This window comes from Carcharodon carcharias, chromosome 24 (genome assembly GCF_017639515.1).
Source record: "Carcharodon carcharias isolate sCarCar2 chromosome 24, sCarCar2.pri, whole genome shotgun sequence".
Lineage (NCBI taxonomy): Eukaryota > Metazoa > Chordata > Chondrichthyes > Lamniformes > Lamnidae > Carcharodon > Carcharodon carcharias.
Window position 1 is genome coordinate 814,265 of NC_054490.1, and position 72,089 is coordinate 886,353.

Genomic DNA, 72,089 nt, shown 5'->3' on the forward strand with positions numbered 1-72,089 from the left:
TAGGGAGGGTTGTAGGGGCTGGAGGAGGTTAGAGATAGGGAGGGGTTGTAGGGCTGGAGGAGGTTACAGAGATAGGGAGGGGTGTAGGGGCTGGAGGAGGTTACAGAGATAGGGAGGGTTGTAGGGCTGGAGGAGGTTACAGAGATAGGGAGGGGTGTTGGGGCTGGAGGAGGTTACAGAGATAGGGAGGGTTTAGGGGCTGGAGGAGGTTACAGAGATAGGGAGGGTTGTAGGGGTGGAGGAGGTTACAGAGATAGGGAGGGGTGTAGGGCTGGAGGGGTTACAGAGATAGGGAGGGTTGTAGGGGCTGGAGGAGGTTACAGAGATAGGGAGGGTTGTAGGGCTGGAGGAGGTTACAGAGATAGGGAGGGTTGTAGGGGCTGGAGGAGGTTACAGAGATAGGGAGGGTTGTAGGGGCTGGAGGAGGTTACAGAGATAGGGAGGGTTGTAGGGGCTGGAGGAGGTTACAGAGATAGGGAGGGTTGTAGGGGCTGGAGGAGGTTACAGAGATAGGGAGGGTGTAGGGGCTGGAGGAGGTTACAGAGATAGGGAGGGTTGTAGGGGCTGGAGGAGGTTACAGAGATAGGGAGGGTTGTAGGGGCTGGAGGAGGTTACAGAGATAGGGAGGGGTGTAGGGGTGGAGGAGTGACAGAGATAGGGAGGGTGTAGGGGCTGGAGGAGGTTACAGAGATAGGGAGGGTTGTAGGGGCTGGAGGAGGTTACAGAGATAGGGAGGGGTGTAGGGGCTGGAGGAGGTTACAGAGATAGGGATGGTTGTAGGGGCTGGAGGAGGTTACAGAGATAGGGAGGGTTGTAGGGGCTGGAGGATGTTACAGAGATAGGGAGGGGTGTAGGGCTGGAGGAGGTTACAGAGATAGGAAGGTGTAGGGCTGGAGGAGGTTACAGAGATAGAGGGTTGTAGGGGCTGGAGGAGGTTACAGAGATAGGGAGGGTTGTAGGGGCTGGAGGAGGTTACAGAGATAGGGAGGGTTGTAGGGCTGGAGGAGGTTACAGAGATACGAAGGGGTGAGTTAGGGGCTGGAGGAGGTTACAGAGATAGGGAGGGTGTAGGGGCTGGTGGAGTTTACAGATATAGGGAGGGGTGTAGGGGCTGGAGGAGGTTACAGAGATAGGGAGGGTTGAATTTGGCTGAAGGAGGTTACAGAGACAGTGAGGGTTGTTTGGGCTGGAGGAGGTTACAGAGATAGGGGGGGTTGTAGGGGCTGGAGGAGGTTACAGAGATAGGGAGGGTTGTAGGGGCTGGAGGAGGTTACAGAGATAGGGAGGGGTGTAGGGGCTGGAGGAGGTTACAGAGATAGGGAGGGTTGTAGGGGCTGGAGGAGGTTACGGAGATAGGAGGGATGTAGGGGCTGGAGGAGGTTACAGAGATAGTGTGGGTTGTTGGGACTGGAGGAGGTTACACAGATAGGGCGTGTGTAGGGGCTGGAGGAGGTTACAGAGATAGGGAGGGGTGTAGGGGCTGGAGGAGGTTACAGAGATAGGGAGGGGTTTAGGGGCTGGAGGAGGTTACAGAGATAGGGAGGGTTGTAGGGGCTGGAGGAGGTTACAGAGATAGGGAGGGTTGTAGGGGCTGGAGGAGGTTACAGAGATAGGGAGGGTTGTAGGGCTGGAGGAGGTTACAGAGATAGGGAGGGTTGTAGGGGCTGGAGGAGGTTACAGAGATAGGGAGTGTTGTAGGGGCTGGAGGAGGTTACAGAGATAGGGAGCGGTGTAGGGCTGGAGGAGGTTACAGAGATAGGGAGGGTTGTAGGGGCTGGAGGAGGTTACAGAGATAGGGAGGGTTGTAGGGGCTGGAGGAGGTTACAGAGATAGGGAGGGTTGTAGGGGCTGGAGGAGGTTACAGAGATAGGGAGGGTTGTAGGGGCTGGAGGAGGTTACAGAGATAGGGAGGGTTGTAGGGGCTGGAGGAGGTTACAGAGATAGGGAGGGTTGTAGGAGCTGGAGGAGGTTACAGAGATAGGGAGGTGTGTAGGGGCTGGAGGAGGTTACAGAGATAGGGAGGGGTGTAGGGGCTGGAGGAGGTTACAGAGATAGGGAGGGTTGTAGGGGCTGGAGGAGGTTACAGAGATAGGGAGGGGTGTGTAGGGCTGGAGGAGGTTACAGAGATAGGGAGGTTGTAGGGCTGGAGGAGGTTACAGAGATAGGGAGGGGTGTAGGGGCTGGAGGAGTTTACAGAGATAGGGAGGTGTGTAGGTGCAGGAGGAGGTTACAGAGATAGGGAGGGTTGTGAGGGGCTGGAGGAGGTTACAGAGATAGGGAGGGTTGTAGGGGCTGGAGGAGGTTACAGAGATAGGGAGGGGGTGTAGGGGCTGGAGGAGGTTACAGAGATAGGGAGGGTTGTAGGGGCTGGAGGAGGTTACAGAGATAGGGAGGGGACTGAGGAGGTTACAGAGATAGGGAGGGTTGTAGGGGCTGGAGGAGGTTACAGAGATAGGGAGGGTTGTAGGGGCTGGAGGAGTTTACAGAGATAGGGAGGGTTGTAGGGGCTGGAGGAGGTTACAGAGATAGGGAGGGGTGTAGGGGCTGGAGGAGGTTACAGAGATAGGAGGGGGGTAGGGGCTGGAGGAGGTTACAGAGATAGGGAGGGGTTGTATGGGCTGGAGGAGGTTACAGAGATAGGGAGGGTGTAGGGGCTGGAGGAGGTTACAGAGATAGGGAGGGGTTGTAGGGGCTGGAGGAGGTTACAGAGATAGGGAGGGTTGTAGGGGCTGGAGGAGGTTACAGATAGGGAGGGGTTGTAGGGGCTGGAGGAGGTTACAGAGATAGGGAGGGGTGTAGGGGCTGGAGGAGGTTACAGAGATAGGGAGGCGTGTAGGGGCTGGAGGTGGTTACAGACATAGGGAGGGGTATAGGGCTGGAGGAGGTTACAGAGATAGGGAGGGTTTAGGGGCTGGAGGAGGTTACAGAGATAGGGAGAGTTGTAGGGGCTGGAGGAGGTTACAGAGATAGGGAGGGGTGTAGGGGCTGGAGGAGGTTACAGAGATAGGGAGGGTTGTAGGGGCTGGAGGAGGTTACAGAGATAGGGAGGGTTGTAGGGGCTGGAGGAGGTTACAGAGATAGGGAGGGTTGTAGGGGCTGGAGGAGGTTACAGAGATAGGGAGGGTTGTAGGGGCTGGAGGAGGTTACAGAGATAGGGAGGGTTGTAGGGGCTGGAGGAGGTTACAGAGATAGGGAGGGTTGTAGGGGCTGGAGGAGGTTACAGAGATAGGGGGGGTTGTAGGGGCTGGAGGAGGTTACAGAGATAGGGAGGGTTGTAGATGGGTGGAGGAGGTTACAGAGATAGGGAGGGGTGTAGGGGCTGGAGGAGGTTACAGAGATAGGGGGGTGTTGTAGGGGCTGGAGGAGGTTACAGAGAAGGGAGGGTGTAGGGGCTGGAGGAGGTTACAGAGATAGGGAGGGTTGTAGGGGCTGGAGGAGGTTACAGAGATAGGGAGGGGTGTAGGGCTGGAGGAGGTTACAGAGATAGGGAGGGTTGTAGGGGCTGGAGGAGGTTACAGAGATAGGGAGGGGTGTAGGGGCTGGAGGAGGTTACAGAGATAGGGAGGGGTGTAGGGCTGGAGGAGGTTACAGAGATAGGGAGGGTTGTAGGGGCTGGAGGAGGTTACAGAGATAGGGAGGGTTGTAGGGGCTGGAGGAGGTTACAGAGATAGGGAGGGTTGTAGGGGCTGGAGGAGGTTACAGAGATAGGGAGGGTTGTAGGGCTGGAGGAGGTTACAGAGATAGGGAGGGGTGTTTTGGGGCAGGAGAGGTTACAGAGATAGGGAGGGGTGTAGGGGCTGGAGGAGGTTACAGAGATAGGGAGGGTGTAGGGGCTGGAGGAGGTTACAGAGATAGGGAGGGTGTAGGGCTGGAGGAGGTTACAGAGATAGGGAGGGGTGTAGGGGCTGGAGGAGGTTACAGAGATAGGGAGGGGTGTAGGGGCTGGAGGAGGTTACAGAAATAGGGAGGAGTGTAGGGCCTGGATGAGGTTACAGAGATAGGGAGCATTGTAGGGCTGGAGGAGTTACAGAGATATGGAGGGGTGTAGGGGCTGGAGGAGGTTACAGAGATAGGGAGGGTTGTAGGGCTGGAGGAGGTTACAGAGATAGGGAGGGTGTAGGGGCTGGAGAGGAGGTTAGAGAGACAGGGAGGGTTGTAGGGGCTGGAGGAGGTTACAGAGATAGGGAGGGATGTAGGGGCTGGAGGAGGTTACAGAGATAGGGAGGGTTGTAGAGGCTGCAGGTGGTGACAGAGAAAGGGAGGGTTGTGGGGGTGGAGGAGGTTACAGAGATAGGGAGGGTGTTAGGAGCTGGAGGAGGTTACAGAGATAGGGAGGATTGTAAGGGCTGGAGGATGATACAGAGATAGGGAGGGTTGTAGGGGCTGGAGGAGGTTACAGAGATAGGGAGGGTTGTAGGGGCTGGAGGAGGTTACAGAGATAGGGAGGGTTGAAGGGACTGGAGGAGGTTACAGAGATAGGGAGGGTTGTAGGGGCTGGAGGAGGTTACAGAGATAGGGAAGGTTGTAGGGGCTGGAGGAGGTTACAGAGATAGGGAGGGTTGTAGGGGCTGGAGGAGGTTACAGAGATAGGGAGGGGTTTAGGGGCTGGAGGAGGTTACAGAGATAGGGAGGGTTTAGGGGCTGGAGGAGGTTACAGAGATAGGGAGGGTTGTAGGGGCTGGAGGAGGTTACAGAGATAGGGAGGGTTGTAGGGGACTTGAGGAGGTTACAGAGACACGGAGGGTTGTAGCAGCTGGCGGAGGTTACAGAGATAGAGGGTTGTAGGAGCTGGAGGAGGATAGAGTGATAGGGAGGGTTGTAGGGACTGGAGGAGGTTACAGAGATAGGGAGGGTGTAGGGGCTGGAGGAGGTTACAGAGATAGGGAGGGGTGTAGGGGCTGGAGGAGGTTACAGAGATAGGGAGGTGTGTAGGGGCTGGAGGAGGTTACAGAGATAGGGAGGTTTGTAGGGACTGGAGGAGGTTACAGAGATAGGGAGGGTTGTAGGGGCCTGATGAGGTTACAGAGATAGGGAGGGTGTTATGGCTGGAAGAGGTTACACAGTTAGGCAGGGGTGTAGGGGCTGGAGGAGGTTACAAAGATAGGGAGGGGTGTAGGATCTGGAGGAGGTTACAGAGATAGGGAGGTTTGTAGGGGCTGGAGGAGGTTACAGAGATAGGGAGGGTGTAGGGGCTGCAGGAGGTTAGAGAGATAGGGGGTTTGTAGGGATTGGAGGAGGTTCCAGAGATAGGGAGGGTCGGACGGGCTGGAGGAGGTTACAGAGATAGGGTCGTAGGGGCTGGAGGAGGTTACAGAGATAGGGAGGGGTGTAGGGGCTGGAGGAGGTTACAGAGATAGGGAGGGTTGTAGGGGCTGGAGGAGGTTACAGAGATAGGGAGGGTTGTAGGGGCTGGAGGAGGTTACAGAGATAGGGAGGGTTGTAGGGGCTGGAGGAGGTTACAGAGATAGGGAGGGGTGTAGGGGCTGGAGGAGGTTACAGAGATAGGGAGGGTTGTAGGGGCTGGAGGAGGTTACAGAGATAGGGAGGGGTGTAGGGGCTGGAGGAGGTTACAGAGATAGGGAGGGTTGTAGGGGCTGGAGGAGGTTACAGAGATAGGGAGGGGTGTAGGGGCTGGAGGAGGTTACAGAGATAGGGAGGGTGTTGGGGCTGGAGGGGGTAACAGAGATAGGGGGGTTTGGGACTGGAGGAGGTTACAGAGATAGGGAGGGAGGATTGTAGGGACTGGAGGAGGTTACAGAGATAGGAGGAGGTTGTAGGGGCTGGAGGAGGTTACAGAGATAGGGAGGGTTGTAGGGCTGGAGGAGGTTACAGAGATAGGGAGGGTTGTAGGGGCTGGAGGAGGTTACAGAGATAGGGAGGGTGTTGGGGCTGGAGGAGGTTACAGAGATAGGGAGGGTTGTAGGGGTGGAGGAGGTTACAGAGATAGGAGGGTGTAGGGGCTGGAGGAGGTTACAGAGATAGGGAGGGTGTAGGGCTGGAGGAGGTTACAGAGATAGGGAGGGGTGTAGGGGCTGGAGGAGGTTACAGAGATAGGGAGGGTTGTAGGGGCTGGAGGAGGTTACAGAGATAGGGAGGGTTGTAGGGACTGGAGGAGGTTACAGAGATAGGGAGGGTTGTAGGGGCTGGAGGAGGTTACAGAGATAGGGAGGGTTGTAGGGGCTGGAGGAGGTTACAGAGATAGGGAGGGTGTAGGGGCTGGAGGAGGTTACAGAGATAGGGAGGGTTGTAGGGGCTGGAGGAGGTTACAGAGATAGGAGGGTTGTAGGGGCTGGAGGAGGTTACAGAGATAGGGAGGGTTGTAGGGGCTGGAGGAGGTTACAGAGATAGGGAGGGGTGTAGTGGCTGGAGGAGGTTACAGAGATAGGGAGGGTGTAGGGGCTGGAGGAGGTTACAGAGATAGGGAGGGTGTAGGGGCTGGAGGAGGTTACAGAGATAGGGAGGGTTGTAGGGGCTGGAGGAGGTTACAGAGATAGGGAGGGTTGTAGGGGCTGGAGGAGGTTACAGAGATAGGGAGGGGTGTTGGGGCTGGAGGAGGTTACAGAGATAGGGAGGGTTTAGGGACTGGAGGAGGTTACAGAGATAGGGAGGGTTGTAGGGGCTGGAGGAGGTTACAGAGATAGGAGGGTTGTAGGGGCTGGAGGAGGTTACAGAGATAGGGAGGGTTGTAGGGGCTGGAGGAGGTTACAGAGATAGGGAGGGTTGTAGGGGCTGGAGGAGGTTACAGAGATAGGGAGGGGTGTTGGGGCTGGAGGAGGTTACAGAGATAGGGAGGGTTGTAGGGGCTGGAGGAGGTTACAGAGATAGGGAGGGTTGTAGGGGCTGGAGGAGGTTACAGAGATAGGGAGGGATGAATGGGGCTGGAGGAGGTTACAGAGATAGGGAGTGTAGAAGGGGCTGGAGGAGGTTACAGAGATAGGGAGGGTTGTAGGGACTGGAGGAGTTTACAGAGATAGGGAGGGTTGTGGTGCTGGAGGAATTTACAGAGATAGGGAGTGTTGTAGGGGCTGGAGGAGGTTACAGAGATAGGGAGGGTTGTAGGGGCTGGAGGAGGTTACAGAGATAGGGAGGGTTGTAGGGGCTGGAGGAGGTTACAGAGATAGGGAGGGGTGTAGTGGCTGGAGGAGGTTACAGAGATAGGGAGGGGTGTAGGGGCTGGAGGAGGTTACAGAGATAGGGAGGGTTGTAGGGGCTGGAGGAGGTTACAGAGATAGGAGGGTTGTAGGGGCTGGAGGAGGTTACAGAGATAGGGAGGGTTGTAGGGGCTGGAGGAGTTACAGAGATAGGGAGGGTTGTAGGGTGGAGGAGGTTACAGAGATAGGGAGGGGTTGTAGGGGCTGGAGGAGGTTACAGAGATAGGGAGGGGTGTAGGGGCTGGAGGACGGTACAGAGATAGGGAGGGTTGTAGGGGCTGGAGGAGGTTACAGAGATAGGGTGGGTTGTAGGGGCTGGAGGAGGTTACAGAGATAGGGAGGGATGTAGGGCTGGAGGAGGTTACAGAGATAGGGAGGGGTGTAGGGGCTGGAGGAGGTTACAGAGATAGGGAGGGTGTAGAGGCTGGAGGAGGTTACAGAGATAGGGAGGGGGTAGTGGCTGGAGGAGGTTACAGAGATAGGGAGGGGTGTAGGGGCTGGAGGAGGTTACAGAGATAGGGAGGGTGTAGGGGCTGGAGGAGGTTACAGAGATAGGGAGGGTGTTGGGCTGGAGGAGGTTACAGAGATAGGAGGGTTTAGGGGCTGGAGGAGGTTACAGAGATAGGGAGGGTTGTAGGGACTGGAGGAGGTTACAGAGATTGGGAGGGTTGTAGGGGTGGAGGAGGTTACAGAGATAGGGAGGGTTGTAGGGACTGGAGGAGGTTACAGAGATAGGGAGGGTTGTAGGGGCTGGAGGAGTTTACATTGATAGGGAGGGGTTGTTGCCTGGAGGAGGTTACAGAGATAGGGAGCGTTGTAGGAGCTGGAGGAGGTTTCGAAGATAGGGAGGGTTGTAGGGTCTGGAGGAGGTTACAGAAATAGGGAGGGTGTGTAGGGGCTGGAGGAGGTTACAGAGATAGGGAGGGTTGTAGGGGCTGGAGGAGGTTACAGAGATAGGGGGTGGAAGGGGCTGGAGGAGGTTACAGAGATAGGGAGGATTGTAGGGGCGGAAGGAGGTTACAGAGACAGGGAGGGTTGAAGGAGACTGAAGGAGGTTACAGAGATAGGGAGGTGTGTAGGGTCTGGAGGATGTTACAGAGATAGGAGGGTTGTAGGGACTGGAGGAGGTTACAGAGATAGGGACGGTTGTAGGGGCTGGAGGAGGTTACAGAGATAGGGAGGTTTGTAGGGGCTGGAGGAGGTTACAGAGATAGGGGGTGTGTTAGGTCTGGAGGAGGTTACAGAGATAGGGAGGGGTGTAGGGTTTGGAGGATTTGGAAAACGAGGTTTGTGAATTTAAAATCGAGGTGATGTTAACCGGGGGGGGGGGGGGGGGGTCAGTGTGGGTCAGCGAGCACAGCGGGTGAGGGGTGAAGGGGATTCACTGTGAGCTCGGTCAGGGGGGTGGAGGGTGGGTGAGGGGCAGCTGAGTTATGGACGAGGTGTAGTTGGCGGAGGGGTGGAATGTGGGAGAGCAGCCGGGAGAGACTCGGAACGGCCGAGTCCGGAGGGCGGGGTGGGGGAGGACAGGGCCTGGGTGAGGACTCCCACAGCCGATGAGCCGCGGCCGTGGTGAACGTGGGAGCCGTGACGGAGGTGGAAACAGCCTGTGGCAGTGTCGCTGCCTGTGCCTGATCGGAAAACGGGCTCAGGGTTAACCCTGGGTCGCGAGTGTGGACAGATTGTCCGAGCCTCGGATCGTTGCTGGGGAAGTGGAGGGGAGGGAGGGAGGGAGGGAGGGGGGGGGGGTTGGGTGGGGGGTGGGTGGAGTTCGGAGTCCACAGTCAGGGTACAATGAAACGATTATGGCCCGATTTAATCTCAATCGTGAATGGGAACAGCAACAATGCCGGAAGGTGAGAACCAGCTCAGCTGGTTGGAAATCAGACTCCCATCTTGGCAGTCGCCGCTGGAGTGGAAACAATGGGCTGCCTTCAGAGCGGAGACGACCTTGGGGAGAGCTGAGTTACGCTCCCACGGGAGGCAAAAGAATGCGGAACGAGCTGCCCGGACAATGGCAGAGAGGTGGAGCGAAACCAGTCAGACAAGAAGGGCAGGCTGGCGCCATTGCCAGGCTGGTCGCTCAACCGAGAGCCCGGCTTGAGTGGGGGGCGGGTGGGGGGGGTGGGTGGTGGTGGGGGGGGTGGGTGGCATCCAGGACGTTTGGAAAAACCCGCTCGGTGCCAACAAGAGGCAGAGGGAGGGCGTGGGTCGAGACCGGCAGCTGATGCAACGTGGAGTCCAAGAGCCCTGTGCGGGCACCCGAATAGGCAACAGGCGGTTAAAAGGAGGGGCGAGACTGATTCGGGACCCAAGAAGCAGGATTTGCCCCTGGAGGCAGCGGTGTGGGGTGTTGGGGGGTTGGTGGGGGTGGGTAAGTGAGGGTGGTAATTGCGGAGGGCGCTGGTCGGAAGGAGGGCTGGAGAGCTGCAGACGTTGCGGCCCTGGTTGAAGATAATCGATCGGTCTGCTTCCCCAAATGCGCACACCCCCGCGATCTCCTTCGGCGTTTGTGTGTCCCGGGGGCTCTCGCATGGATGAGGGAAGGGGGACAGGGCCACTTGGTCCGGGCTCAGCGTTTCGATGTTCGGTGGAAGGATGTAACCGGCCCGAGTTCATCAGGGATGCGGAGTACAGAGGGCGTGGGGAGTACAGAGGGCGTGGGGAGTACAGAGGGTGTGGGGAGTACAGAGGGCGTGGGGAGTACAGAGGGTGTGGGGGTGTGGGGAGCACAGAGGGTGTGGGGGTGTGGGGAGCACAGAGGGCGTGGGGAGTACATAGGGCGTGGGGAGTACAGAGGGCGTGGGGAGTACATAGGGCGTGGGGAGTACAGAGGGCGTGGGGAGTACAGAGGGCATGGGGAGTACATAGGGCGTGGGGAGTACAGAGGGCGTGGGGAGTACAGAGGGTGTGGGGAGTACAGAGGGCGTGGGGAGCACAGAGGGTATGGGGAGCACAGAGGGTGTGGGGGTGTGGGGAGCACAGAGGGCGTGGGGAGTACATAGGGCGTGGGGAGTACAGAGGGCGTGGGGAGTACATAGGGCGTGGGGAGTACGAGGGTGTGGGAGTACAGAGGGGTGGGGAGCACAGAGGGTATGGGGAGCACAGAGGGTGTGGGGGTGTGGGGAGCACAGAGGGCGTGGGGAGTACATAGGGCGTGGGAGTACAGAGGGCGTGGGGAGTACAGGGGTGTGGGGAGTACAGAGGGCGTGGGGGCACAGAGGGTATGGGGAGCACAGAGGGTGTGGGGGGTGTAGGGAGCACAGAGGGTGTGGGGGTGTGGGGAGCACAGAGGGCGTGGGGGTGTGGGGAGCACAGAGGGTGTGGGGGTGTGGGGAGCACAGAGGGCGTGGGGCGTGTGGGGAGCAAGAGGGTGTGGGGGTGTGGGGAGCACAGAGGGCGTGGGGGTGTGGTGGAGCACAGAGGGTGTGGGGGTGTGGGGAGCACAGAGGGTGTGGGGAGCACAGAGGGTGTGGGGACGTGGGGAGAAAAATCCTCACTGAAGAGATCATCAGCGGGATTTTTGTAAGTAGGTTGGGTGAAGGATGCAGGAATGTCACACACACACACACTGACCACCACACACACACACACGCTGTCACACTGACACACACACACACTGTCACACACACACACAGACACACACACAGACACCACAAACACACACACATGACACACACACACACACACACACCACTGACACACACACACACACAGACTGTCACACTGACACACACACACACACACTGACACACACACGACACACACACACACTGACCACACACACACACAGACTGTCACACTGACACACACACACCACACTGACACACACACAGACACACACACACACTGACACACACACAGACCACACACACACTGACACACACACACACACAGACTGTCACACTGACACACACACACACACACACACACACACACTGACACACACACACACTGTCACACTGACACACACACACAGACACACACACACACACACACTGCACACTGTCACACTGACACACACACATACACACACACACACCACTGTCACACTGACACACACACACAGACTCACACACCACACACTGACACACACACACAGTCACACTGACACACACACACACACACACACAGTCACACTGACACACACACTCACACCACACACACACACACACACACAGTCACACTGACACACACAGACACACACACCACCACACACTGACACACACACACACACACACAGTCACACTGACACACACACACACACACACACACTGTCACACTGACACACACACACACACTGACACACACACATGGACACACACACATGCACACTGACACACACACATGCACACTGACACACACACACATACTGATACACACACTGACACACACACACACACTGGCACACACACACTGACACACACACATGCACACTGACACACACACACACTGACACACACACACTGACACACTGACACACGCACACACACTGACAACACACACTGACACACACACCACACACTGACACACACACGCACACACACACACATGCACCATGACACAACACACACTGACAACACACACACACACACTGACACACTGACACACACACACACACACTGTCACACTGACACACACACACACTGACACACTGACACACAGACACACACAAACACTGACACACAGACACACACACACACACACACTGTCACGCTGACACACACACACACACTGACACACACACACAGTCACACTGACACCACACACACTGACACACACACGCACACACACACTGACACACCACACACACAAACCACACACACTGACACACACACACACAGTGACACACACTGATACATGAACACACACACACACACACACTGACACACACTGATACACTGACACACACACACACACACACACTGACACACACTAATACACTGACATACAAACACACACACACACACACACACAGACACACACACTGACACACACTGATACACTGACACACACACACTCACACACACACACACACACTGACACACACACTGACACACACACATACACTGACACACACACACACACTGACACACACACTGACACACACTGATACACTGACACACACACTGACACACACACACACACACACACTGACCACCACACACACACACACACACCACACTGACACACACACACACTCATACTCACGCACATACACTGACACACACACAGACACACACACACACTGACACACACACACACACTCACACACACACACTGACACACACACAGACACACACACACAGACACAAACACACACTGACACACACACACACTCTCCACACCACACACTGACACACACAGACACCCACACACACACAGAGACACACCACACACACACACACACACTGACACACACACACTCACACTCACACACACACTGACACACACACAGACCCACACACACCCTGACACACACACTCACACCCCACACTGACACACACACAGACACACACACACACACTGACACACACACACTGACACACACACACAGACACACACTCAAACACACACACTGACACACACACAGACACACACACACACACACACTGACACACACACAGACACAAACACACTGACACACACACACACACACTCACACACACACAATGACACAAACACACAAACCACACACACACTGAAACCACACACACACACGCACACACACACACACTGACACACACACCAGACACACACACACACACACAACACTGACACACACACACGGATACACACACACACAGACACACACACACTGACACACACACACACACACTCACACACACTCACACCACACACTGACACACACCACACTGACACACACACACACACACACTAACACACACCACTCACACACACACACACACTGACACACACACACACACACACACACAGACACACACACACTCACAGACACACACACACACACACTGACACACACACACTGACACTCACACACACACACTGACACACACACACACACACACACTGACACACACACACACACACACTCACACACACACACTGACACACACACAGACACACACACACACACACACTCTGACACACACACACACACACACTCACACACACACACTGACACACACACACACACAGACACCACACACACCACACACACACACTCACACTCACACACACACACTGACACACACAGAGACACACACACACACTGACACACACACACACACACACACACTCACACTCACACACACACACTGACACACACAGAGACCCACACACACACTGACACAACACACACACACTCAAACACACACACTGACACACACAGACACACAGACACCACACCACTGACACACACACACACACTGACACACACACACACTCACACTCACACACACACTGTCACACACATAGACACAAACACACTGACACACATACACACACACTCTCACACACACACTGACACACACACACACGCACACACACACTGACACACACACACACACACACACTCACACACACACACACACACTCCACTCAAACACACTCACACACAGAGACCACCACACTGACACACACAAACACAACACACACACTGACACACACACAACACACAACACACTGACACACACACACAGACACACACACACACTGACACACACACACACACACACACTGACACACACACACACACACTCACACTCACACACACACACTGACACACACAGAGACACACACACACACTGACACACACACACACACACACAAACACACACACTGACACACACACTGACACACACACACACTGACACACACACACACACACTCACACTCACACACACACACTGACACACCACACACAGACAACACACACACACTGACACACACACAGACACACACACACACAAACACACTCTCAGACCCACACACACACACTCAGACACACACACACACACACTCTGAACCACACACACACACACACTCAGACCCAAACACACACAGCCACACACACTCAGACCCACACACACACAGCCACACACACACTCTCAGACACACACACACACACACTCACACACACACTGACACACACACACACTGACACACACACTGACAACACACACAGACACACACAACACACTGACACACACACTCACACTCACACACACACACTGACACCACACACTGACACACACACCAGACACACACACTGACACACACACACACACACTCTCACACACACACTGACACACACACACAGACACACACATGACACACACACCACACACACACACTCACAACACACTGACACACACACAGACGCACACACACACTGACACACACACAACACACACACACACACCCACACACAGAGACACGACACACACATGACACAACAACACACACACCACACTGACACACACACAGACACACACACACTGACACACACACAGACGCACACACACACTGACACACACACACAGACACACACACTGACACACACACACACACACACTCTCACACACACACTGACACACACAGAGACACGCACACACACACTGACACACACACACAGACACACACACTGACACACACACACACACACACTCTCACACACACACTGACACTGACAGACACACACACACACTGACACCCACACACACACACACACTGACACACAGAGACACACATACACACCGACGCACACGCACAGACAGACACACACACACTGACACAACCACAGACACACACACACACTGAAACACACACAGACACACACAGACAGACACACAGACGCACACACATACACACACACACACACTGACACACACACAGACACGCATACACACACACACACACAGACACACACACATACACACACACACACATGCACACACACACTGGACACACACAGACACACACACACTGACACACACACAGACACACACACACTGACACACACACACGACACACACACACTGACACACACACACACACACACTGACACACACAGACACACACACACTGACACACACACAGACACACACACACTGACACACACACAGACGCACACACACACTGACACACACACAGACACACACACACTGACACACACACAGACACACACACACTGACACACACACAGACGCACACACACACTGACACACACACAGACACACACACAGACGCACACACACACAGACACACACACACTGACACACACACAGACACACACACACTGACACACACACAGACACACACACACTGACACACACACAGACGCACACACACACTGACACACACACACACTGACACACACACAGACGCACACACACACTGACACACACACACACTGACACACACACAGACACACACACAGACACACACACCCACCCCCAGTGATTCTAATCGCCATGATGGGTTGTACACGTGACTAGCTCCCTGGTTAAGACTCAGTCACCTGGTCTGGAGATGGAATCACATGGAGCCCTAACTTGATTAAGGCCTGGGACAGGGAAAGGAGGGGGGGTGGGGTGCGCTGCCCAAACTGGGGTTTCAAATTGGGCCAACCGAGCACTAGGCCGGGATCGAAGCCTGGGCGTTTCCTGAGGTGTGGCTGCGTTGCTCCAGCCCCGGTCACTCCCGCGTGGCCACTCACGCAGGACTTCTTTAAGGCTCCGTCCGTCCACTGCTCCATCGTGATGACCTCCTCGGTCCAGTCCTGAGCCTGGTCGGCGAGAAGCATCCTCATCGCCGAGCAGCGGCCTGTGTGGGAGGCGGAGGGGAGGGGTGGGGGTGGGGGTGGGGGTGGGGGTGGGGGAGGGGGGAGGGGGAGGGGGTGGGGGTGGGGGGTGGGGGTGGGGGGGGTGGGGGGAGGGGGAGGGGGTGGGGGGTGGGGGTGGGGTGGGGGGAGGGGGAGGAGGGGGAGGGGGTGGGGGTGGGGGTGGGGGTGGGGGTGGGGGTGGGGGGAGGGGGTGGGGGTGGGGGGAGGGGGTGAGGGAGTGGGTGGGGGTGGGGGGGGAGGGGGTGGGGGTGGGGGGAGGGGGGTGGGGGAGGGGGTGGGGGTGGGGGTGGGGGGTGGGGGTGGGGGGAGGGGGTGGGGGTGGGGGGTGGGGGTGGGGGAGGGGGTGGGGGGAGGAGGGGAGGGGGAGGGGGGTGGGGGTGGGGGTGGGGGTGGGGGTGGGGGGAGGGGGTGGGGGTGGGGGTGGGGGTGGGGGTGGGGGTGGGGGGAGGGGGAGGAGGGGGTGGGGGTGGGTGTGGGGGTGGGGGGAGGGGGTGGGGGTGGGGGGAGGGGGTGGGGGTGGGGGTGGGGGGAGGGGGAGGAGGGGGTGGGGGTGGGTGTGGGGGTGGGGGGAGGGGGTGGGGGTGGGGGGAGGGGGTGGGGGTGGGGGTGGGGGGAGGGGGAGGAGGGGGGTGGGGGTGGGGTGTGGGGGTGGGGGGAGGGGGTGGGGGTGGGGGGAGGGGGTGGGGGTGGGGGTGGGGGGAGGGGGAGGAGGGGGTGGGGGTGGGTGTGGGGGTGGGGGGAGGGGGTGGGGGTGGGTGTGGGGGTGGGGGGAGGGTGGTGGGGGTGGGGGTGGGGGGAGGGGGTGGGGGTGGGGGTGGGGGAGGAGGGGAGGGTGGTGGGGGTGGGGGAGGAGGGGGAGGGTGGTGGGGGGTGGGGGGAGGGGGTGGGGGTGGGTGTGGGGGGAGGGGGTGGGTGTGGGGGGTGGGTGTGGGGGGAGGGGGAGGGTGGTGGGGGTGGGGGTGGGGGGAGGGGGTGGGGGAGGGGGTGGGTGGTGGGTGTGGGGGGAGGGGGAGGGTGGTGGGGGTGGGGGTGGGGGAGGGGGTGGGGGTGGGTGGTGGGGGGTGGGGGTGGGTGGTGGGGGGTGGGGGTGGGGGTGGGGGTTTGGCGGGGTGAAGGGGGGAGGCACAAACACCAGGGGGTCAGACGAGCAGAAACCCCTAGAGGACACCACGCTACCGCTAACCCCCCTCCCCCTACAACCCCGCCCCCTCCACCACCCCACCACCCACCCCCACCCCTAACCACCTCCTACCCACCTCCCCCCCCAACGAACCATCTCCCCGTCCCTTCACTACACCCACCCCGAGACCCAGGGGCTGCCAGAGGGCCTTACCTCGGATCGGAAAGTAGATGATGGTGTAACTTGTCACTGGAAGACAAAAAAGGAAATGGTAGGGTTACATCAGGGCCCAGCGTTTCCTGTCCCATCCCTCCTCCCAATAAAAGGCAGAGGGAAGGAAAGAGGGGGGAGAGAGAGAGAGAGAGAGAGGGAGTGTGTGTGTCGGAGGGGGTGTTGGGGTGGGGGGGCACTGGGTTGGTTGGGAGAGAGAGAGAGAGAGAGAGAGAAAGTGAGGTTGTATGAGAGGGGGAGAGAGGGAGAGAGGGAGGGGAGAGTGGGAGAGAGAGGGAAGGTTACGCTGTGTGAGAGAGAGAGAAAGAGAATAGGGGGGAAGAGAGAGTGAGGGAGGGGAGAGAGAGAGGTTACGCTGTGTGAGAGAGAGAGTGAATGAGGGAGAGAGAGAGAGAGTGAGGGAGGGGAGAGAGAGAGAGAGAGAGAAGGTTACGCTGTGTGAGAGAGAGAGAAAGAGAATAGGGGGGAAGAGAGAGTGAGGGAGGGGAGAGAGAGAGAGAGAAGGTTACGCAGTGTGAGAGAGAGAGTGAATGAGGGAGAGAGAGAGAGAGTGAGGGAGGGGAGAGAGAGAGAGAGAGAGAGAAGGTTACGCTGTGTGAGAGAGAGAGAATGAGTGAGGGGAGAGAGAGTGAGGGAGGGGAGTGTGGGAGAGAGAGAGAGAATGAGGGAGGGAGGGGAGAGTGGGAGAGAGAGGGAAGGTTACGCTGTGTGAGAGAGAGAGAGAGAGAATAGGGGGGAAGAGAGAGTGAGGGAGGGGAGAGAGAGAGAGAGAGAAGGTTACGCTGTGTGAGAGAGAGAGAGAATAGGGGGGAAGAGAGAGTGAGGGAGGGGAGAGAGAGAGAGAGAGAAGGTTACGCAGTGTGAGAGAGAGAGAATGAGTGAGGGGAGAGAGAGTGAGGGAGGGGAGTGTGGGAGAGAGAGAGAGAGAATGAGGGAGGGAGGGGAGAGTGGGAGAGAGAGGGAAGGTTACGCTGTGTGAGAGAGAGAGAGAGAGAATGAGGGGGAGAGAGAGAGTGAGGGGGGAAGAGAGGGAATGAGGGAGGGAGGGGAGAGAGAGAAGGATACGCTGTGTGAGAGAGAGAGAGAGAATGAAGGGGGGGGGGGGGGGAGAGAGAGAATGAGGGGGGTGTGGAGAGAGAGGGAAGTGGGATGAAATTTTGTTTATAAACTCTGCCGGGATAAAAAGAGGTACTTGGAGAAAGTGTGTGTAAACAGTTTCCCCCTGACACACAGACACACACAGACACACACACACACACACACACACACAGACACACACACACATAGACACACACACACACACACACACACACATACACACACACACACAGACACACACACAGACACACGCAGACACACACACACACACACAGATATACACACACACAGACACATACCCACAAACACACAGACAAATACACACACACACAGACACACACACACACACACAGATATACACACACACAGACACATACCCACAAACACACAGACAAATACACACACACACAGACACACACACACACACGCACACAGACACACACACACATAGACACACACACACATACACACACACAGACACACGCAGACACACACACACACACAGATATACACACACACAGACACATACCCACAAACACACAGACAAATACACACACACACAGACACACACACACACACACAGATATACACACACACAGACACATACCCACAAACACACAGACAAATACACACACACACAGACACACACACACACACACAGATATACACACACACAGACACATACCCACAAACACACAGACAAATACACACACACACAGACACACACACACACACACGCACACAGACACACACACACATAGACACACACACACATACACACACACAGACACACGCAGACACACACACACACACACAGATATACACACACACAGACACATACCCACAAACACACAGACAAATACACACACACACAGACACACACACACACACACAGATATACACACACACAGACACATACCCACAAACACACAGACAAATACACACACACACAGACGCACACACACACAGACACACACAGACACACACACAGACACACACACACACAGACACACACATACACACAGACACACACACACACACAGACAGACAGACACACACACATACACACACACAGACACACACACACACAGACACACACACACAGACACACACACACACACACACACACACAGACACACACAGACACACACACTCACACACACACAGACACACAGACACACACACACGTACACCCACACACACACACAGACACACACACTCACACACACACACACACACACACACACAGACAGAGCAGGCAAAGGTCCACCCGGCACAAACTTACTGACTGCCAGGAGCGGGCAGAGAGTTCCAGAAACTTCTCACAGGCAAACTGCTCTCCTCCGACTGTGGGAATGCGACCTAGCGAGTGTGAGAGAGAGAGAGAGAGTGAGGGAGGGAGGGAGTGTGGGGGAGAGATAGAGAGAATCTTCCCTCTGACCCATAGAGAGGTGTGGCTTTATGCGCAGTGACAATGGCACCAGGCCAGAGGCCCTGGGCTGGAGGAGGGCCAGAAGCTGGTCAGCTTCCCTGATTCAGCACAAACTGTGCCAAACTGCTGTAAATCACATAACCAGCTCGACTGTGGATCGGGGCTGTCCCCATTCAGCCTGTAATCCCTCAGCACTGCTCAAGGCCATTCCAGGCCTCCTCGCCTGTACCTCACAGGGCAGCCAGAGGCTGTTCCTCCTCCCACCTGTACCTCACAGGGCAGCCAGAGGCTAATCCTTCTCCCGCCTGTACCTCACAGAGCAGCCAGAGGTGGCTCCTTCTCTGCCTGTACCTCACAGGGCAGCCAGAGGCTGTTCCTCCTCCCGCCTGTACCTCACAGGGCAGCCAGAGGCTGTTCCTCCTCCCACCTGTACCTCACAGGGCAGCCAGAGGCTGTTCCTCCTCCCGCCTGTACCTCACAGGGCAGCCAGAGGCTGTTCCTTCTCCGCCTGTACCTCACAGGGCAGCCAGAGGCTGTTCCTCATCCTGCCTGTACCTCACAGGGCAGCCAGAGGCGGCTCCTTCTCCGCCTGTACCTCACAGGGCAGCCAGAGGCTGCTCCTTCTCCGCCTGTACCTCACAGGGCAGCCATAGGCTGTTCCTCCTCCCGCCTGTACCTCACAGGGCAGCCAGAGGCTGTTCCTCCTCCCGCCTGTACCTCACAGGGCAGCCAGAGGCTGTTCCTTCTCCGCCTGTACCTCACAGGGCAGCCAGAGGCTGTTCCTCCTCCCACCTGTACCTCACAGGGCAGCCAGAGGCTGTTCCTCATCCTGCCTGTACCTCACAGGGCAGCCAGAGGCTGCTCCTTCTCCGCCTGTACCTCACAGGGCAGCCAGAGGCTGTTCCTCCTCCCGCCTGTACCTCACAGGGCAGCCAGAGGCTGTTCCTCCTCCCGCCTGTACCTCACAGGGCAGCCAGAGGCTGTTCCTTCTCCGCCTGTACCTCACAGGGCAGCCAGAGGCTGTTCCTCATCCTGCCTGTACCTCACAGGGCAGCCAGAGGCGGCTCCTTCTCCGCCTGTACCTCACAGGGCAGCCAGAGGCTGCTCCTTCTCCGCCTGTACCTCACAGGGCAGCCAGAGGCTGTTCCTCCTCCCGCCTGTACCTCACAGGGCAGCCAGAGGCTGTTCCTCCTCCCGCCTGTACCTCACAGGGCAGCCAGAGACTGTTCCTTCTCCGCCTGTACCTCACAGGGCAGCCAGAGGCTGTTCCTCCTCCCACCTGTACCTCACAGGGCAGCCAGAGGCTGTTCCTCATCCTGCCTGTACCTCACAGGGCAGCCAGAGGCTGCTCCTTCTCCGCCTGTACCTCACAGGGCAGCCAGAGGCTGTTCCTCCTCCCGCCTGTACCTCACAGGGCAGCCAGAGGCTGTTCCTCCTCCCACCTGTACCTCACAGGGCAGCCAGAGGCTGTTCCTTCTCCGCCTGTACCTCACAGGGCAGCCAGAGGCTGTTCCTCATCCTGCCTGTACCTCACAGGGCAGCCAGAGGCGGCTCCTTCTCCGCCTGTACCTCACAGGGCAGCCAGAGGCTGCTCCTTCTCCGCCTGTACCTCACAGGGCAGCCAGAGGCTGTTCCTCCTCCCGCCTGTACCTCACAGGGCAGCCAGAGGCTGTTCCTCCTCCCGCCTATACCTCACAGGGCAGCCAGAGGCTGTTCCTTCTCCGCCTGTACCTCACAGGGCAGCCAGAGGCTGTTCCTCCTCCCACCTGTACCTCACAGGGCAGCCAGAGGCTGTTCCTCATCCTGCCTGTACCTCACAGGGCAGCCAGAGGCGGCTCCTTCTCCGCCTGTACCTCACAGGGCAGCCAGAGGCTGTTCCTCCTCCCACCTGTACCTCACAGGGCAGCCAGAGGCTGTTCCTCATCCCGCCTGTACCTCACAGGGCAGCCAGAGGCTGTTCCTTCTCCGCCTGTACCTCAAAGGGCAGCCAGAGGCGGCTCCTTCTCCGCCTGTACCTCACAGGGTAGCCAGAGGCTGCTCCTTCTCCGCCTGTACCTCACAGGGTAGCCAGAGGCTGCTCCTTCTCTGCCTGTACCTCACAGGGTAGCCAGAGGCTGCTCCTTCTCCGCCTGTACCTCACAGGGTAGCCAGAGGCTGCTCCTTCTCCGCCTGTACCTTGGCGCAGTCTCCCTCCCGCTCCAGGTCCCGATTCCTCCTCCTGTTCCTGTGTGACAGGCTCGAGGGGCTGAGGGGCTGGGCAATGATAAATAATAATTCAATTCTATCGGCAATTCCACTAGGAAACCTTTTGCAAATCAGTCACTGACAACTATTAAATGGGTAAATTCTAAAAATTAACAAGTGGCAGGGGATTACAACTCTACATTATACCCAGTGTCAGCATCGAGTGCTCCCAGGGCAGGTACAGCATGTGTTAGATACAGTGTAGATCTCCCTCTACATTACCCTGACAGTGTGTCGCCCACACTTTATCCCCAGTGTCAGCATCGAGCGATCCCAGGGCAGGTACAGCACGGGTTAGGTACAGTGTAGATCTCCCTCTACATTACCCTGACAGTGTGTCCCTCCCCCCATTTTATACCCAGTGTCAGCATCGAGCGCTCCCAGGGCAGGTACAGCACGGGTTAGATACAGTGTAGAGCTCCCCGTATTGTGTAGCTCTCCTGCCGGTGTCCGGACTGTAATATCGCTGATTTCCCTTTGTGGAATGTGGTTTGCCTGTCACCCGGTCCTCCCTCCCTGCCGTCTGTGTAACCTTCCCTCTGCCCTTACCCCCTTCTCCAACTGCTCATCCTTCAGGGCGCTTTCACCAAACTCAATAGACTTGCACAGTTTGGGAGGTCGGACAGAGCTTTGGCCCACCACCTGTCGCCTGTGTACCCAGATTACCACCAAGGCCTGAGTCCATTCTTTCAACATCCGCCTGCGACTCTTCACTGCCTTACCTTTTTGCACATCTTCTCTCCAAATCACCCTCCCCTCGCTGACACACCCCTCACCCCTCTCTTGTCCGCTTCGGATTGAAGACCCCAACCCGTGGGCCCCGCTCAATCCCCCACCCCCGCTCCCCCCTCCAACTCCTCATAACCTTCCCGATGTTATGATCAGTAATCCCTATTCCCGGCCTTCCTGAGGGGCCCTTTCTCGTGAGGCGCCACACGATGCCAGAAGCCAGTTCCCAACTGGGTTCCTTGCCACCCTAAGAATCTAGCTACACTCCACAATCGCGTTCTGCACAGTTACTGCCCCCTTTGATGGAAGGGACCACATGAAGGCTTTAGCCCACCCTCATGAATGATTCACCCCTCGCACGCACACCTGACCTTCCCCCGATGCACACTCTGCCCGGGGAGGGGTCGATAAACCAAGCCTGCCAGGGCTTATTTGCCCCTTGATTCACTCGGTGTCTGATGTTCCCAGCTAAGACTGTCCCATTGTGAATGTGCCCCTCCTCCATATTGTGGAGAGCGTCAGAACTGCTCCTCTTTATACAGACACGTTAACATCGTAAAACATCACCAATTGTTCAGCAGGAGATTCTCTCAGAGGGAACTTTGACCTCCCCCCAACCACCGAGCCGCAGAGAGTGGCAGGTTTCGAGGAGAATCTTAAAGGAGGTGATAGAGAGAGAGAGAGAGAGAATCGGAGAGGTTTAGGGAGGGAACTCCAGAGCTCAGGACCACCCCCCAGGCAGCTGAAGGCACGGCCGCCAATGGTGGAGCGATTAAAATCGGGGGGGATGGTCAAGAGGCTGGAATTGGAGGAGCGCAGAGATCTCGGAGGGTCGTAGGAGGGTTACACAGATAGGGAGGGTCGTAGGGGGCTAGAGGTGTTTACAGAGATAGGGAGGGGTGTAGGGTCTGCAGGAGGTTACAGAGATAGGGAGGGGTGTACGGGCTGGAGGTGGTTACAGAGATAGGGAGGGGTGTAGGGGCTGGAGGAGGTTACAGAGATAGGAAGGGTTGTAGGGGCTGGAGGAAGTTACAGAGATAGGAAGGGTTGTAGGGGCTGGAGGAGGTTACAGAGATAGGGACGGTTGTAGGGGCTGGAGGAAGTTACAGAGATAGGGAGGGTTGTAGGGGCTGGAGGAGCTAACAGAGATAGGGAGGGTTGTAGGGGTTTGGAGGAGGTTACAGAGATAGGGAGGGTTGTAGGGGTTTGGAGGAGGTTACAGAGATAGGGAGGGTTGTAGGGGCTTGGAGGAGGTTACAGAGATAGGGAGGAGTGTAGGGGCTGGAGGAGGTTACAGAGATAGGGAGGGTTGTAGGGGTTTGGAGGAGGTTACAGAGATAGGGAGGGTTGTAGGGGTTTGGAGGAGGTTACAGAGATAGGGAGGGTTGTAGGGGTTTGGAGGAGGTTACAGAGATAGGGAGGGTTGTAGGGGTTTGGAGGAGGTTACAGAGATAGGGAGGGTTGTAGGGGTTTGGAGGAGGTTACAGAGATAGGGAGGGTTGTAGGGGCTTGGAGGAGGTTACAGAGATAGGGAGGAGTGTAGGGGCTGGAGGAGGTTACAGAGATAGGGAGGGGTGTAGGGGCTGGAGGAGGTTACAGAGATAGGGAGGGTTGTAGGGGCTGGAGGAGGTTACAGAGATAGGGAGGGGTGTAGGGGCTGGAGGAGGTTACAGAGATAGGGAGGGGTGTGGGGGACTGGAGGAGGTTACAGAGATAGGGAGGGTTGTAGGGGCTGGAGGAGGTTACAGAGATAGGGAGGGGTGTAGGGACCTGGAGAAGGTTACAGAGATGAGGATTGACATAGGGACAGGAAGAATATTATGGAGGAGTCACCTCACACACACACACACACACACACACAAGAACATTGCGCGACTTGCTGTGGAGGGATTGACCCATTGAGCAAGGTTCTGTCACCATGTGGAGCCCAGTTTGATGGGATTGAGTCTCGGCCTGTGTGAGGCAGAGAGAGAGAGAGACCGTGCGAGGGGGAGAATGAGAGTCCGAAAGGAATGTGACAAACAATCAAAAAACACCAGATAAGAGTGGAAATGTTTCCAGAAGTTTTATTTTGGCCCAGAAATAACCGTGGTAACTACGGAGACATCAAGCTGACGAGATGAGCAGCGTAAGGGGTCGAAGGTCGGTGAGGCCTAGCTGGGCCTGGTTCTGGGGGCCTGGGCCTCTCCCTCGCGCTCACTGCTTCCCATTCCCGTTGATGGGGAGTTTTTTGTGAGCGTCGGATTCCAGGTAAGCCTTGAGTTTAGGCCTGGAGAGGACACGGTCCACGTAGGCCTTGAGCAGGGGGGTGACATTCAGGCAACCCGGAGACAGCACCTCGAGGTTAGAGAGCAGATCAACCAGGTTATAATCAGCGTAAGAGATCTACAGAGAGAGAGAGAGAGAGAGGGAGAGTTAGTGAGTGTCAGCATCGAGCGCTCCCAGGGCAGGTACAGCACGGGTTAGATACAGTGTAGATCTCCCTCTACGTTACCCTGACAGTGTGTCCCCCCACTTTATACCCAGTGTCAGCATCGCGCACTCCCAGGGCAGGTACAGCATGGGTTAGATACAGTGTAGATCTCCCTCTACATTCCCCTGACCAGTGTCCCACCTCTCCCCAATTTATACCCAGTGTCAGCATCGAGCGCTCCCAGGGCAGGTACAGCACTGGTTAGATACAGTGTAGACCTCCCTCTACATTACCCTGACCAGTGTCCCACCTCTCCCCAATTTATACCCAGTGTCAGCATCGAGCGCTCCCAGGGCAGGTACAGCACGGGTTAGATACAGTGTAGATCTCCCTCTACATTCCCCTGACCAGTGTCCCACCTCTCCCCAATTTATACCCAGTGTCAGCATCGAGCTCTCCCAGGGCAGGTACAGCACGGGTTAGATACAGTGTAGATCTCCCTGGGTCTTGTACCTTGTTCCCCACAAGGAAATCCTTCCCTCCATTATTTTTGGCCAGTATGTTTTCGAAAGGCTTCAGTTCCGCTGGGATGTTCTTGATGAAAGCATCTTTCCCAGTCTCCTGTGGGTAAAATGTAAAGATAAATTGTTAGAATGTTTGTACGTGGATCAATACTGAGGGAGTGCTGCACTGTCGGAGGGTCAGTACTGAGGGAGTGCCGCACTGTCGGAGGGTCAGCACTGAGGGAGTTCTGCACTGTCGGAGGGTCAGTACTGAGGGAGCGCCGCACTGTCGGAGGGTCAGTACTGAGGGAGTTCTGCACTGTCGGAGGGTCAGTACTGAGGGTGTGCTGCACTGTCGGAGGGTCAGTACTGAGGGAGCGCTGCACTGTCAGAGGGTCAGTACTGAGGGAGTTCTGCACTGTCGGATGTTCAGTACTGAGGGAGTTCTGCACTGTCGGAGGGTCAGTACTGAGGGAGTGCCGCACTGTCGGAGGGTCAGTACTGAGGGAGTTCTGCACTGTCGGAGGGTCAGTACTGAGGGAGTGCCGCACTGTCGGAGGGTCAGTACTGAGGGAGTTCTGCACTGTCGGAGGGTCAGTACTGAGGGAGTGCCGCACTGTCGGAGGGTCAGTACTGAGGGAATGATGCACTGTCGGAGGGTCAGTACTGAGGGAGCGCCGCACTGTCGGAGGGTCAGTACTGAATGAGTGCCGCACTGTCGGAGGGTCAGTACTGAGGGAGTGCCGCACTGTCGGAGGGTCAGTACTGAGGGAGTGCCGCACTGTCGGAGGGTCAGTACTGAGGGAGTGCCGCACTGTCGGAGGGTCAGTACTGAGGGAGTTCTGCACTGTCGGAGGGTCAGTACTGAGGGAGTGCCGCACTGTCGGAGGGTCAGTACTGAGGGAGTTCTGCACTGTCGGAGGGTCAGTACTGAGGGAGTGCCGCACTGTCGGAGGGTCAGTACTGAGGGAGCGCCGCACTGTCGGAGGGTCAGTATTGAGGGAGTACCGCACTGTCGGAGGGTCAGTACTGAGGGAGTTCTGCACTGTCGGAGGGTCAGTAATGAGGGAGTGCCGCACTGTCGGAGGGTCAGTACTGAGGGAGCGCCGCACTGTTGGAGGGTCAGTACTGAGGGAGCGCCGCACTGTTGGAGGGTCAGTACTGAGGGAGCGCTGTACTGTTGGAGGGTCAGTACTGAGGGAGTGCTGCTCTGTCGGAGGGTCAGTACTGAGGGAGTGCTGCTCTGTCGGAGGGTCAGTACTGAGGGAGTGCTGCTCTGTCGGAGGGTCAGTACTGAGGGAGTGCTGCTCTGTTGGAGGGTCAGTACTGAGGGAGTGCTGCTCTGTCGGAGGGTCAGTGTTGTGTCTATCCTCCACATATTGGAAGGTTTCTGCCCTCTGACGCTCTGGTTAATCTCCTCATGTCTCTGCCCCATTGTTTCCAGATTTTGCCCTCCGAACGAGTGAATACATTTACACCAGAGACAGGAACCTGAGCACAGCTTCAATACCTTGTGTAGTAACTGCAGCCCCCCTCCCTATCCTGGTCCCCACATGTCCCCTCACCCCCTCCCTAATCCACACCCACACCCTCCTTCCCTAATGCGGCCCCCAGTCCCCAACATTCTCGCCCATTGAAGTTGCATTCACGTTGAAAGGGTCCTGTCTAACGAGTGACTCACATATTCTTTGAAGATGAGTATCGCATACTTGACACGCAGGTCTTCAGCCCCATCATTCACCATGTCGATCAGTGTGGCCTCCTTCATGTCTTTTCCATACAGATCTTGAGCAATGGAAATACCAAGATGTTTGTCTTAACCACATGAGTCGATTGAGCAGCATAGAACACAGCCGGCCCCAGCCCTCAGCCAGTTTGGGATATTAGGCCTCAGGCTTCAGCCAGTTAGGAACCATAGGCCTCAGTCTTCGGCCAGTGGGGAACAGTAGGCCTCAGACTTCAGCCAATTAGGAACAGTAGGCCTCAGTCTTTGGCCAGTGGGGAACAGTAGGCCTCAGACTTCAGCCAATTAGGAACAGTAGGCCTCAGGCTTCAGCCAGTGGGGAACAGTAGGCCTCAGACTTCAGCCAATTAGGAACAGTAGGCCTCAGGCTTCAGCCAGTGGGGAACAGTAGGCCTCAGACTTCAACCAATTAGGAACAGTAGGCCTCAGGCTTCAGCCAGTGGGGAACAGTAGGCCTCAGATTTCAGCCAATTAGGAACAGTAGGCCTCAGGCTTCAGCCAGTGGGGAACAGTAGGCCTCAGACTTCAGCCAATTAGGAACAGTAGGCCTCAGTCTTCGGCCAGTGGGGAACAGTAGGCCTCAGACTTCAGCCAATTAGGAACAGTAGGCCTCAGGCTTCAGCCAGTGGGGAACAGTAGGCCTCAGACTTCAGCCAATTAGGAACAGTAGGCCTCAGGCTTCAGCCAGTGGGGAACAGTAGGCCTCAGACTTCAACCAATTAGGAACAGTAGGCCTCAGGCTTCAGCCAGTGGGGAACAGTAGGCCTCAGATTTCAGCCAATTAGGAACAGTAGGCCTCAGGCTTCAGCCAGTGAAGAACTGTAGGTCTCAGGCTTCAGCCAGTGAGGAATAGTGGGCCTCAGGCTTCAGCCAGTTAGGAATTGTAGGCCTCAGGCTTCAGCCAGTTAGGAACCATAGGCCTCAGGCTTCAGCCAGTTAGGAACAGTGGGCCTCAATCTTCAGCCAGTTAGGAACCATAGACCTCAGGCTTCAGCCAGTTAGGAACCATAGGCCTCAGGCTTCAGCCTGTGGGGAACAGTTGGACTCAGGCTTCAGCCATTCATAGTGGGTCTCAGAGTTTAGCTGATCGGGAACAGTAGGCCAGGTGTTTTGGCGAGTCAGGTAACCCCCCAACTTTCACCCAGTTGGGATCTGTAGACTGCAGACATTAGTCAACTGGGGAGACATCAGGCTTATTACAAATGTCAAGGCCTCAGGCTTCAGCTAGTCAGGTATATATTAACGTGTATATTGATGATATGTTACTTTAGGCCTGTATTTTAGGCTGAAGGAGTGCGCAGATTTTGCCATGTACTTACTGTGCTGGCGGGCAAGGTAGCGAAGGATGGTGTTGGACTGGACCAGTACAAAGTCGCCGTCTTGGAACTTCGGCAATTGGCCAAAAGCCTGAAGGGAATGCGAGGGGGGGTGGTGGTGGTGGGGGAGGTGAGAAAAGCATTGTTAGTCAAAGAATTGAGACGTTTTACACCCGCTGTTCATATGCACACAACCTTTAACCCCGGACCCTCTTTCTAGTCAATTTGTTGTGGGACTGGAGATACAAGAAGACCTGGCTTGGCAGGTGTGGGGGGTGGGGAATGGGGAGGGGGTGTGGAAATCAGAACTCTGGTTGAATGTATCCCAGGCTGGCTTCATTGATTGCTACCTGCTCTGCCCCTTCAACTCTAAGGGCAACACAATTGGCTGCCGGCACTCATGAGGCCTATTGTCTTTGCACTCAGTGCCGCACACCCGGGTGTGAGATCAAGCTAACTCAGATCAAGGCCGAGGATGGGCTCTGGGCCTCTCCTTCTCTGTGCCTGTGGGAGTCAGTACCACACGGGGTGTGAGATTGGCCAACTGAGTCACTAGGCCAAGAATGAAGCCTGGGCCTTGCCTGTTCTGTGTCTGTTGCAGTCAGTACCACATGGGGTGTGAGATTGGCCAACTGAGTCACTAGGCTGAGAATGAAGCCCAGGCCTTGCCTGTTCTGTGTCTGCTGGAGTCAGTACTACACGAGGTTGAGATTGGCCAACTGAGTCACTAGGCCGAGAATGAAGCCTGGGCCTGGCCTGCTCTGTTCCTGTGGGAGTCAGTACGACACGGGGTGTGAGATTGGCCAACTGAGTCACTAGGCCAAGAATGAAGCCTGGGCCTTGCCTGCTCTATGTCAGTTGCAGTCAGTACCACACGGGACGTGAGATTGGCCAACTGGGTCACTAGGCCGAGAATGAAGCCTGGGCCTTGCCTGCTCTATGTCAGTTGCAGTCAGTACCACACGGGACGTGAGATTGGCCAACTGAGTCACTAGGCCGAGAATGAAGCCTGGGCCTTGCCTGCTCTATGTCAGTTGCAGTCAGTACCACACGGGGCGTGAGATTGGCCAACTGGGTCACTAGGCCGAGAATGAAGCCTGGGCCTTGCCTGCTCTATGTCAGTTGCAGTCAGTACCACACGGGGCGTGAGATTGGCCAACTGAGTCACTAGGCCGAGAATGAAGCCTGGGTCTCGCCTGCTCTGTTCCTGTGGGAGTCAGTACCACACGGGGCGTGAGATTGGCCAACTGAGTCACTAGGCCGAGAATGAAGCCTGGGCCTCGCCCGCTCTGAGTGTGAGTGGCCCAGGCTCCGGCGCGGAGTCCCCCTTCACCCCGGCGAGCTCCCCCGTACTCACGCAAGACTTCCTCGTGTCGCCGTTGGTCCACTGCTCTTTGCTCAACGCCACCTCCTTCCAGGTCTGCCCTTGATCGGCCATCAACATCCTCATCGCCGAGCAACGGCCTATGTTGGGTGGTGCCGGTGGGGTTTGGTGGTGGGCAGCGGGGGAGACGCAAACACACGGCTGGTCAGATAGGCAGAGCGCACAGAAACACCATCCCAAACCCAAAACACCCCAACCTCCACCAAACCCGCCAACTTACCTCGGACCGGGAAGTAGGTGATGGTGTATTCTGGCACTGCAAAGAGAAAGCAGAACATCAAAGCATCCAGACAGATCCAAACCTTTCCAACTAACCCCCCACCCCGCCACCCTCAAAAAACCACCCCCCCTCCCCCACCCACCCCTGGGTTAACCAAAGCCTTTATCCCCCAGATTCAGATCGGCCTGAGGGGAACATTGCACTGAACGCCGGAACAGAATCGAGGGGCTGAATGGACATCTTCCTGCTCTAGTGGAACAGGCTGAGGGACGGAATGAGCAGCAGACAGACACTCAAAAGAGAGCTCAGCCTCCCTCACCAGCCCTCCCAAACAGTGCGGCACCCGCTCGCTAACCCTCCCACAGTGCGGCGCTCCCTCAGTACTGATCCTCCGACAGTGCGGCACTCCCTCAGTACTGATCCTCCGACAGTGCGGCACTCCCTCAGTACTGACCCTCCCACAGTGCGGCGCTCCCTCAGTACTGACCCTCCGACAGTGCTGCACTCCCTCATTGCTGACCCTCCGACAGTGCAGCACTCCCTCAGTACTGACCCTCCGACAGTGCGGCACTCCCTCAGCGCTGACCCTCCGACAGTGCGGCACTCCCTCAGTACTGACCCTCCGACAGTGCGGCACTCCCTCAGTACTGACCCTCCGACAGTGCGGCACTCCCTCAGTACTGACCCTCCGACAGTGCGGCACTCCCTCAGTACTGACCCTCTGACAATGCAGCACTCCCTCAGTACTGACCCTCTGACAGTGCGGCACTCCCTCAGTACTGACCCTCCGACAGTGCGGCACTCCCTCAGTACTGACCCTCCGACAGTGCGGCACTCCCTCAGTACTGACCCTCCGACAGCGCGACACTCCTCTTGGGAGAGCGGGAGATAGGGTGCGGATGGACAGAGGGAGAGAGCGGGAAGAGCGGGAGAGGGGGAGGCAGAGAGAAACTCAGTTTACAGAGTGATGGGACTCGGTCGCCCGGGACGAGGGAATAGTGAGGGACGGGTGAGGGGAGGCGGCACAAGTAGAGAGGGGTAGAGGTGGGTGCCTGAGGCGACAGAGGTGGGCAGAGGGAGAGACGGAGAGGGGGGGTGTTGGAGAGAGAGAGGCATTGGGGAGATGGGATAGGGAGGCACGAGGAGTGGAGGGACAGAGGGCTGAGGGAGGTAGCAAAAGACAGAGGGGGGTCAATGTGAATGGGGTAGAGGTGGAAAGGGAGGGATACAGAGAGGGGGAAGGAGGTAGACGGAGAGAGAGTGATTCCAGTGTGAGAGAGAAATAGATGCAGCGAGTGGAGAGCGGGAGATGCGATGGGTACTGAGGGACAGAGAGAGAGAGAGAGAGTAAAGGGACAGAGAAAGAGAGGGGATGGGATGAGGGAAATAATGAAGAGAGAGAGAGAGAGAAAGAGAGAGAGAGAGAGAGAGTAAAGGGATAGAGAAAGAGAGGGGATGGGATGAGGGAAATAATGAGAGAGAGAGAGAGAGAGAGCGTAAAGGGATAGAGAAAGAGAGAGGATGGGATGAGGGAAATAATGAAGAGAGAGAGGGTGAATGAGAGGGAGGGTGAGAGAGAGAGGGAGGGTGAGAGAGAGAGGGAGGGTGTGAGAGAGAGAGGGTGAGAGAGAGAGAGAGGGTGAGAGAGAGGGAGAGAAGGTGAGAGAGAGAGAGGGAGAGAGAGAGAGAGGGTGAGAGAGAGAGAGGGTGAGAGAGAGGGTGAGAGAGAGGGAGAGAGAGGGTGAGAGAGAGAGGGAGGGTGAGAGAGAGGGAGGGTGAGAGAGGGAGAGGGTGAGAGAGAGAGGGAGGGTGAGAGAGAGGGAGGGAGGGTGAGAGAGAGGGAGGGTGAGAGAGAGAGAGAGAGGGTGAGAGAGAGAGAGGGTGAGAGAGAGAGAGGGAGGGTGAGAGAGAGAGGGAGGGAGGGTGAGAGAGAGAGAGGGAGGGTGAGAGAGAGAGGGAGGGAGGGTGAAAGAGAGGGAGGGAGGGTGAGAGAGGGAGGGAGGGTGAGAGAGGGAGGGAGGGTGAGAGAGAGAGAGGGTGAGAGAGAGGGAGGGAGGGTGAGAGAGAGGGAGGGTGAGAGAGAGAGAGAGGGAGGGTGAGAGAGAGAGAGGGAGGGTGAGAGAGAGAGGGAGGGAGGGTGAGAGAGAGAGGGAGGGAGGGTGAGAGAGAGAGGGAGGGAGGGTGAGAGAGAGAGGGAGGGAGGGTGAGAGAGAGGGGGAGGGAGGGTGAGAGAGAGAGAGGGAGGGTGAGAGAGAGAGGGAGGGAGGGTGAGAGAGAGAGAGGGAGGGAGAGTGAGAGAGAGAGAGGGAGGGTGAGAGAGAGAGAGGGAGGGAGGGTGAGAGAGAGAGAGGGAGGGAGGGTGAGAGAGAGAGAGGGAGGGTGAGAGAGAGAGAGGGAGGGAGGGTGAGAGAGAGAGAGGGAGGGAGGGTGAGAGAGAGAGAGGGAGGGAGGGTGAGAGAGAGAGAGGGAGGGTGAGAGAGAGAGAGGGAGGGAGAGTGAGAGAGAGAGAGGGAGGGTGAGAGAGAGAGAGGGAGGGTGAGAGAGAGGGAGGGAGGGTGAGAGAGAGAGAGGGAGGGTGAGAGAGAGGGAGGGAGGGTGAGAGAGAGGGAGGGTGAGAGAGAGGGAGGGAGGGTGAGAGAGAGAGAGGGAGGGTGAGAGAGAGAGAGGGACGGTGAGAGAGAGGGAGGGAGGGTGAGAGAGAGGGAGGGAGGGTGAGAGAGAGAGAGGGAGGGTGAGAGAGAGAGAGAGAGGGATGGTGAGAGAGAGAGAGGGAGGGTGAGAGAGAGGGAGGGAGGGTGTGAGAGAGAGAGGGAGGGTGAGAGAGAGAGAGAGGGATGGTGAGAGAGAGAGAGGGAGTGTGAGAGAGAGAGAGGGAGGGTGAGAGAGAGAGAGGGAGGGTGAGAGAGAGAGAGAGAGGGACGGTGAGAGAGAGAGAGGGAGGGTGAGAGAGAGAGAGGGAGGGTGAGAGAGAGAGAGGGACGGTGAGAGAGAGGGAGGGAGGGTGAGAGAGAGGGAGGGAGGGTGAGAGAGAGAGAGGGACGGTGAGAGAGAGGGAGGGAGGGTGAGAGAGAGGGAGGGAGGGTGAGAGAGAGAGAGGGAGGGTGAGAGAGAGAGAGAGAGGGACGGTGAGAGAGAGAGAGGGAGGGTGAGAGAGAGAGAGGGAGGGTGAGAGAGAGAGAGGGAGAGTGAGAGAGAGAGAGGGAGGGTGAGAGAGAGAGAGGGAGAGTGAGAGAGAGAGAGGGAGGGTGAGAGAGAGAGAGGGAGGGTGAGAGAGAGGGAGGGAGGGTGAGAGAAGCAGCAAAGCAGAGACGAGGAGAGTGAGTGAGGGGGGGTGGTGGGTAGAGGGAGGAGGGGAGAGGAGGTGGTGGGGGGGGGTGGTGGTGGGTAGAGGGAGGAGGGGAGAGGAGGTGGTGGGGGGGGTGGTGGTGGGTAGAGGGAGGAGGGGAGAGGAGGTGGTGGTGGGGGGTGGTGGTGGGTAGAGGGAGGAGGGGAGAGGAGGTGGTGGGGGGGGTGGTGGTGGGTAGAGGGAGGAGGGGAGAGGAGGTGGTGGGGGGGGTGGTGGTGGGTAGAGGGAGGAGGGGAGAGGAGGTGGTGGTGGGGGGAGGGGGGAGATCAGAGGCTGTAAACCTGCTTTAAAAAAATAAAAAATAAGCCGCCCGACTTTTTTTAAAAAAGTGAAACCGCCTTCAGGAGGGATTCCTCAAAGCGGACAAGCCCGATTCCGCGCTCACGCCCTCTCCGGCCAGGCCTGGTTCCAGTCTGGCCAACTTACTGCTGTCCTCACTCTCAAGCTGCAGCGGCCGAACGAGAGAGAGAGAGACGGAGAGAGGGAGAGAGAGAATTCCGGACGGTCCTGTACCGAGAGCCGATTCCTTCCAAGTGTGAGAACGTGGCTAAGGGTGGGTGGGATGGGGTGGTGGTTGGCGTGTGAGTGAGTGAGAGAGACAGGGAAATGCCCTTTAGTCCCGGTGAAGGGCGCGGCTGGCACCGTACCAGTCCAGGCTGGCACCTGGCCAAAGGGCACTCCCTCCCTCCCTCCCACATCCCCGGCTTCGGAGTGGGGGAGAGCTGGTTGCTCAGGTCCGCCCCCTGACTCAGCGCAATCCCGTGTTGACTTGGCAAACCAGCCTGCTTTCTATCGTCTGCTCCCTTATCGCACCTTTCCTGGCTCCTGTTTGGCACACACTGTGCACCCTTTCCCCGCCGAACCCTTCCCAACCAACCCTTGGAATTCCAACCCTCATCCACCCCATCCCTCGCCAACCCCTCGAGATATTGTTGGGTGGGGGGGTGGGGGGGGGGGGGGCGGTGGGTGAGCTGCCTCCTTGAGCCGCTGCAGTCCCCGTGTGTGGTGTAGGTACACCCACGGCGCTGTTAGGGAGGGAGTTCCAGGATTTTGTCCCCTGTGTGGTATAGGTTCACCCACAGCGCTGTTAGGGAGGGAGTTCCAGGATTTTGTCCGTGTGGTGTAGGTACACCCACAGCGCTGTTAGGGAGGGAGTTCCAGGATTTTGTCCGTGTGGTGTAGGTACACCCACAGCGCTGTTAGGGAGGGAGTTCCAGGATTTTGTCCGTGTGGTGTAGGTACACCCACGGCGCTGTTAGGGAGGGAGTTCCAGGATTTTGTCCGTGTGGTGTAGGTACACCCACAGCGCTGTTAGGGAGGGAGTTCCAGGATTTTGTCCCCGTGTGCTGTAGGTACACCCGCAGCGCTGTTAGGGAGGGAGTTGCAGGATTTTGTCCGTGTGGTGTAGGTACACCCACAGCGCTGTTAGGGAGGGAGTTCCAGGATTTTGTCCGTGTGGTGTAGGTACACCCACAGCGCTGTTAGGGAGGGAGTTCCAGGATTTTGTCCGTGTGGTGTAGGTACACCCACAGCGCTGTTAGGGAGGGAGTTCCAGGATTTTGTCCGTGTTGTGTAGGTACACCCACAGCTCTGTTAGGGAGGGAGTTCCTGGATTTTGTCCGTGTGGTGTAGGTTCACCCACAGCGCTGTTAGGGAGGGAGTTCCAGGATTTTGTCCGTGTGGTGTAGGTACACCCACAGCGCTGTTAGGGAGGGAGTTCCTGGATTTTGTCCGTGTGGTGTAGGTTCACCCACAGTGCTGTTAGGGAGGGAGTTCCAGGATTTTGTCCGTGTGGTGTAGGTACACCCACAGCGCTGTTAGGGAGGGAGTTCCAGGATTTTGTCCGTGTTGTGTAGGTACACCCACAGCGCTGTTAGGGAGGGAGTTCCAGGATTTTGTCCCCGTGTGCTGTAGGTACACCCATGGCGCTGTTAGGGAGGGAGTTCCAGGATTTTGTCCCCGTGTGCTGTAGGTACACCCACGGCGCTGTTAGGGAGGGAGTTCCAGGATTTTGTCCTGTGTGGTGTAGGTACACCCATGGCGCTGTTAGGGAGGGAGTTCCAGGATTTTGACCCAGCGACAGTGAAGGAACGGCCGATATATTTCCAAGTCGGGATGGTGAGGGACTCGGAGGGGAACTTCCAGGTGGTGGGTGTTCCCCATGTGTCTGCTGCCCTTGTCCTTCTAGATGGCAGAGGTCATGGGTTTGACATTGAAACTGTTGGCGTTCCCAGAGAGATTGTCTACATTGTACAGGGACCTGTCCCCGGGACTGGATGTTGACAGAGCTGATGGGTGGGACCGTTTATAAATAGGAACCATTCTCACCGGCCCCAGCCCTTCGATACCAGCTCCACTCCCGGCTACGCCCAGATACCCCAGTCCACCGTGGGTTTGGCTACAGAGGAGGGGTTTGGTGACAGGAGGAGGCCATTCAGCCCCTCTGGCCTGTTCCGCCAGTCAAGGGGACTGGGCCAATTTTGTGCATCCTAAACACTCAGCTTCGCTCTGTCACTTTTAATACACTTGGGCTGTTTGTGGTGGAGTCTCAGATCCCTGAGTGAGGGGATCCCAGAGAGAGAGAGACACCCAGAGAGAGCGAGGGAGAGAGAGAGAGAGAGACAGAGAGAGAGAGAGGGAGAGAGAGAGAGAGTGAGGGAGAGAGAGAGAGAGAGACAGAGAGAGAGAGAGACAGAGAGACAGAGAGAGAGAGTGAGGGAGAGAGAGAGAGACAGACAGAGATAGACAGAGAGAGAGAGATAGAGAGAGAGAGAGAGACAGAGACAGACAGAGAGAGAGAGAGAGAGATAGAGAGAGAGAGACAGACAGAGAGAGACAGACAAAGAGAGAGAGACAGAGAGAGAGAGAGACAGAGAGAGACAGACAGAGAGAGATAGAGAGAGAGACAGAGAGAGACCGAGAGACAGAGAGACTGAGCTACAGAGAGCGAGAGAGAGAGAGAGATAGAGAGAGAGAGAGAGACAGGGAGAGACAGAGAGAGATAGACAAAGAAAGAGAGAAAGAGAGAGAGAGAGAGACAGGGAGAGAGAGAGGGAGCAAGGTCAAAGTACAGGAGCTGATGGGCTAAATGGACTCATTCTGTGCGAGATGTGTAAAACTCATTAATGCCCAGAGTGATACAGAGACCGGAACTGTGCACAGTAACTCCCAGGGTGATACGGAGACCGGAACTGTGCACAGTAACTCCCAGTGTGATATGGAGACTGGAACTGTGCACAGTGACTCCCAGTGTGATACGGAGACTGGAACTGTGCACAGTGACTCCCAGTGTGATACGGAGACCGGAACTGTGCACAGTAACTCCCAGTGTGATACGGAGACCGGAAATGTGCACAGTAATTCCCAGTGTGATACAGAGACCGGAACTGTGCACAGTGACTCCAGGTGTGATAAGGAGACCGGAACAGTGCACAGAAACTCCCAGTGTGATACAGAGACCGGAACTGAGCACAGTAACTCCCAATGTGATAAAGAGACCGGAACTGTGCACAGTAACTCCCAGTGTGATACAGAGACCGAAACTGCGCACAGTGACTCCCAGTGTGATACAGAGACCGGAACTGTGCACAGTGACTCCCAGTGTGATACGGAGACAGGAACTGTGCACAGTAACTCCCAGTGTGATACGGAGACCGGAACTGTGCACAGTGACTCCCAGTGTGATACAGAGACCGGAACTGTGCACAGTGACTCCCGGTGTGATACGGAGACCGGAACTGTGCACAGTAACTCCCAGTGTGATACGGAGACCGGAACTGTGCACAGTGAATGCCATGTGATACAGAGACAGGAACTATGCATAGTGACTCCCAGTGTGATACAGAGACAGGAACTGTGCACAGTGACTCCCAGTGCGATACGGAGACCGGAACTGTGCACAGTGACTCCCAGTGCGATACGGAGACCGGAACTGTGCACAGTGACTCCCAGTGCGATACAGAGACCGGAACTGTGCACAGTGACTCCCAGTGTGATACGGAGACTGGAACTGTGCACAGTAACTCCCAGTGTGATACAGAGACTGGAACTGTGCACAGTAACTCCCAGTGTGATACGGAGACCGGAACTGTGCTCAGTGACTCCCAGTGTGATAGAGAGACTGGAACTGTGCACATCAACTCCTAGTGTGATACATACAAAGGAACCATGCACAGTAAGTCCCAGTGTGATACGGAGACCAGAAATGTGCAAAGTATCTCCCAGTGTGATATGGAGACCGGAACTGTGCACAGTAAATGCCAGTGTAATACGAAGACCGGAACTGTGCACAGTGACTCCCAGTGTGATACGAAGACTGGAAATGTGCACAGTGACACCCAGTGTGATACGAAGATCAGAACTGTGCACAGTAACTCCCAGTGTGATACGAAGACTGGAACTGTGCACAGTAACTCCCACCGTGATATGAAGACCAGAACTGTGTACAGTAACTCCCAGTGTGATACGGAGACCGGAACTGTGCACAGTGACTCCCAGTGTGATACAGAGACTACAACTCTGCACAATAACTCCCAGTGTGATACGGAGACTGGAACTATGCATAGTGACACCCAGTGTGATACGGAGACCGGAACTGTGCACAGCGACTCCCAGTGTGATACAGAGACCGGAACTGTGCTCAGTAACTCCCAGTGTGATACGGAGACCGGAACTGTGCACAGTAACTCCCAGTGTGATGAGGAGACCGGAACTGTGCATAGTAAATCTCAGTGCGATACGAAGACTGGAACCGGACACGGTGACTCCCAGTGTGATACAGAGACCGGAACTGTGCACAGTAGCTCCCAGTGTGATGAGGAGACCGGAACTGTGCACAGTGACTCCCAGTGAGATAAGGTGACCGGAACTGTGCACAGTGAATCCCAGTGTGATACAAAGTCCGGAAATGTGCACAGTGACTCCCAGTGTGATACAGAGACTACAACTCTGCACAATAACTCCCAGTGTGATACATAGACTGGAACTATGCATAGTGACACCCAGTGTGATACAGAGACCGGAACTGTGCACAGTAACTCCCAGTGTGATACGGAGACCGGAACTGGGCACAGTAACTCCCAATGTGATACAGAGACCGGAACTGTGCATAGTAAATCTCAGTGCGATACGAAGACTGGAACTGTACAAAGTGACTCCCAGTGTGATACAGAGACCGGAACTGTGCACAGTAGCTCCCAGTGTGATGAGGAGACCGGAACTGTGCACAGTGACTCCCAGTGAGATAAGGCGACCGGAAATGTGCACAGTGAATCCCAGGGTGATACAGAGTCCGGAACTGGGCAAAGTGACTCCCAGTGTGATACGGAGACCGCAATTCTGCACAGAAACTCCCAGTGTGATACAGAGATCGCAACTCTGCCCAGTAACTCCCAGTGTGATACAGCGAACGGACTGTGCACAGTGACTCCTAGTGTGATACAGAGTCAGGAACTGTGCACAGTGACTCCCAGTGTGAGACGGAGACCGGAACTGTGCACGGTAAGTCCCAGTGTGATACAGAGACCGGAACTGTGCACAGTGACTCCCAGTGTGATACAGAGACCAGAACTGTGCACAGTAACTCCCAGCGTGATAAAGAGACTGGAACTGTGCACAGTAACTCCCAGTGTGATATGGAGACTGGAACTGTGCACAGTGACTCCCAGTGTGATACAGAGACCGGAACTGTGCACAGTGACTCCCAGTGTGATACAGAGACCAGAACTGTGCACAGTAACTCCCAGTGTGATACAGAGACCAGAACTGTGCACAGTAACTCCCAGTGTGATACAGAGACTGGAACTGTGCACAGTAACTCCCAGTGTGATACAGAGACTGGAACTGCGCACAGTGACTCACAGTTTGATAAAGAGAGTGGAACAGTGCACAGGAACTCCCAGTGTGATACAGAGACAGGAACTGTGCACAGTGAATCCCAGAATGATATGGAGATTGGAACTGAGCACCGTGACTCCCAGTGTGATACAGAGACCGGAACAGTGCTCATTGGCTCCCAGTGTGATACGGAGAACGGAACTGTGCACAGTAACTCCCAGTGTGATACAGAGACAGGAACTGTGCACAGTAACTCCCAGTGTGAGAAAGAGACCGGAACTCTGCACAGTAACTCCCAGTGTGATACAGAGACCAGAACTGTGCACATTGACTCCCAGTGTGATACAGAGGCCAGAACAGTGCACAGTAACTCCCAGTGTGAGAAAGAGACCGGAACTGTGCACAGTAACTCCCAGTGTGATACGGAGACCGGAACTGTGCACAGTGAATGCCATGTGATACAGAGACAGGAACTATGCATAGTGACTCCCAGTGTGATACAGAGACAGGAACTGTGCACAGTAACTCCCAGCGCGATACGGAGACCGGAACTGTGCACAGTGACTCCCAGTGCGATATGGAGAGCGGAACTGTGCACAGTGACTCCCAGTGCGATACGGAGACCGGAACTGTGCACAGTGACTCCCAGTGTGATACAGAGACTGGAACTGTGCACAGTGACTCCCAGTGTGATACGGAGACTGGAACTGTGCACAGTAACTCCCAGTGTGATACAGAGACTGGAACTTTGCACAGTAACTCCCAGTGTGATACGGAGACCGGAACTGTGCATTGTAACTCCCAGTGTAATACAGAGACCAGAACTATGCTCATTGGCTCCCTGTGTGATACGGGGAACGGAACTGTGCACACTAACTCCCAGTGCGAGAAAGAGACTGGAAATCTACACAGTAACTCCCAATGTGATACGCAGACCGGAACTGTGCACAGTAACTCCCAGTTAGATACAGAGACTGGAACTGAGCACAGTGACTCCCAGTGTGATACAGAGACCGGAACTGTGCACAGTAACTCCCAGTGCGAGAAAGAGACTGGAAATCTACACAGTAACTCCCAATGTGATACGCAGACCGGAACTGTGCACAGTAACTCCCAGTTAGATACAGAGACTGGAACTGAGCACAGTGACTCCCAGTGTGATACAGAGACCGGAACTGTGCACAGCAACTCCCAGTTAGATACAGAGACTGGAACAGTGCACAGTAACTCCAAGTGTGATATGGAGACAGGAACTGTGCACAGTGACTCCCAGTGTGATACGGAGACCGGAACTGTGCACAGTAAGTCCCAGTGTGATACAGAGACTGGAACTTTGCACAGTAACTCCCAGTGTGATACGGAGACCGGAACTGTGCACAGTAACTCCCAGTGTGATACAGAGACCAGAACTGTGCACATTGACTCCCAGTGTGATAGGGAGACCGGAACTGTGCACAGTAACTCCCAGTGTGATACAGAGACCGGAACTGTGCACAGTAACTCCCAGTGTGATAGGGAGACCGGAACTGTGCACAGTAACTCCCAGTGTGATACAGAGACCGGAACTGTGCACAGTAACTCCCAGTTAGATACATAGACTGGAACTGAGCACAGTGACTCCCAGTGTGATACAGAGACCGGAACTGTGCACAGTAACGCCCAGTGTGATACAGAGACCAGAACTGTGCACATTGACTCCCAGTGTGATACAGAGACCGGAACTGTGCACAGTAACTCCCAGTTAGATACATAGACTGGAACTGAGCACAGTGACTCCCAGTGTGATACAGAGACCGGAACTGTGCACAGTAACGCCCAGTGTGATACAGAGACTGGAACAGTGCACAGTAACTCCTAGATTGATACAGAGACGGCAACTGTGCAAGGTGACTCCCAGTGTGATACAGAGACAGCAACTCTGCACAGTAACTCCCATTGTGATACGGAGACCGGAACTGTGCACAGTATCTCCAAGTGTGATATGGAGAAGCAACTGTGCCCAGTGACTCCCAGTGTGATACGGAGACAGGAACTATGCACAATAACTCCCAGTGTGATACGGAGACCGGAACTGTGCACAGTAACTCCCAGTGTGATATGGAGACCGGAACTGTGCACAGTGACTCCCAGTGTGATACGGAGACAGGAACTGTGCACAGTGAGTCCCAGTGTGATACGGAGACAGGAAGTATGCACAGTGACTCCCAGTGTGATACGGAGACCAGAACTGTGCACAGTAACTCCCAGTGTGATACGGAGAGAGGAACTGTGCAAAGTGACTCCCCGTGTGATACGGAGACAGGAACTATGCACAGTGACTCCTAGTGTGATACAGTCAGGAACTGTGCACAGTGACTCCCAGTGTGATACGGAGACCGGAACTGTGCACAGTAAGTCCCAGTGTGATACAGAGTCCGGAACTGTGCACAGTGACTCCCAGTGTGATACAGAGACCAGAACTGTGCACAGTAACTCCCAGTGTGATACAGAGACCGGAACTGTGCACAGTAACGCCCAGTGTGATACAGAGACTGCAACTGTGCACGGTAACTCCCAGTGTGATACAGAGACCGGAACTGTGCACAGTAACTCCTAGATTGATACAGAGACTGCAACTGTGCACGGTGACTCCCAGTGTGATACAGAGACAGCAACTCTGCACAGTAACTCCCAGTGTGATACGGAGTCCGGAACTGAGCACCGTAACTCCCAGTGTGATACGGAGTCCGGAACTGAGCACCGTAACTCCCAGTGTGATACGGAGACCGGAACTGTGCACAGTATCTCCCAGTGTGATATGGAGAAGCAACTGTGCCCAGTGACTCCCAGTGTGATACGGAGACCGGAACTGTGCACAGTAACGCCCAGTGTGATACGGAGACCGGAACTGTGCACAGTATCTCCCAGTGTGATATGGAGACCGGAACTGTGCACAGTGACTCCCAGTGTGATACGGACGCCGGAACTGTGCACAGTGACTCCCAGTGTGATACGGAGACCGGAACTGTGCACAGTAACTCCCAGTGTGATATGGAGACCGGAACTGTGCATGCACAGTGACTCCCAGTGTGATACGGAGACAGGAACTGTGCACAGTGAGTCCCAGTGTGATACGGAGACAGGAACTATGCACAGTGACTCCCAGTGTGATACGGAGACCAGAACTGTGCACAGTAACTCCCAGTGTGATACAGAGACTGGAACTGTGCACAGTAACTCCCAGTGTGATACGGAGAGTGGAACTGTGCAAAGTAACTCCCAGTGCGATACGTAGACCAGAATTGTACACAGTAACTCCCAGTGTGATACAGAGACCAGAACTTTGCACAGTGACTCCCAGTGTGATACGGAGACTGGAACTGTGCACAGTAACTCCTAGATTGATACAGAGTCTGCAAATGTGCACAGTGACTCCCAGTGTGATACAGAGACAGCAACTCTGCACAGTAACTCCCAGTGTGATACGGAGACCGGAACTGTGCACAGTAACTCCCAGTGTGTTACGGAGACCGGATCTGTGCACAGTATCTCCCAGTGTGATACGGAGACAGGAACTGTGCACAGTGTCTCCCAGTGTGATACGGAGACCGGATCTGTGCACAGTATCTCCCTGTGTGATATGGAGACCGGAACTGAGCACAGTGACTCCCAGTGTGATACAGAGACAGCAACTCTGCACATTAACTCCCAGTGTGATATGGAGACCGGAACTGAGCACAGTGACTCCCAGTGTGATACGGTGACCGGAAATGTGCACAGTGACTCCCAGTGTGATTCAGAGACAGGAACTATGCACAGTGTCGCCCAGTGTGATAGAGAGACTGGAACTGTGCACAGTAACTCCCAGTGTGATACGGAGACCGGAATTGTGCACAGTAACTCCCAGTGTGATACAAGACCGGAACTGTGCACAGTGACTCCAAGTGAGAGACAGAGACCGGAACTGTGCACAGTGACTCCCAGCTTGATACAGAGACTGGAACTGTGCACAGTGACTCCAGTGTGATACGGAGACAGCAACTCTGCACGGTAACTACCAGTGTGATACGGAGAACGGAACTGTGCACTGTAACTCCCAGTGTGATACGGAGACCGGAACTGTGCACAGTATCTCCCTGTGTGATATGGAGACAGGAACTGTGCACAGTGACTCTCAGTGTGATACGGAGACCGGAACTGAGCACAGTGACTCCCAGTGTGATACAGAGACAGCAACTCTGCACAGTAACTCCCAGTGTGATAGAGAGACTGGAACTGTGCACAATAACTCCCAGTGTGATACGGAGAGCTGAACTGTGCACTGTAACTCCCAGTGTGATATGGAGACCAGAACTGTGCACAATGACTCCCAGTGTGATACGGAGACCGGAATTGTGCACAGTAACTCCCAGTGTGATACGGAGACTGGAATGTGCACAGTGACTCTCAGTGTGATACGAAGACCGGAACTGTGCACAGTGACTCACAGTTTGATACAGAGAACGGAACTGTGCACAGTGACTCCAAGTGTGATACAGAGACCGGAACTGTGCACAGTGACTCCCAGTGTGATACAGAGATCGGAACTGTGCACAGTGACTACCAGTTTGATACAGAGGCTGGAACTGTGCACAGTGACTCCCAGTGTGATACAGCGATAGCAATTCTGCACATTAACTCCCAGAGTGAATCGGAGACAGGAACTGTGCACAATGACTCCCAGTGTGATACGGAGACCAGAACTGTGCACAGTAACTCCCAGCGTGATACAGAGACAGGAACTGTGCACAGTGACTCCCAGTGTGACACGGAGACAGGAACTGTGCATAGAGATTCCCAGTGTGATACGGAGACCAGAACTGTGCACAGTAACTCCCAGCGTGATACAGAGACAGGAACGGTGCACAGTAACTCCCAGTGTGATATGGAGAACGGAACTGTGCACAGTAACTCCCACAGTGATACGAAGACCAGAACTGCGTACAGTAAATCCCAGTGTGATATGGAGACCAGAACTGTGTACAGTAAATCCCAGTGTGATATGGAGACCGGAACTGTGCACAGTAACTCCCAGTGTGATACAGAGACCAGAACGTTGCACAGTGACTCCCAGTGTGATACGGAGACTGGAACTGTGCACAGTAACTCCTAGATAGATACAGAGTCTGCAAATGTGCACAGTGACTCCAAGTGTGATACAGAGACAGCAACTCTGCACAGTAACTCCCAGTGTGATACGGAGACCGGAACTGTGCACAGTAACTCCCAGTGTGATACGGAGACCGGATCTGTGCACAGTATCTCCCAGTGTGATATGGAGACAGGAACTGTGCACAGTGTCTCCCAGTGTGATACGGAGACCGGATCTGTGCACAGTATCTCCCTGTGTGATATGGAGACCGGAACTGAGCACAGTGACTCCCAGTGTGATACAGAGACAGCAACTCTGCACATTAACTCCCAGTGTGATATGGAGACTGGAACTGAGCACAGTGACTCCCAGTGTGATACGGAGACCGGAACTGTGCTCATTGGCTCCCTGTGTGATACGGAGACCGGAAATGTGCACAGTGAATCCCTGTGTGATTCAGAGACAGGAACTATGCACAGTGTTGTCCAGTGTGATACGGAGACCGGAACTGTGCACAGTAACTCCCAGTGTGATACAGAGACCAGAACTGTGCACAGTGGCTCCCAGTATGATACGGAGACCGGAATTGTGCACAGTAACTCCCAGTGTGATACAGAGACCGGAAATGTGCACAGTGACTCCAAGTGAGATACAGAGACCGGAACTGTGCACAGTGACTCCCAGTTTGATACAGAGACAGGAACTGTGCACAGTGACTCCCAGTGTGATACGGAGACAGCAACTCTGCACGGTAACTCCCAGTGTGCTACGGAGACCGGAACTGTGCACAGTAACTCCCAGTGTGATACGGAGACAGGAACTGTGCACAGTATCTCCCTGTGTGATATGGAGACAGGAACTGTGCACCGTGACTCCCAGTGTGATACGGAGAACGGAACTGTGCACAGTAACTCCCACAGTGATACGAAGACCAGAACTGTGTACAGTAAATCCCAGTGTGATACGGAGACCGGAACTGTGCACAGTAACTTCCAGTGTGATACAGAGACCGGAACTGTGTACAGTGACTCCCAGTGTGATACAGAGACTACAACTCTGCACAATAACTCCCAGTGTGATACGGAGACTGGAGTTATGCACAGTGACTCCAAGTGAGATACAGAGACAGGAACTGTGCACAGTAACCCCCAGTATGATACGGAGACCGGAACTGTGCACAGTAACTCCCAGTGGGATACGGAGACCGGAACTGTGCACAGTAACTCCCAGTGTGATACAGAGACCAGAACTGTGCACAGTAGCTCCCAGTGTGATGAGGAGACCGGAACTGTGCACAGTGACTCCCAGTGAGATAAGGCGACCGGAAATGTGCACAGTGAATCCCAGTGTGATACAAAGTCCGGAACTGTGCAAAGTGACTCCCAGTGTGATACAGAGACCACAATTCTGCACAGTAAATCCCAGTGTGATACAGAGACCGGAACTGTGCACATTTACTCCCAGTGTGATATGGAGACCGGAACTGTGCACAGTGACTCCCAGTGTGATACAGAGACAGGAACTGTGCACAGTGACTCCAGGTGTGATACAGAGACAGGAACTGTACACAGTAACTCCCAGTGTGATACAGAGACAGGAACTGTGGACAGTGACTCCCAGTGTGATACGGAGACCGGAACTGTGCACAGTAACTCCCAGTGTGATACGGAGACAGGAACTGTGCATAGAGATTCCTAGTGTGATACGGAGAACGGAACTGTGCACAGTAACTCCCACAGTGATACGAAGACCAGAACTGTGTACAGTAAATCCCTGTGTGATATGGAGACCGGAAATGTGCACAGTAACTCCCAGTGTGATAAGGCGACCGGAAATGTGCACAGTGAATCCCAGTGTGATACAAAGTCCGGAACTGTGCAAAGTGACTCCTAGTGTGATACAGAGACCACAATTCTGCACAGTAAATCCCAGTGTGATACAGAGACCGGACTGTGCACAGTGACTCCTAGTGTGATACAGAATCAGGAACTGTGCACAGTGAATCCCAGTGTGATACGGAGACCGGAACTGTGCACAGTAAGTCCCAGTGTGATACAGAGACCAGAACTGTGCACAGTAACTCCCAGTGTGATACAGAGTCTGGAACTGTGCTCAGTAACTCCCAGTGTGAGAAGGCGACCGGAAATGTGCACAGTGAATCCCAGTGTGATACGGAGACCAGAACTGAGCACAGTGACTCCCAGTGTGATTCGGAGTCCGGAATTGTGCACAGTGACTCCACGTGTGATACAGAGACCGGAACAGTGCACAGTGACTCCCAGTTTGATACAGAGACTGGAACTGTGCACAGTGACTCCCAGTGTGATACAGAGACAGCAATTCTGCACATTTACTCCCAGTTTGATATGTAGACAGGAACTGTGCGCAGTGATTCCCAGTGTGATATGGAGACCGTAACTGTGCACAATCACTCCCAGAGTGATACAGAGACTAGAACTGTTCACAATAACTCCCAGTGTGATACAGAGACCAGAACTGTGCACAGTAACACCCAGTGTGTTACAGAGACAGGAACTGTGCACAGAAAGTCCCAGTGTGATACAGAGACAGGAACTGTGCACATTAACTAACATTGTGATACGGAGACAGGAACTGTGCACAGTGACTCCCAGTGTGGTACAGAGACAGCAACTCTGCACAGTAACTCCCAGTGTGATACGGAGACCAGAACTGTGCACAGTAACTCCCAGTGTGATACGGAGACCGGAACTGTGCACAATATCACGCAGTGTGATATGGAGACAGGAAGTGTGCACAGTGACTCCCAGTGTGACATGGAGACCGGAACTGAGCACAGTGACTCCCAGTGTGATACAGAGACAGCAACTCTGCACAGTAACTCCCAGTGAGATATGGAGACCGGAACTGAGCACAGTGACTCCCAGTGTGATACGGAGTCTGGAACTGTGCTCATTCTCTCCCTGTGTGATACGGAGACCGGAAATGTGCACAGTGACTCCCAGTGTGATACAGAGACAGGAACTATGCACAGTGTTGCCCAGTGTGATAGAGGGACTCTAACTGTGCACAGTAACTCCCAGTGTGATACGGAGACTGGAACTGTGCACAGTGACTCCCAGTGTGATACGGAGTCCGGAACTGCGCACAGTGACTCCAAGTGTGATATGGAGACCGAAACTGTGCACAGTGACTCCCAGTGTGATATGGAGACCGAAACTGTGCACAGTGACTCCCAGTTTGATACAGAGACTGGAACTGTGCACAGTGACTCCCAGTGTGATACAGAGACTGGAACTGTGCACAGTGACTCCCAGTGTGATACAGAGACCGCAATTCTGCACATTAACTCCCAGTGTGGTATGGAGACAGGAACTGTGCACAGTGACTCCCAGTGTGATATGGAGACTGGAATTGTGCACAATGATTCCCAGTGTGATGCAGAGACTGGAACTGTGCACAGTGACTCCACGTGTGATACAGTGACCTCAACTGTGCACAGTGACTCCCAGTGTGATACAGAGACTGGAACTGTGCACAGTGACTCCCAGTGTGATACAGAGACAGCAATTCTGCACATTTACTCCCAGTTTGATATGTAGACAGGAACTGTGCGCAGTGATTCCCAGTGTGATATGGAGACCGTAACTGTGCACAATCACTCCCAGAGTGATACAGAGACTAGAACTGTTCACAATAACTCCCAGTGTGATACAGAGACCAGAACTGTGCACAGTAACTCCCAGTGTGTTACAGAGACAGGAACTGTGCACAGAAAGTCCCAGTGTGATATAGAGACAGGAACTGTGCACAGTGACTCCCAGTGTGATAAGGAGACCGGAACTGTGCACAGTAACTCCCAGTGTGATACGGAGACAGGAACTGTGCATAGAGATTCCCAGTGTGATACGGAGAACGGAACTGTGCACAGTAACTCCCACAGTGATACGAAGACCAGAACTGTGTACAGTAAATCCCAGTGTGATATGGAGACCGGAAATGTGCACAGTAACTTCCAGTGTGATACAGAGACCGGAACTGTGTACAGTGACTCCCAGTGTGATACAGAGACTACAACTCTGCACAATAACTCCCAGTGTGATACGGAGACTGGAATTATGCACAGTGACTCCAAGTGAGATACAGAGAACGGAACTGTGCACAGTAATCCCCAGTAAGATAAGGAGACCAGAACTGTGCACAGTGACTCCCAGTGTGATACGGAGACATAAACTGTGCTCAGTGGCTCCCAGTGCGATACAGAGACAGGAACTATGCACAGTGGCTCCCAGGGTGTTACAGAGACCAGAACTGTGCACAGTGACTCCCAGTGTGATACGGTGACCGGAACTTTGCACAGGAACTCCCAGTGTGATACAGAGACAGGAAGTGTGCACAGTGACTCCCAGTGTGATATGGAGTCCGGAACTATTCAAAGTGACTCCCAGAGTGATACGGAGACCGGAACTGTGCACAGTAAGTCCCAGTGTGATACAGAGACCAGAACTGTGCACAGTAACTCCCAGTGTGATACAGAGACTGGAACTGTGCACTGTAACTCCCAGTGTGATACGGAGACAGGAACTGTGCATAGAGATTCCCAGTGTGATACGGAGAACGGAACTGTGCTCAGTAACTCCCACAGTGATACGAAGACCAGAACTGTGTACAGTAAATCCCAGTGTGATATGGAGACCGGAAATGTGCACAGTAACTTCCAGTGTGATACAGAGCCCGGAACTGTGTACAGTGACTCCCAGTGTGATACAGAGACTACAACTCTGCACAATAACTCCCAGTGTGATACGGAGACTGGAATTATGCACAGTGAATCCAAGTGAGATACAGAGACAGGAACTGTGCACAGTAACCCCCAGTATGATACGGAGACCGGAACTGTGCACAGTAACTCCTAGTGTGATACAGAATCAGGAACTGTGCACAGTGAATCCCACTGTGATACGGAGACCGGAACTGTGCACAGTAAGTCCCAGTGTGATACAGAGACCAGAACTGTGCACAGTAACTCCCAGTGTGATACAGAGTCTGGAACTGTGCACAGTAACTCCCAGTGTGATACGGAGACAGGAACTGTGCATAGAGATTCCCAGTGTGATACTGAGAACGGAACTGTGCACAGTAACTCCCACAGTGATACGAAGACCAGAACTGTGTACAGTGAATCCCAGTGTGATACGGAGACCGGAACTGTGCACAGTAAGTCCCAGTGTGATACAGAGACCAGAACTGTGCACAGTAACTCCCAGTGTGATACAGAGTCTGGAACTGTGCTCAGTAACTCCCAGTGTGAGAAGGCGACCAGAAATGTGCACAGTGAATCCCAGTGTGATACGGAGACCAGAACTGAACACAGTAACTCCCAGTGTGATTCGGAGACCGGAATTGTGCACAGTGACTCCACGTGTGATACAGAGACCGGAACAGTGCACAGTGACTCCCAGTTTGATACAGAGACTGGAACTGTGCACAGTGACTCCCAGTGTGATACAGAGACAGCAATTCTGCACATTTACTCCCAGTTTGATATGTAGACAGGAACTGTGCGCAGTGATTCCCAGTGTGATATGGAGACCGTAACTGTACACAATCACTCCCAGTGTGATACAGAGACTAGAACTGTTCACAATAACTCCCAGTGTGATACAGAGACTACAACTCTGCACAATAACTCCCAGTGTGATACGGAGACTGGAATTATGCACAGTGAATCCAAGTGAGATACAGAGACAGGAACTGTGCACAGTAACCCCCAGTATGATACGGAGACCGGAACTGTGCACAGTAACTCCCAGTGTGATACAGAGACCGTTACAGTGCATAGTAAATCTCAGTGCGATACGAAGACTGGAACTGTACACAGTGACTCCCAGTGTGATACAGAGACCAGAACTGTGCACAGTAGCTCCCAGTGTGATGAGGAGACCGGAACTGTGCACAGTAACTCCCAGTGTGATACAGAGACCGTTACAGTGCATAGTAAATCTCAGTGCGATACGAAGACTGGAACTGTACACAGTGACTCCCAGTGTGATACAGAGACCAGAACTGTGCACAGTGACTCCCAGTGAGATAAGGCGACCGGAAATGGGCACAGTGAATCCCAGTGTGATACAGAGTCCGGAACTATTCAAAGTGACTCCCAGAGTGATACGGAGACCGGAACTGTGCACAGTAAGTCCCAGTGTGATACAGAGACCAGAACTGTGCACAGTAACTCCCAGTGTGATACAGAGACTGGAACTGTGCACAGTAACTCCCAGTGTGATAAGGCGACCGGAAATGTGCACAGTGAATCCCAGTGTGATACAAAGTCCGGAACTGTGCAAAGTGACTCCCAGTGTGATACAGAGACCACAATTCTGCACAGTAAATCCCAGTGTGATACAGAGACCGGACTGTGCACAGTGACTCCTAGTGTGATACAGAATCAGGAACTGTGCACAGTGACTCCCAGTGTGATACGGAGACCGGAACTGTGCACAGTAAGTCCCAGTGTGATACAGAGACCAGAACTGTGCACAGTAACTCCCAGTGTGATACAGAGTCTGGAACTGTGCTCAGTAACTCCCAGTGTGAGAAGACGACCGGAAATGTGCACAGTGAATCCCAGTGTGATACGGAGACCAGAACTGTGCACAGTGACTCCCAGTGTGACATGGAGACCGGAACTGAGCACAGTGACTCCCAGTGTGATATGGAGACCGGAACTGAGCACAGTGACTCCCAGTGTGATACGGAGACTGGAACTGTGCTCAACGCTCCCTGTGTGATACGGAGACCGGAAATGTGCACAGTGACTCCCAGTGTGATACAGAGACAGGAACTATGCACAGTGTCGCCCAGTGTGATAGAGAGACTCTAACTGTGCACAGTAACTCCCAGTGTGATACGGAGACCGGAACTGTGCACAGTGACTCCCAGTGTGATACGGAGTCCGGAACTGTGCACAGTGACTCCAAGTGTGATACAGAGACTGGAACTGTGCACAGTAACTCCCAGTGTGATATGGAGACCGGAACTGTGCACAGTGACTCCCAGTTTGATACAGAGACTGGAACTGTGCACAGTGACTCCCAGTGTGATACAGAGACAGGAACTGTGCACAATGACTCCCAGTGTGATACCGAGACAGGAACTGTGCACAGTGATTCCCAGTGTGATACAGAGACCGGAACTGTGCACAGTAACTCCCACTGTGATACGAAGACCAGATCTGTGTACAGTAAATCCCAGTTTGATATGGAGAACGGCACTGTGCACAGTAACTCCCAGTGTGATACAGAGACCGGAAATGTGCACGGTGAATCCCAGAATGATACAGAGAGGGGAACTGTGCACAGTGACTGCTAGTGTGATACAGAGACTTCAACTCTGCACAATAACTCCCAGTGTGATACGGAGACCGGAACTGTGCACAGTGACTCCCAGTGTGATACAGAGATCGGAACTGTGCACAGTGACTCCCTGTGTGATACAGAGACTTCAACTCTGCACAATAACTCCCAGTGTGATACGGAGACCGGAACTGAGCATAGTAACTCCCAGTAAGATAAGGAGACCAGAACTGTGCACAGTGACTCCTAGTGTGATACGGAGACCGGAACTGTGCACAGTAAGTCCCAGTGTGATACAGAGAGCAGAACTGTGCACAGTAACTCCCAGTGTGATAAGGCGACCTGAAATGTGCACAGTGAATCCCAGTGTGATACAAAGTCCGGAACTGTGCAAAGTGACTCCCAGTGTGATACAGAGACCACAATTCTGCACAGTAAATCCCAGTGTGATACAGAGACCGGACTGTGCACAGTGACTCCTAGTGTGATACAGAATCAGGAAATGTGCACAGTGAATCCCAGTGTGATACGGAGACCGGAACTGTGCACAGTAAGTCCCAGTGTGATACAGAGACCAGAACTGTGCACAGTAAGTCCCAGTGTGATACAGAGACCAGAACTGTGCACAGTAACTCCCAGTGTGATACAGAGTCTGGAACTGTGCTCAGTAACTCCCAGTGTGATAAGGCGACCGGAAATGTGCACAGTGAATCCCAGTGTGATACGGAGACCAGAACTGTGCACAGTGACTCCCAGTGTGACATGGAGACCGGAACTGAGCACAGTGACTCCCAGTGTGATACGGAGACTGGAACTGTGCTCAACGCTCCCTGTGTGATATGGAGACCGGAAATGTGCACAGTGACTCCCAGTGTGATACAGAGACAGGAACTATGCACAGTGTCGCCCAGTGTGATAGAGAGACTCTAACTGTGCACAGTAACTCCCAGTGTGATACGGAGACCGGAACTGTGCACAGTGACTCCAAGTGTGATACAGAGACCGGAACTGTGCACAGTAACTCCCAGTGTGATACGGAGACCGGAACTGTGCACAGTGACTCCCAGTTTGATACAGAGACTGGAACTGTGCACAGTGACTCCCAGTGTGATACAGAGACAGGAACTGTGCACAGTGACTCCCAGTGTGATACCGAGACAGGAACTGTGCACAGTGATTCCCAGTGTGATAAGGAGACCGGAACTGTGCACAGTAACTCCCACTGTGATACGAAGACCAGATCTGTGTACAGTAAATCCCAGTTTGATATGGAGAACGGCACTGTGCACAGTAACTCCCAGTGTGATACAGAGACCGGAAATGTGCACGGTGAATCCCAGAATGATACAGAGAGGGGAACTGTGCACAGTGACTGCTAGTGTGATACAGAGACTTCAACTCTGCACAATAACTCCCAGTGTGATACAGAGATCGGAACTGTGCACAGTGACTCCCTGTGTGATACAGAGACTTCAACTCTGCACAATAACTCCCAGTGTGATACGGAGACCGGAACTGAGCATAGTAATTCCCAGTAAGATAAGGAGACCAGAACTGTGCACAGTGACTCCTAGTGTGATACGGAGACCTGAACTGTGCTCAGTGGCTCCCAGTGCGATACAGAGACAGGAACTATGCACAGTGGCTCCCAGGGTGTTACAGAGACCAGAACTGTGCACAGTGACTCCCAGTGTGAATCGGTGACCGGAACTTTGCACAGGTACTCCCAGTGTGATACAGAGACAGGAACTGTGCACAATGACTCCCAGTGTGATACGGAGACCGGAACTGTGCACAGTTACTCCCAGTGTGATACGGAGACCGGAACTGTGCACAGTGACTCCCAGGGTGATACGGAGACCGGAACTGTGCACATAACTCCCAGTGTGATACGTTGACCAGAACTGTGCACAGTAACTCCCAGTGTAATACGGAGACCGGAACTGTGCACAGTAAATACCAGTGTGATACAGACACAGGAATTGTGCACAGTAACTCCCAGTGTGATACAGAGACAGGAACTGTGCACAGTAACTCCCAGTGTGATACGGTGACCGGAACTGTGCACAGTAACTCCCAGTGTGATACAGAGACCGGAAATGTGCACAGTAACTCCCAGTGTGATACAGAGATCGGAAATGTGCACAGTAACTCCCAGTGTGATACAGAGACCGGAAATGTGCACAGTAACTCCCAGTGTGATACAGAGACCGGGACTGTGCACAGTAACTCCCAGTGTGATCCGGTGACCGGAACTGTGCACAGTAACTCCCAGTGTGATAAAGAGACCGGATCTGTGCGCAGTGACTGCTAGTGTGATAAAGAGTCTACAACTCTGCACAATTTCTCCCAGTGTGATACAGAGTCCGGAACTGGGCACAGTGACTCCCAGTGTGATACGGAGACCGGAATTGTGCACAGTAACTCCCAGTGTGATGAGGAGACAGAACTGTGCACAGTAAGTCCCAGTGAGATATGGCGACCGGAACTGTGCACAGTGAATCCCAGTGTGATACAGAGTCCGGAACTGTGCGAAGTGACTCCCAGTGTGATAGAGAGACCGCAATTCTGCACAGTAACTCCCTGTGTGATACAGCGATCGCAACTCTGCACAGTAACTCCCAGTGTGTTACAGAGACCGGACTGTGCACAGTGACTCCCAGTGTGATACAGTCAGGAACTGTGCACAGTGACTCCCAGTGTGATACGGAGACCGGAACTGTGCACAGTGAGTCCCAGTGTGATACAGAGACCAGAACTGTGCACAGTGACTCCCAGTGTGATACAGAGACCAGAACTGTGCCCAGTAACTCCCAGTGTGATACAGAGACCAGAAATGTGCACAGTAACTCCCAGTGTGATACGGAGACAGGAACTGGGCACAGTGACTCCCACTGTGATATGGAGACCGGAACTGAGCACAGTGACTCCCAGTGTGATACGGATACCGGAACTGTGCACAGTAACTCCCAGTGTGATACGGAGACCAGAAATGTGCACAGTAACTCCCAGTGTGACACAGAGACCGGAAATGTGCACAGTAACTCCCAGTGTGATACAGAGGCCGGAACTGTGCACAGTAACTCCCAGTGTGATACGGAGACCGGAACTGTGCACAGTAACTCCCAGTGTGAAACGTTGACCAGAACTGTGCACAGTAACTCCCAGTGTAATACGGAGACCGGAACTGTGCACAGTAAATACCAGTGTGATACAGACACAGGAATTGTGCACAGTAACTCCCAGTGTGATACGGAGACCGGAAATGTGCACAGTAACTCCCAGTGTGATACAGAGATCGGAACAGTGCACAGTAACTCCCAGTGTGATACGGTGACCGGAACTGTGCACAGTAACCCCCAGTGTGATACGGAGACCGGAAATGTGCACAGTAACTCCCAGTGTGACACAGAGACCGGAAATGTGCACAGTAACTTCCAGTGTGATACGGAGACCGGAACTCTGCACAGTATCTCCCAGTGTGATATGGAGACCGGAACTGTGCACAGTAAATACCAGTGTGATACAGACACAGGAATTGTGCACAGTAACTCCCAGTGTGATACGTAGACCGGAAATGTGCACAGTAACTCCCAGTGTGATACAGAGACCGGAACTGTTCACAGTAACTCCCAGTGTGATACGGTGACCGGAACTGTGCACAGTAACTCCCAGTGTGATACGGAGACCGGAACTGTGCACAGTAACTCCCAGTGTGATACGGTGACCGGAACTGTGCACAGTAACTCCCAGTGTGATACAGAGTCTGGAACTGTGCTCAGTAACTCCCAGTGTGATAAGGCGACCGGAAATGTGCACAGTGAATCCCAGTGTGATACGGAGACCAGAACTGTGCACAGTGACTCCCAGTGTGACATGGAGACCGGAACTGAGCACAGTGACTCCCAGTGTGATACGGAGACTGGAACTGTGCTCAACGCTCCCTGTGTGATATGGAGACCGGAAATGTGCACAGTGACTCCCAGTGTGATACAGAGACAGGAACTATGCACAGTGTCGCCCAGTGTGATAGAGAGACTCTAACTGTGCACAGTAACTCCCAGTGTGATACGGAGACCGGAACTGTGCACAGTGACTCCAAGTGTGATACAGAGACCGGAACTGTGCACAGTAACTCCCAGTGTGATACGGAGACCGGAACTGTGCACAGTTACTCCCAGTTTGATACAGAGACTGGAACTGTGCACAGTTACTCCCAGTGTGATACAGAGACAGGAACTGTGCACAGTGACTCCCAGTGTGATACCGAGACAGGAACTGTGCACAGTGATTCCCAGTGTGATAAGGAGACCGGAACTGTGCACAGTAACTCCCACTGTGATACGAAGACCAGATCTGTGTACAGTAAATCCCAGTTTGATATGGAGAACGGCACTGTGCACAGTAACTCCCAGTGTGATACAGAGACCGGAAATGTGCACGGTGAATCCCAGAATGATACAGAGAGGGGAACTGTGCACAGTGACTGCTAGTGTGATACAGAGACTTCAACTCTGCACAATAACTCCCAGTGTGATACAGAGATCGGAACTGTGCACAGTGACTCCCTGTGTGATACAGAGACTTCAACTCTGCACAATAACTCCCAGTGTGATACGGAGACCGGAACTGAGCATAGTAATTCCCAGTAAGATAAGGAGACCAGAACTGTGCACAGTGACTCCTAGTGTGATACGGAGACCTGAACTGTGCTCAGTGGCTCCCAGTGCGATACAGAGACAGGAACTATGCACAGTGGCTCCCAGGGTGTTACAGAGACCAGAACTGTGCACAGTGACTCCCAGTGTGAATCGGTGACCGGAACTTTGCACAGGTACTCCCAGTGTGATACAGAGACAGGAACTGTGCACAATGACTCCCAGTGTGATACGGAGACCGGAACTGTGCACAGTTACTCCCAGTGTGATACGGAGACCGGAACTGTGCACAGTGACTCCCAGGGTGATACGGAGACCGGAACTGTGCACATAACTCCCAGTGTGATACGTTGACCAGAACTGTGCACAGTAACTCCCAGTGTAATACGGAGACCGGAACTGTGCACAGTAAATACCAGTGTGATACAGACACAGGAATTGTGCACAGTAACTCCCAGTGTGATACAGAGACAGGAACTGTGCACAGTAACTCCCAGTGTGATACGGTGACCGGAACTGTGCACAGTAACTCCCAGTGTGATACAGAGACCGGAAATGTGCACAGTAACTCCCAGTGTGATACAGAGATCGGAAATGTGCACAGTAACTCCCAGTGTGATACAGAGACCGGAAATGTGCACAGTAACTCCCAGTGTGATACAGAGACCGGGACTGTGCACAGTAACTCCCAGTGTGATCCGGTGACCGGAACTGTGCACAGTAACTCCCAGTGTGATAAAGAGACCGGATCTGTGCGCAGTGACTGCTAGTGTGATAAAGAGTCTACAACTCTGCACAATTTCTCCCAGTGTGATACAGAGTCCGGAACTGGGCACAGTGACTCCCAGTGTGATACGGAGACCGGAATTGTGCACAGTAACTCCCAGTGTGATGAGGAGACAGAACTGTGCACAGTAAGTCCCAGTGAGATATGGCGACCGGAACTGTGCACAGTGAATCCCAGTGTGATACAGAGTCCGGAACTGTGCGAAGTGACTCCCAGTGTGATAGAGAGACCGCAATTCTGCACAGTAACTCCCTGTGTGATACAGCGATCGCAACTCTGCACAGTAACTCCCAGTGTGTTACAGAGACCGGACTGTGCACAGTGACTCCCAGTGTGATACAGTCAGGAACTGTGCACAGTGACTCCCAGTGTGATACGGAGACCGGAACTGTGCACAGTGAGTCCCAGTGTGATACAGAGACCAGAACTGTGCACAGTGACTCCCAGTGTGATACAGAGACCAGAACTGTGCCCAGTAACTCCCAGTGTGATACAGAGACCAGAAATGTGCACAGTAACTCCCAGTGTGATACGGAGACAGGAACTGGGCACAGTGACTCCCACTGTGATATGGAGACCGGAACTGAGCACAGTGACTCCCAGTGTGATACGGATACCGGAACTGTGCACAGTAACTCCCAGTGTGATACGGAGACCAGAAATGTGCACAGTAACTCCCAGTGTGACACAGAGACCGGAAATGTGCACAGTAACTCCCAGTGTGATACAGAGGCCGGAACTGTGCACAGTAACTCCCAGTGTGATACGGAGACCGGAACTGTGCACAGTAACTCCCAGTGTGAAACGTTGACCAGAACTGTGCACAGTAACTCCCAGTGTAATACGGAGACCGGAACTGTGCACAGTAAATACCAGTGTGATACAGACACAGGAATTGTGCACAGTAACTCCCAGTGTGATACGGAGACCGGAAATGTGCACAGTAACTCCCAGTGTGATACAGAGATCGGAACAGTGCACAGTAACTCCCAGTGTGATACGGTGACCGGAACTGTGCACAGTAACCCCCAGTGTGATACGGAGACCGGAAATGTGCACAGTAACTCCCAGTGTGACACAGAGACCGGAAATGTGCACAGTAACTTCCAGTGTGATACGGAGACCGGAACTCTGCACAGTATCTCCCAGTGTGATATGGAGACCGGAACTGTGCACAGTAAATACCAGTGTGATACAGACACAGGAATTGTGCACAGTAACTCCCAGTGTGATACGTAGACCGGAAATGTGCACAGTAACTCCCAGTGTGATACGGAGACCGGAACTGTGCACAGTAACTCCCAGTGTGATACGGTGACCGGAACTGTGCACAGTAACTCCCAGTGTGATACGGAGACCAGAAATGTGCACAGTAACTCCCAGTGTGACACAGAGACCGGAAATGTGCACAGTAACTCCCAGTGTGATACGGAGACCGGAACTGTGCACAGTGAATCCCAGTGTGATACAGACACATGAATTGTGCACAGTAACTCCCAGTGTGATACCCAGGCCGGAACTGTGCACAGTAACTCCCAGTGTGATACGGTGACCGGAACTGTGCACAGTAACTCCCAGTGTGATACGGAGACCGGAAATGTGCACAGTAACTCCCAGTGTGATACAGAGACCGGAACTGTTCACAGTAACTCCCAGTGTGATACGGTGACCGGAACTGTGCACAGTAAATCCCAGTGTGATACGGAGACCGGAACTGTGCACAGTAACTCCCAGTGTGGTACGGTGACCGGAACTGTGCACAGTAACTCCCAGTGTGATACGGAGACCGGAAATGTGCACAGTAACTCCCAGTGTGATACAGAGACCGGTAATTTTCTCAGTAACTCCCAGTGTGATACAGAGACCGGGACTGTGCACAGTAACTCCCAGTGTGATACGCAGACCGGAACTGTGCACTCTGACTCCCAGTGTGATAAAGAGACCGGATCTGTGCGCAGTGACTGCTAGTGTGATAAAGATTCAACAACTCTGCACAATTACTCCCAGTGCGATACAGCGACTGGATCTGTGCACAGTGACTGCTAGTGTGATACAGAGACCGGAACTGGGCACAGTGACTCCCAGTGTGATACAGAGACCGGAACTGGGCACAGTAACTCCCAGTGTGATGCAGACACCGGAACTGTGCACAGTAACTCCCAGTGTGATGAGGAGACCAGAACTGTGCACAGTAAGTCCCAGTGAGATATGGCGACCGGAACTGTGCACAGTGAATCCCAGTGTGATACAGAGTCTGGAACTGTGCGAAGTGACTCCCAGTGTGATAGAGAGACCGCAATTCTGCACAGTAACTCCCTGTGTGATACAGCGATCGCAACTCTGCACAGTAACTCCCAGTGTGTTACAGAGACCGGACTGTGCACAGTGACTCCCAGTGTGATACAGTCAGGAACAGTGCACAGTGACTCCCAGTGTGATACAGAGACCGGAGCTGTGCACAGTGAGTCCCAGTGTGATACAGAGACCAGAAGTGTGCACAGTGACTCCCAGTGTGATACAGAGACCAGAACTGTGCACAGTAACTCCCAGTGTAATACGGAGACCAGAACTGTGCACAGTAACTCCCAGTGTGATACAGAGACCGGAACTGTGCACAGTAACTCCCAGTTTGATACAGAGACTACAAATGTGCACAGTGACTCCCAATGTGGTACAGAGACTGCAGCTCTGCACAGTAACTCCCAGTGTGATGTGGAGACAGGAACTGTGCACAGTGACTCCCAGTGTGACATGGAGGCCAGAACTGAGCACAGTGACTCCCAGTGTGATACGGAGACCGGAACTGTGCTCATTGGCTCCCTCTGTGATACGGAGACCGGAACTGTGCACAGTGACTCCCAGTGTGATACAGAGGCCAGAACTGTGCACAGTAACTCCCAGTGTGATACAGAGACTGGAACTGTGCACAGTAATTCCCAGTGTAATACGGAGACTGGAACTGTGCACAGTGACTCCCAGTGTGATACAGAGACCAGAACTGTGCACAGTAACTCCCAGTGTGATACGGAGACAGGAACTTTGCACAGTAACTCCCAGTGTGATACAGAGTCAGAAACTGTGCACAGTGACTCCCATGGTGATATGGAGACAGGAAGTGTGCACAGTGACTCCCAGTCTGATATGGAGACCGGAACTGTGCACAATAACTCCCAGTGTGAGATGGATACCGGAACTGTGCACTGTAACTCCCAGTGTGATACAGAGACAGGAACTGTGCACAGTAACTCCCAATGTGATACGGAGACCAGAACTGTGCACAGTGACTCCCAGTGTTGATACAGAGACCGGAACTGTGCACAGTAACTCCCAGTATGATACAGAGTCCGGAACTGCGCACAGTGACTCCCAGTGTGATACGGAGTCAGGAACTGTGCACAGTGACTCCCAGTGTGATACAGAGACCGGAACTGTGCACAGTGACTCCCAGTGAGATACAAGACTGGAACTGTGCACAGCAACTCCCAGTGTGATACGGAGACAGGAACTGTGCACAGTGACTCCCAGTGCGATACGGAGACCGGAACTGTGCACAGTGACTCCCAGTGCGATACGGAGACAGGAACTGTGCACAGTGACTCCCAGTGTGATACAGAGACAGGAACTGTGCACATTGTCTCCCAGTGAGATACAAGACCGGAACTGTGCACAGCAACTCCCAGTGCGATACGGAGACCGGAACTGTGCACAGTGACTCCCAGTGCGATACGGAGACAGGAACTGTGCACAGTAACCCCCAGTGTGATACAGAGACAGGAACTGTGCACATTGTCTCCCAGTGAGATACAAGACCGGAACTGTGCACAGCAACTCCCAGTGTGATACAGAGACCAGAACTGGACACTACTGGGTGGACAACCAGTTGATAGTCCAGGTCTTTTACCCATTTATTTCAGAAGGAGGCCATTTAATACATCTGCTCCCCTAATTTGATGACTTTCTCTCTCTCTCTGTGGCTCCCTCTTTCTCTCTCTCTCTCCCTCACTCTCTCTCTCTCTCTCTGTCTCTCTCTCTCTCTATCTCTCTCTCTCTGGGAACGCCAACAGGGAGAGGCTTCCTCACCGATATTGGATTTAGTGTCTCTGTCCTGGCTGCAGTCAGAATGGGAACAGCGGAGAGGGTAACCCATACGCCGGGGGGAGGGTGAGAGTGTGGGGGAGGGGGAGAATGTGGCGGTGGGTTCAGAATGTGGGGGAGGGGGAGTGTGGGGGAAGGGAGAGTGTGGGGGAAGCGGAGGGGGTGGGCGAGGGGGAGAGTGTGCGGGAGGGAGAGTGTGGGGGAGGGGGTGAGTGTGGGGGAGGGTGAGAGTGTGCGGGAGGGAGAGTGTGGGGGAGGGAGAGTGTGGGGGAGGGGGAGAGTGTGGGGGAGGGAGAGTGTAGGGGAGGGGGAGAGTGTGGGGGTGGGGGAGAGTGTGGGGGAGGGGGAGAGTGTGGGGGAGGGAGAGTGTGGGGGAGGGGGAGAGTGTGGGGGTGGGGGAGAGTGTGGGGGAGGGGGAGAGTGTGGGGGAGGGAGAGTGTGGGGGAGGGTGAGAGTGTGGGGGAGGGGGAGAGTTTGGGGGAGGGGGAGAGTGTGGGGGAGGGGGAGAGTGTGGGGGAGGGAGAGTGTGGGGGAGGGGGAGAGTGTGGGGGAGGGGTAGAGTGTGGGGGAGGGGGAGAGTGTGCGGGAGGGAGAGTGTGGGGGAGGGGGAGAGTGTGGGGGAGGGGGAGAGTGTGGGGGAGGGGGAGAGTGTGGGGGAGGGGGGAGATTTTTGGGGAGGGTGCTGTGAGGGTGACCGAGTTGTAGTGTTGGTGATAGAGTTGATCTGCGGACTCTTCCTGGCTGGAAACATTAAGTTTATTTCCAAATTCTCAGCAGCAACTACACGAGTGCTTTCAACTCCAACTCTATCTCTGCACTGACTGCGGAGCTAGCCCACGCTTCTCTCCTATTGGTTACTGCAGAGCATGTGATCTTCCTTTTACAAGGATTGTTCTTCAAGGCGCATCACACTAAATAAAACCATAACAACTACATTCCTCCCCCTTTAACTCGGATATACATATTATATTTACAATTAGGTGTTTTTCAAGACAATGTCATATTTACGCTGGGTAAGGAATTTACGTGTCCAGCCTTTCCGGTGGTTTGTTGGTCCACGTGGAATGTCTCAGCTCCACAACCTCAGATTCCTTGTGAGGAACCTCCTTTCCTGGAGTTGCCTGAACATCAGGTGCTTCGGTGGGAACTCACAGCTCTGTATCCCCAACTCTTACAGGAACATCAGACCTGTCTGTCTTATGAGACAGGAGCTTGTTAAAGCTGAAGTATGGTCTGAGCTAATGCCAGGAGGAATTTTATAATCAACCATCATAACCCATATTGTTAAGTGGGGAGAGTGTGGGGGAGGGGTAGAGTGGGGGCGAGGGAGATAGTGGGTGAGGGAGAATGTTAAGTGGTATGTTTGAGGTGCAGCTCTAATCTCAGGAATCAGGACACCAGTTCTCAAGAGTTCTTATATTCAACTAAATGAAAGCTCCTATTAATTTACAACACATTCAGCACATATACATGGCTGCAAATTACTACGAACATAGTTTTTAACAAATTCCCAAACTAATCTCCATTAAGACAACAGCAACTCAGAGACTTAACCAAACACCAGGCAAAGCCTTTTCACCTCAACAGTTCACAATGTGGTTCTTTTCACTTTGGTTCCTGTGAAGCCAGTTGGAGGTTTACAGCTGCCTTTGAATCTCACATTGCCTCTTCCCTGGACACACACACAAAACTGCTGTAGTTATGCCTAGCACAGTCCATGGAATGTAAATTCTCATTGTATCACCTGTAACAATAAAGCCCCTTTCATAGTACTAATTTTATTGCTTATATAAACATGTTGCTTGGTCTCTGCTAGCTAGGTCCCAGATTTCACCCCACTCCTTGAATGCTCTAGTCAAAAAGTGCACTCTACCCCTCTTACATCTCAAAACTAGTACACCCCACAGCACCCAGACTAGCTGTCTTTAACCCAATTAAGACACACACCCACAGGCTAAACCTCTATTTTAAAAGAAAAATATTTTCCAATTATACTATACACATTAATAGCTTCATGACATCAGTCCTGGGTTGAGTATCCTTAACAGGAAACATAAACCCCGGTCATGGTCACTGTCGGAACCAAATCTTGGTGACTTGTCTCTCTCTTCCTTGAATGGTCCACATGTTTACAGATGTTCCGGCTTTCCACCTCCGTGTGGTAAGAGAGAGTTCCAGTCACCGCGCTTATTTCACCTGGTAACCACTTTGGTCCTTCTCCGAAGTCCTTCCTGTTTACCGGCTCCCTCACGGTCAATTTCCTCTCCCGACTATGCTGGTCGTGCCCGGTTTCCTGGCTTCCTGACTCCTTCCCACCTTCTCCTCTAAACCCGGCATCATTAAGCTCAACCTCGTCCTGAGACGGTGTCTCATCTATAACTCCGCGGGTGTGACACCTGGTGTCGTGTGAGGGGTGGTCCTGGTAATGAGAGGGACAGCGTGCTAGCTCGGTTACCCAGGAATCCCCAGTTAGCTTTCTCACGCCTGCCTTGGATGTTTGTTCTGCCCTTTGGGCCAGTCCGTTTGAGGGAGGGTGAGTACGGTGCAGATTTCACCTGAGCGATACCCATCGAGGCTGACAAACCGATTGAAACTCAGCTCTCGTAAATGCCGTTATCGGAAACGACTGCTTCTGGTCGTCTGCTAATGGGAAAACTCTGTTGTAGTTTCTCAATGGTAGCTGCCGACGTTGGTGACTTCACCTCATATACATCCGACCGTTCGGGATGGGCATCGACAATGAGCAGGAACATTGTTCCCAGGAAAGGTCCGGGGTGGTCAGTGTGTAACCTGTATCCGCACCCAGGGTCTAACTGGCCTCTCCCATGGGTGTAATGGAGCTGTCACTGCCGACTTTTCCAGTTGCTGACATTGTACACGCGGCTTCACTAAACTCTCTATTCCTCCATCCATCCCAGGACACCACAGATAGCTGCGTGCTATGGGCTTCATTCAGGAAATCCCTGGATGGACAACTGTGCAGTCCAATTAAAAGTGGCTCCCTTCCCTTTGGAGGAACTATCACCCATGCTCCCTGCAGTAAGGTGCCACCCTGACTGGTTATTTCATGTCTCCTGCTGAGGTGCAGTTTCGTTCAATCAGATACGGGCTCCTGTGACCACCCAGGTAGCTCTCGTTCTCGTGCCTGGGACAGGAATGTGCCCCGACTTGCCCAGTCTTGGACCCGCTGAGCACATACCGGCGACGGATCTAAGCAATTTAACAGTGGAACCAGTTCCTGAGGAACTGGGACGTGCTCATCATTTCCCTGTAGAGGTAAAGGGCATCGGCGTTTGCGATTTGATCGCCGGGCCTGTGTGTGAAAGTGTATTCGTTGTGCTGCCAGGAGTAAAGCCCATCGTTGTATTCTTGCCGAGGCTCCGGGCGGTGTCGCCTTGACCTCGCTCAACAATCCTAGCGATGGTTTGTGGTCCGAAAGGATGGTAAAATGGCGGCCGTGTCCATCTTGGTGAAATTTCTTGACCCCAGAGACGGTGGACGGACCTTTCTCGATCAGCGAGTGTCCCTTTCCCTCTGTGGTGAGCGTTCCTGATACCATAGCCTATAGGCCATACCGTGTTGTCATCCATGCGATGAGGGAGCACCACTCTCAGTCTGTAGGGAGACGCCTCACACGTCAGCACCAACTCTTCCCTCTGGTCATCACGCACTAATAGATCGGACCGAGTGTAGCAATAGTTTCACCTTTATGAATATTTCTCTCTGGGGGTGTCTCCCCAAGCCGATGCTGGTTCTATTTGAGTAGAGAATGTGTGGGGGGAGGGAGGGGTGGTCAGCACTGTGGACAAATTGGGGAAGAACCACCTATGATAGTTGTTCATTCCTAGGAACGATTGGAACTCGGAGGTGTGCTTTGGTACACATTGTCCCTCCTGCCATTTTGACCCAAGGCCTGTGATTTTTGGAAAGGGGGGTTACCTGGCCCAGCTTAGCTACTTTATTAACCCTCACTGTGTCGTCCCCACCAACTCAGACGCTTTGGTCGAGGTTGAGGATGCGGGTACTATGGGCGCTGCCCATTCTGAGAACCGAGCAGGTTGTGTAACGCCCCGGTCTCTCCCGCCTGTTCACCTCAACGTCCACTTTCTCTGGCAGGTCCTGCGGCACCGGTCTCGCCTTCGTGAAGCGAGGGGTGGCTTCTGGATGCCACATGAACCTTGGCCTGCGGCCCCTGGATTATCCCCAGTTACGTCCTGAAAGACGGTGCCGCACTTTCTAAGTAGCTCTGGTCGCCCGCTTGCTCCCAACTGCAGAATATCAGCCCATTGGAACTCACTCTCCCTGAACCAATTTCAGCCCAGGAGGTTTGGCCCTCCACCTGCTATCACCATCATGGGTAGCTGGGTCAACTGGCTTCCATGATGGATAGTTACGCTGCTTATGCCTTTGACGTGAATGTCTTCACCCGTATATGTGTTTAGCTTGGTGGCTGCTTCTTTGAACCTTAACTGATGTTCACCATTATTCAGATATCGGAAGGCATGGTCCCCAATTACTGTAGAGGATGCTCCTGTGTCCACTTCCATTCTAACAGGTCTGCCCTTTACCTTCACCGTGACAAATATTGGTTCTGTCTTTCCAACTCTCAGATTGAACGATGAGTAAAGGCCTGAATGTGTTGATTCAGACTCTTCTACATTGTAGACTTTCATTGGTCATCTTCTATTGTTCACAACCCTGCTCGAATCTCTCCTTGCACTGCCTCACCGTATCCCCAATTCCCTGACAATAGTAGCGTTCGATTTATTTTAAACTGTCAGTCGCTAAGAGACTGCTTGTTTCCACCTCTATTAAAATTATTCTTCAGTTCCGCTGCTCAGTCGTTCCTCTTTATTATCCAGCGAGTGGGGGCTGTTTCCCGTTTCTCAGCAGAGTCTCACTTTTTTGAAGCCTCTTTTGGTTTGTTTTACACAGCCTGTATGGGTTTTGAACCTCTCACTCCGCTCCCCGTGACCAGCGCTTTCTCTAGCACCTACCCGAAATCCAGATTCACCCCGGGCAATAATCACTTCTGGGTCATGTCCTCGTTCACACCGCACCCTAAACCCTCTCGGAACGTGTCGTTCGGAGTCTTACCGACCTCACCGTGTCCCGTTACCTGCTTCAGATTTTCCACGTAGCTAGCAATTGTCTCACCCGGGGCTCTATTTCGTGGATTAAACCTAAACCTCTGCATCGTGACTGTGGGTCTTGGGTTGATAATGATCTTTCATGAGGTCCACCAATTCATCGAAACCTTTCGAATCTGGAGCACTGGGTGCCCTCAAACTTTGAATCAGACTGTAAGTTTTACTCCCACAAGTATTCAAGAGGATCGCTCACCTCTTCTCTTCCCCCCACTAATATCGTTTGTTTGAAAAATGAACGAGAGGTTTTCGATGTATTGAAACCAAACATCTGCAGCTGGTTAAATAGGATCAATTCTCCCAACTTGTGGAATTTTGAGAGGGGATAACTTCTTCAATTCTAACGGAACTTGTTACTTACAATCACTGAACGAGGTACAGAGCCGATTTCTTCCTATCCTCATCGCTGGTTTGTTGTAGGGTATCCGAGTTGGACTAAAATGATAGAGTTGATCTACAGACACTTCCCGGCTGGAAACATTTAATTTATTTACAATATTCTCAGCAGCAACTACACGTGTACTTTCAACTCCAACTCCACCTCCAAACTGTCGGCTGAGGTAGCCCACGCCACACTCCTATTGGTTACTGCAGATCTGGCCAAACAAGTATTAATCCAAATGGTACATTGCACAGGAAATAAAACGATGATTACTACAGAGGGGGAGGGTGAATGTGGGGGAGGGGGAGGGTGAATGTGGGGGAGGGGGAGGGTGAATGTGGGGGAGGGGAAGGGTGAATGTGGGGGAGGGGGAGGGTGAATGTGGGGGGGCAACAAATGTGGGAGAGGGGAAGGGGGGGGGAAAGAGGGCAATTGTGGGGGAGGGGTAAAGAAGGAGGGTGAACGTGAGGGGTGGGTGAATGTTGGTGGGGAGAGGGATTGTTCAGGAACACAGACCAAGTGAAGACTTACAACACGGCCCCTCCCCCACCGCTCTCCAACCCCCTCCCCCAACTGTTCCCAAACCCCTTCCCCCACCTTTCCCCTGCCCCTACCACCACCTCTCCCCGACTCCCTCCCCCACCTCTCGCCGAAGCCCCTCCCCCAGCTCTCCCCGAGCCACTTCCCCCACCACTCCATGACTCGCTCGAGGTTACAGAGATAGGGAGGGTTGTAGGGGCTGGAGGAGGTTACAGAGATATGGAGGGTTGTAGGGGCTGGAGGTGGTTACAGAGATAGGGAGGGGTGTAGGGGCTGGAGGAGGTTACAGAGATAGGGAGGTGTGTAGGGGCTGGAGGAGGTTACAGAGATAGGGAGGTTTGTAGGGACTGCAGGAGGTTACAGAGATTGGGAGGGGTGTAGAGGCTGGAGGAGGTTAAAGGGATAGGGAGGGTTGTAGGGCTGGAGGAGGTTACAGAGATAGGGAAAGGTGTAGGGAGTGGAAGAGGTTACAGAGATAGAGAGGGTTGTAGGAGCTGGAGGAGGTTACAGAGATAGGAAGGGGTGTAGGGGCTGGAAGAGGTTACAGAGATAGGGAGGGGTTGTAGAGACTGGAGGAGGTTACAGAGATAGGGAGGGTTGTAGGGGCTGGAGGAGGTTACAGCGATAGGGAGGGTTGCAGGGACTGGAGGACGTTACAGAGATTGGGAGGTGTGTAGGTGCTGGAGGGGGTTACAGAGATAGGAAGGGGTGCAGGGGCTGGAGGAGGTTACAGAGGTAGGGAGGGGAGTAGGTGGTGGAGGAGGTTACAGAGATAGGGAGGGTTGTTGGGGCTGGAGGAGGTTACAGGGATAGGGAGGGTTGTAGGGGTTGGAGGAGGTTACAGAGATAGGGAGGGTTGTAGGGGCTGGAGGAGGTTACAGGGATAGGGAGGGTTGTAGGGGCTGGAGGAGTTTACAGAGATAGGGAGGGTTGTAGGGGCTGGAGGTGGTTACAGAGATAGGGAGGGTTGTAGGGGCTGGAGGAGGTTACAGGGATTGGGAGGGTTGTAGGGGCTGGAGGAGGTTACAGAGATAGGGAGGGTGGTAGGGGGCTGGAGGATGTTACAGAGATAGAAAGGGGTGTAGGGCCTTGAGGAGGTTACAGAGATAGGGAGGATTGTAGGGGCTAGAGGAGGTTACAGAGATAGCGAGATGTGTAGTGTCTGGACAACGCTTCAGAGATAGGGAGGGTTGTAGGGGCTGGAGGAGGTTACAGAGACTGGGAGGGGTGTAGGGGCTGGAGGAGGTTACAGAGATAGAAGGGGTGTAGGGGTTGGAGGAGATTACAGAGATAGGGAGGGTTGTAGGGGCTGGAAGAGGTTACAGAGATAGGGAGGGGTTGTAGAGACTGGAGGAGGTTACAGAGATAGGGAGGGTTGTAGGGGCTGGAGGAGGTTACAGCGATAGGGAGGGTTGTAGGGGCTGGAGGACGTTACAGAGATAGGGAGGTGTGTAGGTGCTGGAGGGGGTTACAGAGATAGGAAAGGGTGTAGGGGCTGGAGGAGGTTACAGAGGTAGGGAGGGTTGTAGGGGTTGGAGGAGGTTACAGGGATAGGGAGGGTTAACGAACACCGTGTCTCCTGGGCGATGTCGCCGAGGGGGCAGCAGGTAGATGAGGGATAGGGAGGGGAGTGGGGTAGGGAGGGAGGCCGGGGGTCGATCCTCGGTGTGGGTGTTGGGGGGGAGGCGTTGGGGGGTTGGTGGGGGACACGGGAGGTTAGGGTGAGGGAGCTGGAGTGGACGCCCCCTCCAGCGGGTCTCCGGCCGCGATCAGATGGATACGAACGGAGGCGGGGGGGAGGCCTGTCCCGCTACAGCTGGACCCCAGCGGAGAGGCCTTGGAGCTGGACGGGGCGGTCAGCTGGGTCAAAGGCCAGAGTCCGGCCGGGAAGGACAGGAGTGCGGGGGAGGGGAATATGTTGACCTTTCCCACCGTCGCTGCGGGTGTTATTCATTCCCATTGACGCTCCCTTATCAGTCCCTTCTAGACGGCCCCTATCGAGGCTGGTCCGTTGATCTATCGACAGGCTCCTGATTATAGGCCCGGAACAGACCCTGTGTCCACACCTTCCCCGGCCCATCAGACCAGGCTTAACAAAGGGCCCCCTCCCTCCACCCACCCACTGCCTGTGATCTGTCTTTGACTTCAGTCACTGCTCGTGTGGCTTTATCCGTCTTCCAAGCCCCAGATTCCATTCCTCTTTCACCCAGAGACCGACTTGTCCTGATTTGCGTGGGAGTCTCTGATTCAATCCTTCCAGTTTCCTCTCTCTCCCTCTCTGCACGTCTCTCTCTCTCTCTCTCTCTCTCTCTACCGCACCCTCGCTATCTCTCCCTCATATCTGAAACTCTGTCGTTTATCCTGTTCCCACGTGGCTACGATTAAACTCCACTCACGGGGAATTGGGGGTCGCTGGCCGGGCCCAGCTTTTACCGCCCCATCCCTAGTTGCCCCCCACCCCCCTCCTTTGAGAAGGTGGTGGAGGGGTGGGTGGGTGAGATGCCTTCTTGAGCCGCTGCAGTCTCCGTGTGTGGTGTAGGTACATCCACGGCGCTGTTAGGGAGGGAGTTCCAGGATTTCGTCCGTGTGGTGTAGGTACACCCACGGCGCTGTTAGGGACGGAGTTCCAGGATTTTATCCCCATGTAGTGTAGGTACACCCACAGCGCTGTTAGGGAAGGAGTTCTAGGATTTTGTCCGTGTGGTGTAGGTACACCATTACCCAGAGGGGATGGTCAAAACTCATCGAGTCATAGAATGGTCACTGCACAGAAAGAGGCAACTTCAGATAGTGTTCTGAATTCCCTTTCAAAAGCCTCAATTAACCCAGTCTCCCCCACACTCTCAGACAGTGCATTCCAGATCCTAACCACTCGATTGACCCTGTCTCCCCCACACTCTCAGACAGTGCATTCCAGATCCTAACCACTCGATTGACCCTGTCTCCTCCACACTCTCAGACAGTGCATTCCAGATCCTAACCACTCGATTAACACTGTCTCCCCCACACTCTCAGACAGTGCGTTCCAGATCCTAACCACTCGATTAACACTGTCTCCCCCACATTCTCAGACAGTGTGTTCTAGATCCTAACCACTCGATTGACCCTGTCTCCTCCATACTCTGAGCAAGAGCATTCCAGATCATAAACACTCGATTGACCCTGTCTCCACCACACTCTCAGGCAATGTTGTCCATATCCTAACCACTCGATTGACCCTGTCTCCACCACACTCTCAGACAGCGCGTTCCAGATCCTAACCACTCGATTGACCCTGTCTCCTCCACACTCTCAGACAGTGCGTTCCAGATCCTAACCACTCGATTGACCGTGTCTCCACCACGCTCTCAGACAGTGCGTTCTGGATCCTAACCACTCGATTGACCCTGTCTCCCCCACACTCTCAGACAGTGCGTTCCAGATCCTAACCACTCGATTGACCCTGTCTCCACCACACTCTCAGACAGTGCGTTCCAGATCCTAACCACTCGATTGACCCTGCCTCCACCACACTCTCAGACAGTGCGTTCCGGATCCTAACCACTCGATTGACCCTGTCTCCCCCCAAACTCTCAACTACTTTCTGTGGTGATGAATTCCACAGCCTCATCACTCTCTGGGTGAACACATTTCTCCCCATCTCAGTCCTAAATGGTCTACCCCGCATCCTCAGACTGTGACCCCTGGTTCTGGACTCCCCCAACCATCGGGAATATCCTTCCTGCATCTACCCTGTCTTGTCCTGTTATAATTTTATAGGTTTCTATGAGATTCCCCCCTCATTCTTCTGAACTCCAGTGAATATAATCCTAACCGACTCCATCTCTCCTCATATGTCAGTCCCACCGTCCCAGGAATCAGTCTGGTAAACCTTCGCTGCACTCCCTCTATAGCAAGAACATCCTTCCTCAGATAAGGAGACGCAAACTGCACACAATATTCCAGGTGTGGTCTCACCAAGGCCCTGTACAATTGCAGCAACACATCCCTGTTCCTGTACTCGAATCCTCTGACTATGAAGGCCAACATACCATTTGCCTTCTTTACCGCCTCCTGCACCTACATGCTTACCTTCAGCGACTGGTGTACATGGAGACCCAGGTCTCGTTGCACATTCCCCTCTCTCAATTCATAGCCATTCAGATAATAATCTGCCTTCCTGTTTTTGCTACCAAAATGGATAACCTCACATTTATCCACAATTTACTGCATCTGCCATGCATTTACCCACTCACTCAGCTGGTCAAATCACAATGAAGCATCTCTCTAAAGCCTTCACATCCTTCCTGAAGTGCGGAGCCCAGAACAGGACACAATACTCCAGTTGAGATCTAACCAGTGTTTTATAGGGGTTCATCATACCCTCCTGACTCTTGTATTCTAAGCCTCTGTTTATGATGTGATGTGTCATTGGGAGAGTCTCAAATTGTAATTAAAATTCCA

General features: G+C 54.1%; 1 protein-coding gene and 1 long non-coding RNA gene across 2 annotated transcripts; both read right to left on the reverse strand.

The window, feature by feature from the left end:
- Window positions 1–15,834: 15,834 nt before the first annotated feature.
- Window positions 15,835–19,866, reverse strand: LOC121269384. The gene is made up of 3 exons (XR_005941355.1): window positions 19,713–19,866; window positions 17,312–17,347; window positions 15,835–15,959 (listed from the first exon to the last, which is right to left on the reverse strand). It is a non-coding gene; the product is annotated as an uncharacterized LOC121269384 (long non-coding RNA).
- Window positions 19,867–24,882: 5,016 nt separating this feature from the next.
- On the reverse strand, window positions 24,883–34,324 carry LOC121269386 (glutathione S-transferase P-like). The gene is made up of 7 exons (XM_041173976.1): window positions 34,185–34,324; window positions 30,413–30,448; window positions 30,166–30,272; window positions 28,812–28,899; window positions 27,430–27,533; window positions 25,759–25,866; window positions 24,883–25,217 (listed from the first exon to the last, which is right to left on the reverse strand). Coding segments are annotated over exons 1-7 (633 nt in total). The 5' UTR covers window positions 34,186–34,324; the 3' UTR covers window positions 24,883–25,028.
- Between the last annotated feature and the right edge of the window lie 37,765 nt (window positions 34,325–72,089).

Excerpts from the sequence above, each read along its gene's own strand:
- LOC121269386 (XM_041173976.1), bottom strand. Across the intron at positions 28,900-30,165 it reads GCGACACGAGGAAGTCTTGC|GCTTTTGGCCAATTGCCGAA; the intron begins GTGAGTACGGGG and ends CATTCCCTTCAG. Across the intron at positions 25,867-27,429 it reads TACTCATCTTCAAAGAATAT|GAGACTGGGAAAGATGCTTT; the intron begins GTGAGTCACTCG and ends TTTTACCCACAG.